The 72,089-nt window shown below is 35.1% G+C and overlaps 1 non-coding gene and 3 pseudogenes across 1 annotated transcript; all 4 read right to left on the bottom strand.

The window, feature by feature from the left end:
* The window catches only part of LOC114206854 (transportin-1 pseudogene), a 2,910-nt pseudogene extending 1,444 nt beyond the window's left edge, over positions 1 to 1,466 (bottom strand).
* A 17,833-nt stretch (positions 1,467 to 19,299) lies between these two features.
* Positions 19,300 to 20,681, bottom strand: LOC114206626 (serine/threonine-protein kinase Sgk1 pseudogene; annotated as a pseudogene).
* A 10,536-nt stretch (positions 20,682 to 31,217) lies between these two features.
* Positions 31,218 to 42,630, bottom strand: LOC114206677 (rho GDP-dissociation inhibitor 1 pseudogene; annotated as a pseudogene).
* A 737-nt stretch (positions 42,631 to 43,367) lies between these two features.
* LOC114206871 (U5 spliceosomal RNA) lies at positions 43,368 to 43,483 on the bottom strand. Its single transcript, XR_003608730.1, has one exon. It is a non-coding gene; the product is annotated as a U5 spliceosomal RNA (small nuclear RNA).
* Between the last annotated feature and the right edge of the window lie 28,606 nt (positions 43,484 to 72,089).

Here is a 72,089-nt window from a genome sequence, read left to right as displayed (position 1 = left end):
CCCAGTGTGCATAGCGGCTAAGAGTCCAGCACGTTATGGAACGCACAAGAGCCTTTTTATCAGAGAGGCACTGAATAAGGTGAGGAATGAGCTCAGGCAGGTATGGAATCATGCCTTGCATACAACCTTCAGCAATTGCTCCTAAAACCAAGATGCCGGATTCTTTAACAACCCATTCATGATGAAAAAGTAATTCTTTCAAAAGGGGCAAAATGTGTGGCAAAAGCTCATCACGATACACATTTGCAAGAACATCTAGGGCAGCAGAACATTTTCTTAGATTCCAGTCAGAAATTGTATCATCATCATCAATTTCATCATCGTCATCATCTTCCTCTTCAATTCCATCTTCATCATGCTGCTGAGCCACTGTCCTTGATCGATGAAAACGTGGCCTTAATCCTGTTCACTATCAGGAATTGTTTCATCTTCTTCAACATCACCCTTAAGTAGGATAATATCTATATCTGAGTACTTCATGCCATTCACTAATACAGGAATCAATTTAGGAAGATGCCTTACGAGTACATCTTTGCATATGGGTTGCTCAGCCAAAGTGAGCCAGAATTCACAGGCTTCTAAAGCCACATTTTTATCTTGATCTTGCGTCCTCTGTAGCATGTACTCAACTATGTTATGCATGTGAGGAAGCAGGCGATCCATTCGAACTTCAAGCAACATCACAAGTGCCCGGCACACATTTTTCCGTACCTCTGGTTCTTCATCACCAGCCAATGCAAAGAGGTTCTCAATAAAAGAATCAATGTGCAACATCAGAGCTTGAGTCCTACTGATGATAAACTGATTGACACATGCAACAGCATGAGACCTTATTTTTGGACTACTGTGCTTGAAGAACTGTAAAAATTTGGGGATCATGATGTTAAGAGGACGATCTAACACATCACTATCTAAAATCTCAGCAGAATCTTCACAGATCTGAAGGGCGCCAAATGCTCCTTCACAAGTGTTGTAATCTTCAGAATCCAATAGGCTACAGAGTTTCGGTAGGAGGTCAGGCCAATTCTGCAATTCTCCTTTGGAGGCTATGGTTGTAATCAAAATACCTACAGTGGCTCTAATCAAAGGAGAGGAGTCACCAATATTGTTTAAACATTCACTCTTAATAAAGTCTGTCACACCATTTGGGAAGTTCTGAAAATGTGCTTTCACGTTATTCTTCAAAATGAGACCACTCAATGATCTTGTGGGTTCATCTTCAGATTTTAATTTTGTAAGAACAAAAATCAGGTAGTTGTTAAAATCTGGATATTGATTGAGTTGTTCCAGTTTTTGTTGCACGGTTCTCTGGATGGTGGTGTCTGGGGACTGGGACTCCTTCAGCAGCTGCAGGATTTGCTGAAGCCCTTGCTCGTCAGGTTTCCACTCATACTCCATCTTGGTTTGCTGCTTGGGGTGCCCCGAAAGAAGTCTCGGACGGTGAAACCCGGGGGAACTGATCCTAGCAGCTCTGGTTTGTTCCTTTTTATTTGCTGAGTAATACTCCACAGTATGGTTGCTCTATGATTTGCTTAACCTTTTGAAAGACATCTGGGTTTATTCTAGTCTTATGATTATCAGGAGTAAGTCTGCTTTGAGTATTTGTGTACAACTTTTGTGAACATGTTTCCACTTACCTGGATAATGCCCCAAAATGCAAATACTGTGCCATATGGCAGTTTCAGGTTGTTTATAAAAAAACTTCCAAAATATTTTCCAGAGTTATTGTACAATTTTACATTCTCACCAGCAATGTGTAAGTGATCCAGTTTCTCTATGTTTTTACCAGTATTTGCAAATTGTTACTTTCCCCCATTTTAAAAAATAGCTATTTAGCTAGCTATAGAATGATATCTCACTGTGGCTTTATTTTTTTCATGTTTTTTAAAGCTTATTTATGTATAACCTCTACACCCAACATGGGGCTTGAACTCACCACCCTGAGATCAAGAATCACATGCTCTATGAGCTGGACCAGCCAGGCACCCTCACTGTAGTTTTATTTTGAATTTCCCTAGTGGCTAGTAATGTTGAACATCTTTTCAAGTGCTTATTTGCCATCTTCTTCAGTGAAAAGTCACTTCATGTATTCTTCCCTTTCCTAATTGGATAGGTTTTTTTTTTTTTTTTTAAAGATTTTATTTATTTATTTGACAGAGAGAGAGACAGTGAGAGCAGGAACACAAGCAGGGGGAGTGGGAGAGGGAGAAGCAGGCTTCCCGTGGAGCAGGGAGCCCGATGTGGGACTTGATCCCAGGACCCTGGGATCATGACCTGATCCGAAGGCAGACGCTTAACGACTGAGCCACCCAGGCGCCCTGGATAGTTTTTGTTTTTATGTTTACTGTTGATTTGGGGGAATTTTATATATATATCATGGATTCTACTCCTTTGTCAGTTATATGATTTGCAAGTAATTTTTTTTTCAAATTTAGATTTTTTTTTAACTCTCTTCATAGGGGCTTTCACAGAGCAAAAGTTTTTAGTTTTAATGAAATTCAAATTAACAATTTTTTTTTTCATTTTATGGATTGCTCTTTTGGTATCAAGACCAAGAACTCTGCAGAACTCTAGACTCTGATGATTTTCTCCCTTTTTTTCCTAAATGTTATATATATATATATATATATTTTTTTTTTTTTTTTACATTTTTTTCATTTAAGTCACCTATCCATTTTGAGTTACTATTTATATAATGTATAATTTTTAAGGTCAATATTTACTTTTTATCTTTATATGTCCCATTGCTTTAGCACCATTTATGGAGAAGGTCATCCTTTAACCATTTAATTGCATTTGCACCTTAGTCAAAAATCAGAGGGGCATATATACTTTATATTTCTACTATATTAGTATACAGTGTGTGTGTATAAATTATGAGATATATCTATCATATTGCCTTATGATAACACCACATTGTCCTCATTGTTGTAGCTTTATACTGAATCTAAATATCATTAGTGTGAACTCTCCAGCTTTATTCTTTCTCAAATATTTTTGGAGTATTATAGGCTCTTTGTCTACTGACATACATTTTATTTTATTTTATTTTACTTTATTTTTATTTTATTTTTTATTAATTTGTCTACACATGTTCTACATTTAGAAATAGTTCTCGGGGTGCCTGGGTGGCTCAGTCATTAAGCGTCTGCCTTCAGCTCACGTCATGATCCCAGGGTCTTGGGATCGAGCCCCACATTGGGCTCCCTGCTCCATGGGAAGCCTGCTTCTCCCTCTCCCACTCCCCCAGCTTGTGTTCCTTTTCTTGCTGTGTCTCTCTCTGTCAAATAAATAAATAAGATTAAAAAAAAAGAAATAGTTCTCAATTTAAATACCCTGCTAGACTTTGATAGAGACCATGTAGAATCTATGAACTACTAATCCCTTTGGGGAGATTGACATTTCAACAATACTGAGTATTAAATTTCTGTTTCCAGTTGTCCATTAGAAGTATATAGAAACACAACTGATTTTGCATATTGAACTTTTACTTTGTGACCTTGATTAATTTACTTGTTTGTGTTAGTATCATTTTTGTTGACTCTTTAGGATTTTCAATATTCATGATTTTGTCATATAAGAGTAACTACATTTTAACTTATAGTCTGGAGGTTTTTATATAATTTTATTTTGAAATTAGTTAAAACAGTATGCTTTGATAATTTATATTTCCATTTGTTTTAAAATTTTTACTTTCTGCTTATTCATTAATATGTGAAATATTTAGAAAATTTAAAAAATTGTTTCTATAGGTATTTTTAGTTTTAATTTATATTTACATATATGATTTTTACATAATATGTTCAGTGTTAGTAGATATGATTACATTTTTAAAACTTGCTTGAAGCTTACTTCATAGTTTAAGATTCATTTTTCAATACTCTCTACATTTGGAATGACATGTATTCTCCATTCATTTCATGCACTTTGTCCATTATATCAAGCATTCTAATTGTGCTATGTAAGTTTTGATCTTGTTACTGTTTTTTAATTGATTTGATCTATATATGTGTGGAAAAACTTAAGTCTCTTTTTGCTAAAGTACTGATAATTGATCTTTCCTTTGGAGAACTGACAATTTTTGCTTTATTGTATTGAAACTTTTGGTGAATAAAATGAGTTTTCACATTCTAGTTAGTCGATTACAGCTTTTATCAGTAAGTGGTGATACATATTGTTTCTAGCAATGCTGAAATTTTCTCTCATTTCTTCATGTCTAAAATGAGAATATCTAAATTTAAAGACAAGGCTGATGATGAGGGGCGCCCGGGTGGCTGAGTCGTTAAATGTCTGCCTTCAGCTCACGTCATGTACCCAGGGTCCTGGGATTGAGCATCAGGCTCCCTGCTCAGCAGGAAGCCTTCTTCTCCCTTTCCCATTTCCCCTGCTTGTGTTCCCTCTCTCACTCTCTCTCTGTCAAATAAATAAATAGACTCTTAAAAAAAAGATAAGGCTGATGTAAGGTTTAAAAGCTATATTTAAAGTTTATTTTATTCAATAAGGAGTACCTATTACCATACTAGCACAATTGTTACAAAAATATATTGTTTAACAATGCAATACCATTTACATTAGCACCTTCCCTGATGAAATACTTATATATAAATCCAACAAAATATGTGTAAGATCTATATGAGATAAAGTACAACACCTGGTGAATGAAATAAAAAAAAAAAACCCTATATAAATGGAGAAATACTCCATGTTCATGAGTAAGAAGGCACAATATTGTCAGGTTGTCAGTTCTTCCCAGATTCACTTAGACAGTCAGTGGAATCTCAATCAAAATCCCAGCAAGATATTTTGTGGCAATTGACAAACTGATTCCAAAGTTTATATGGAGAAACAAAACAGCCCGACTAACCAACACAATATTGAAGGAAAAGAACAATTAGAGGACTTGGACGCTACCTCACTTTATTTTATTTTTTTAAGATTTTACTTATTTATTTGAGAGAGAGAGAATGAGAGATAGAGAGCACAAGAGGGAAGAGGGTCAGAGGGAGAAGCAGACTCCCTGCCGAGCAGGGAGCCCGATGTGGGACTCGATCCCGGGACTCCAGGATCATGACCTGAGCCGAAGGCAGTCGCTTAACCAACTGAGCCACCCAGGCGCCTGAGGCTACCTCACTTTAAGACTTATTGAAAAGCTACAATAATCAGTAATCAGGACAGTGTGGTAGTAACAAAAGAATAGACAAATAGATCGATGGGACACGATAGAATGTCCAGAAATAGGCCTTCATAAATACAGTTAACTGATCTTTGATAAAGGAATAAAGATAATAAAATGGAACAAAATTAGTTTTCCAACAAATGTTGCTGGAACAACTGGACATCCACATACCAAAGGAAAAAAAAAAGGATCTAGACACAGACCATCATTAATATGAAGTAAAAATAGATCTCAGAACTAAATGTAAAGTGCAAAACTATAAAACTCCTAGAAGATAATAAAGGAGCAAATCTAGAACCTTTGACTTTGTAGGTAAAGACAATGACTTTTTAGGTAAAACACCAAAGGTACGATCCATGAAATAAATAGTTGATAAACTGGACATCATTCCAATTAAAAACTTCTGCTCTGCAAAAGACAATGTCAAGAGAATTAGAATACAAACCACAGACTAGAAGAAAATATTTGCTGAAGACACATCTGATAAAGAACTCATCCAAAATATACAAGATTCTTTAAAAAATTCAGTAATAAGAAAACAGCCAGAATTTTTTTAAAATGTGCCAAAAATCTTAACACATACCTCACTAAAAAGATATACAGATGGCAAATAAACATATGAAAAGATGCTCCACATCATCTGTCATCAGGGAAGTGTAAATTAAAACAATAATTAGATAGCATTACACACCTATTAGAATGGCTGAAATCCAGAACACTGACAACACCAAATGTTGGTCAGGATGTTGGCAGTACGAACACTCGTTCATTGTTGGTGGGAATGGAAAATTGTACAGTCACTTTGGAAGATGTTTGGTGGTTTCCTATAAAACTAAACATACTTTTTCCATATGTATGGTAATTACACTCCTTGGTATTTATCAAAAGGAGTTGAAAATGTATGTCCTCACAAAACACACATGGGTGTGTATAGCAGCTTTGTTCATAAATGCCCAGACTTGGAAGCAATCAAGATGTCCTTCAGTAGGTGACTGGATAAATATACTGTGGTCCATCCAGACAATGGACTATTATTCAGTAATAAAAAGAAAGCAGCTATCAAACCATGACAAAATATGGAGGACATTTTAAGTGCATTTTAAATAAGTAAAAGAATTCAATCTGAAAAGGCTACACACAATATAATTCCAAGTATATGACATTCTGGAAAAGACTAAACTATTAAGACACCTAAAAGATCAGTGGTTGCCAGGGTTTGGCGAGGTGGGAGATAGGGAGGGTGTAGTAGGGATGAATGGGCAGAGTACGGATTATTATCAGGGCTGTGAAAATACTCTGTATGATACCATAATGATGGATACACTTTTTTTTCCATTTGTACAAATCGATAAAATGTACAAACCTAAAGTAAACTGTGAATTTGGAAGATTATGATGTGTCATGCAAGTTCATCAGCTGTAACAAATATACCAATCTGGTGGGGATGTTAACAATGAGGGAGGCTATACATGTGTGGGGATAGGCAGTAAACAGGAAATCTCTGTACCTTCCCCTCAATTTTGCTGTAAACTTAAAACTGCTCTAGAACAATAAAGTCTTAATTTAAAAAATCTATTATTAGTATTATGGTGATAGAATATAAAACAAAAAACTGGGGTATGAAATTTGCCAGGGATAGTTAATTACAAACAAAATTTTTAGTTTACATTTATTTTTTTAATCAAACAGCTCCAATAATATTTTCTGTGGTATTTTAAACAACATATGCTTTAGAGCACAAAGTATATTGGTTTTAAGTAATTTGTGTTTCAGAAAAAATACTTTGTGTTAAGTGTGTTAATTTGTCATGTTTGATATGTTCTGATTATTTAAGGTGTTTTACAATTCTTTGATTATGATCAAACTAAAAATAATTTAGAAAGCTGAGGAACAATAATGTAAGTCATTTTTACAACTGATTTTACTCATTTGAGTAATAAAGCTAGAACTTTCACAACTATGTTGCCTCAGGGTATGAATGAAAAATTAGTCTTTCATTAAAATAAACATAAAACAAAATTACATTATGAAATTGTGTATATTAGAATACTAACTTGAAATTTAGTGCAAGTTTGCAGTGCTTTCTATTTTCTCTCATTCCTTCACTCCTCATGAGTTGTGGAAATAATGCCTATTTGATTAAAGAGCAGAAGTTACAGAAAACGTAGCTATTTTGATTCTAAAGGAACTGACAAACTTGATTAAAAAATAACAGCACTAAACCTATATTATGCAGTCGGCTTACTTTCTCATCAGCTAACAGGTTACAGAGGTAAATTTTAATTTGTAATACCTAAAGTGATAGAGCTATTCCCCTCAACTTGATACAATTTCCAAATTTCCACTTGTTATTTTGACTGAATATTTTCTTCACACAGAAATTGTTGTTCGGCAGAATAAAACCTTAGCTTCCATTTTTAAGAATAGCATGAAGAAAGAAAGAAATGTATAGAAAAAAGAAATTTATAGTACTTTTTAAAGGAAATTCATACTATTAATGGGTTAAATTTTGTCACCAGCTAAGTCACTAAATCTTTTGGGACCCAAACAAAAGCCAATTAAATTGTGAAATATATCAAAAAGGGTTTTTGAAGTAACAAATCAATTATATAAGTAAAAAAATGCTATGAGTGGCAAATATTTTTTTTCAAATACAGCTTATTACTATTATGAACTGTGGGAAAATATTTCACTTGATTTTAATTTTTCTATTATTTTTATATAAGAATTTTAATTTTATTTTTTTTAATTTTTTAAAGATTCTATTTATTTGAGAGAGAGAGAGCACAGCACGAGTGCATGAGCAGGAGGGAGGGGCAGAGGGAGAGGGAGAAGCAGACTCCCTGCTGAGCAAGGAGCCTGATGCAGGACTCAACCCAGGACCCTGGGATCATGACCTGAGCCCAAGGCAGATGCTTAACCAACTGAGCCACCCAAGTGCCCCAAGAATTTTAAGTTTTAAATAAAATCTAGCCAGATATTTTTCTTCTGCAGTTATAAGCACCTAGGCATCCAATTAATATTTTTACTTTTATAGTTGGAATTTTATAATCTGTCCAATAACTTTGATTAAAGTTATAAAACAGTAATATTCCTCATTTGAAATGTAGGTCTCTAAGAATCAAGTTTAGTCCTGAGGATTAGAGGTACACTTGAACCTTGTATACTCCAAAAAAATATCAAACCGCTGTGCTAGTGCCAGAATACATAGTTGAAATTGTTTTAATACTAGTGACAGATGAGTCTTAAAATGGTACTTTCATGCCATCCTGACCTTTTACAATTCATTTCTTTATGGCTGCCAAAAATAATATGATCTTGGATTAAGAGTGTATCCATTGTGACTAATAATTTTTCTTTTTTTCTATTTCAGTGTCATACATTCATAAAAATATTTTAACGTTTTAAATTTGATTTAAATGGTTATTAGGTAAATGGGGCTTCCCCTTCATACTTTTTTTTAAATTATGATTGTACTGTAAATTGTATTGCTTGTCTTTAAAATGTATTACTATTTTCCTTGAAAAGAAACATCCTGTCTATTGTACTAGCCCCTCTCAGAGTACTCTTGGGATGTACACCAGCTGTGAAACAGAAGAACAAATTAGAAATGATTGTAATTAGAACCTAAGCCTGCTTATAATTGCCCCCTCCACTTAAGACCAAAGCTGGCAATACCCTAAAGTGACACCAGGAGGCCCTATTACAGTCTGTATCAAGTAAACAGATTCACAAAATCTTCAAATGATCTTCCAAAAATCATACTGAATTAGACTTGTTTGGGTTTTTGGAAATCACTTGAATGAAGATGAGGAAGTGACTTCCCTTAAGCAATTTCTTGAGCACCTGTATGTCAGTTTCCTTTTGGGAATATCATGTCTAAGACTTAGAATACATCCAAATAATCAAGCACAGATGTTATAAAACACACAGATAAAAGCTAGCTCACTTGTTTCCTTTAGGAAGTCACGGAGTTCATGAAGGCATGTTGGTAATGCAGTCAGGCAAACCTAAGCAGACTAGGAAATAAAATCATCACTCTTATTCCAGAAGCATCATTGTTCTGACACATATACACTTTTTAAAAAAATTTTTATACACAGAGATGTTTAAAATAATTCAACTAATCTAGCAGTCCTAAAAACAAAACCAGAAAAATTCTTGGTGCTTTAACTTGAATGAAAAACTTAATAGAAGAGAATTTGCCAATCCTAAATCAGGCTGACTGGCTATATTCATCAAGATTCTCTGGAGAAATTAAACCAATAGGATGGATAGATAGATGATTGACAGGTAGGTAGGTAGGTAGATAGATAGATGATAGAGATATGAGATATGATATGATATGATATGATATGATATAGGTATAAACACAGAGACAGAGAGGGAGGGAGAGGGAGAGGAGAGGGGGACACCGAAAAAATATCTTCATAGCAACATCCTGATTGGTGTTTGAACAAACAAATGTACACCATAGTTTAGACAAGTTTAAACATAAAACTAACCATGACAGTGGTGTATCAAACTGCAGAAAATATAAAGCCCAAGTGTCTGTCAATGGATGAAGGGATAAAGATGCACAAACACACTGAGATATTATTAAGCCACGAAGAAAGAAGGAAACCTACCATTTGCATCTTGGATGGAACTTGAGGGCATTATGCTAAGCGAAATAAGTCTGACAGAGAAAGACAAATACTAAATAATAGCACTTATATGTGGAATCTTTTTTTTTTTTTTTTAATACAGGGCTTGAACTCACCACCCTGAGATCAAGAGTCAGATGCTTAACCAACTGAGCCACCCAGGCACCGCCATGGGAAATCTTAAAAAGCCAAATTCAGAGAAAGCAAGAGTAGAGTGGTGGTTACCAGGGATTGGAGGAGGTGGGAAAATGGAGAGAGATTGATGAAAGATGTAAATATACATGATAATAATCGACAGGAAGAAGGTATTACCTAATACTATGGTGGTAAACATTTTGTAATACATAAATTATCAAATCAACATGATGTATGCCATAATTTACACAGTATTACATGTAAATTATATCTCAACAAAGCTGGGGGGGAAACTTTGCATATTCTCTCTTCCATGTTTCTGGATTATACTTTTAAAGGAGTTTATCTCTGTTACTTTGGCTGAATCACAAATTACCCCAAAACGAAGGCATGTAAAATGAATTTATTATGCTTAAAAATTCTGTGGGTCATGAATCTGTAGAAGGCATAACAGCGATAGCTTGTCTCTCATCGTAATATCTGGAGCTTCAGGTAGATCATGTGAAAATTTGGGACTGGAATCATATAATGTCTTGTTTCCACACCAGTATAATGGTTTATAATGGCTATGAGCTGAGAGTCTTAGTCACTCTGCACAGGGATTTTGCCATGTGGTATTTTCACATTGGCTAATTTGAGCTTCTTCATAGCATGGTAACTGGGTTTCAAAAGTAAATGTCCCAAAGAGAGAAATGGGTAGCCAAGTGGAAATTGTACTGCCTTTGTTAGACTAGCCTGAAGTAACAGTTTCACCATAATATCTTCGTTGAACAGTTACAAAGTCCTTCCTAGGTTCAAGGAGAGGAGGAACAGATCCTATTTTTTAATGGGGAATATCAATTTTCTGCAAGAGGAGCCAGACATATTGCTGTGACCCTTTTTTGAAAATACAATCTTCCACATTCCACCCTCTGGCAACAACAATGAACTCTCCTCCATATGCACGGTACACTCAGATGGACATATGTTGGCAGTTTCTTGACTAATGATCAGATCTCTTGCCTGCAAATGATTCACTGTAGCTCTTGGCTCCATCCTCTGGGCCTATTATCTATCATCTGAGTCATACTTCTTTTTCCATAAAAAGAGTAGGTCATTTTGCAACTAATCTATTTTCCCAACATGTTTCTTCCTCTGAAATTTGGGGGCTCAAATACCTATTCCTATTACAGTCTCTCCAATACAGTTATTTTTTTAAAAATATTTGGTATGTCTTATTAATTGATTTATAACCATTAGACACAATCCCTACACCTATAAATCTCACCAAGAGAAGCTCTTCTTTATTTTGGCCTCCTTTACAGATGCTCTAGGATTTCAAACTTAAACTCTGAGAGTCATGACTATAAGATTTTTAGAGGGCCTTTGCTTCACTGAATGATACTCTGAAGCACAACCATACCATTTCTTTCTGGGATCCTAACAAAGAATCTAATTGTCCTATCTTGGATTTGATGCTTGCCCTTAAGTCTTTTAATTTGGAAATACTGAAGAGACTGGAAAGGAGACAGTTTTGTTTTCAAACCTATCATTTCTTGGCTCCTTTGTATAACAGATCATTCTTTAACTTATCTGATCCCTCTCATATTATTCAATATGTAGCAAGAAAATGCCAAAGAGCACTTTCCACCCACTGTCTATTCCTATTGGTTAGATCATTAGGTTTATTTAATTCATTTTTTTTTTTTTTTATTTTCCAGGCTACCACAGTCAACAGTGTTGTTAAACTTTTAGCCATCACATACAAGGAACACTTTTTCTTAGTTTCCAATAATATTTTTTTTCACTTTCATTTAAGTACTCACTGACAATCTCCTCAAGGGTTATCATGCTTCACTTAATAATTTTTTCAGAACCATAGCTTAAAAACCCCTGACATGTTTTTTGTTTTTTGTTATGGTACTGTCTACTCTGGGAACCCAAATCTGTTTAAGTTTTTCTGACTGCATAACACATTACCACATCATCCCAGACTTAGTAGTGTTAGGCAACTTTTTGTTGTTTCGATAACTCTGTGATATAGGAATTAAGACAAGAAACAGCAGGAATGGCTTTTTGATTCATAATAGATGGGCCTCAAAAAGAAGAACTGAAACATGGGTGCTAAATTCAACTGCAGTTTTGTTCACTCATAATGGTAGTAGATCCTTGTTGTAAGCTGCCATCTCACTTTCAAACTATGGGACTGTGTATAGACCAAGAGGGACTTCCTTACAGCATGGTGCCTGGGTTTCAAGAGCAATATTCCAGAAATACAGTGAATAACACCTGGAAGCCACCCCACTTTTTCTGACCTAGCTTCAGTTCTACAGTGTCATTTCCACTACATTGTATTCATCAAGGCAGCCATAAAATTTTGTTCTTCATTTTCAAGGGAAAGGGAAATAAGTTCTAGTACTTTTGGGGTAGTGGGGTTGTTTGGGACTAGAACTATTTCTGTGCCTGCTTTTTGAAAATGACAATGGCCACAGAATGAGATGTTAAAGATGTTAAACTACAACATTTAAAAACACTCTTTATTTACACATAGTTTGTGGATGTAACATTTTATTGATACATTGCAATAAATTAGACAAAAAGAATTTTTATATAAAACCATGATATTGGTTTTACATATACCAAAACAGTTTTATTATTCTCAATGATGTTAAATAATCATTGTATTATGTTTTAAATCAAAATAGTATAGAATACAATAGTGCCTTATATATATATGTAGTTAATAAAATGTTATTTCAAATAAAAATCATTTTGCTAAAATATTTGACAACCACTGTTACATCAGAGAAAAATGACTTCAAATAATTGTATGTAAAAAAAATGAAACTTTCAATTTGAGTCTTAATAAACTTTGTGTTAATCACTATCAAGAAAATGTCTTAGCAGTAATGTTAAAAGGCTAGGAAATTTAACATTCTAAGCATATGTCAAAATAGACAAGGGAATATTTTGTGATGCTTGGAAGGTATATTTTGAATCAATGCTTTGTCACAAAGATTTAAAATTCATAAATTATTATGGTTTTAGGTATAACCAGTAGGGACCAATATACTAAGAGAGGTCTCAGAACATTATCTTATGAATCTGATGGCTCATTCTGAAGACAAATGGATTGGATGATAAGGAGTCATATGCATTAATGACAGGAAACTCTACAATCATAATGTCAGGAGTGCCCAATATTATATTATCACATAAGACAATAGAAAGATGATGCCACCAGTGTGGGAATATTGTTTTCAAGGAGTATAATAGCTTATAATCTCTATTCTTTGCCTCCCAACAAGCAGGGGAACACTAAAAAGTTCTTTGGTCATAGGACTAAAAGTAATTTTCCTTGATAGCTGATAATTATACAAAGATCTATGCATAAGGGAAACATCTTAATAAATCAACCTTAAAATTTCAGAGTTTGTAACTCAGTCATGTTAACTTGGCCTTTGTGTTTAATCATTTGTAAAAATATTTTGTTCAACTAAGAAACATAAATATGATTGTTAAAATTATGCTTATCTACGAACTAATTCATACTTACATGAATCAATTTTTTTTTTGTTGTTGTTCTCTCTTCTAGGCACTTAACTGGTAATTGGGACATAAGTATGAATGAGACAGCAATGGGGCAGCTGGGTGGCACAATCGGTTATGTGTCTGACTCTTGGTTTTAGCTCAGGTTGTGATCTCAGGGTCTTGAGATTGAACCCTGCAATGGGACTCATGCTCAGCATGGAGTCTGCTTGAGATGTCCTCTCCCTCTGCCTCTGCCCCTCCCTACCATGTGCTCTCTCAAATAAATAAAATAAAATCTTAAAAAAAATAAGAAAGCGATGATTTCTGCCTTGGAATGAATGAAATGGAATGAATGCTTAGTAAAATGTGGACTTTCGAAGTATTTTAGGAGCCATTATTTGCACATAAGTAACTGCTATATCAATTGCAACAAACACTACCCATGCTTACTACTGTGTAACTCAAAACATTTGACAAACTTTCTCTTTAATACATTTATTTTAATACATGTTAAGCTCCCACAAAGCATATATAATAGCCTTTCCATTTTTATGTCACCTAAACTTGTTTCCCTACATTTTCTCAGGAAGCTGCTTTCATATCCTATAGAATAAGAAAAGACATTTTTCTATAGTAGGGTTGATCAACCTTGGCTTTATTGACATTTTGGACTGAATAATTTTGGTTGTGGATAGTTGTCCTGTGTATTGTGGGATGTTTAACAGTATTTGTACCCTCTACCCGCCAATAACATCACCTTTAATTTTTGACAACTAAAAATGTTTCCAGACATTACCAAATTTCCCTGGGGGTAAAATAATCCCAGTTGAGAACTACTGTCTACAGTAAACACAGGTTCTTTAAAGAGGAAACATGTGTTCCCGTCTGTGTTTACTAACGTCAGACTTAGAAATACAAGGAGAGATATAGTCTTCATTAAATTCCACATTTATTAAAGCTGAAAAAGGGTGGTTATGTGTAATATGAATATATAATTAACAGAGTTCATATGCATTGAAAAGTATGAGACCGTGAGTATAATATAAATAATATTTATTAAATCTAGCTCAGTTGGGATAATTACCTACATTTATAAAACCAAGAGAATACAGAAATATTTTATAATTAATTAATATCATCAAAACCCAATAGATAACAGGAAAACAGATAATAAAATTAGCTAATTCAAACTTTGCCTCTCTGATTGAAAATTTCATAATGCTTATTAGGTAAGAGGTGGTCAGGATGAGAAAGAGGGAATGACAGAGGAAGATCTTGAGAACCTACTGTAATTTAAGTCCTATATTATAATTCAGGTACGTTTGGGGGTATAGCTCAGTGGTAGAGCTTTTGACTATAATTCAGGTACGTTTTATACTCAAAACAAATCTTTGAGTTAGATTGTCATATATGCATTATAAAAATAAGGAAAATAAGGGTTGTAGATTTTCAGTAACTTTTTCATGAGCACATACATATACAGAACCAGTAATTTAAACCCAAATCCCTCTTACCCTTCCATGGTACTACAGTGCTTCCTTTCTTTCTACATAAAGAAAATGGAAAAAATAACCAAATACAATCAATCTAGGACACTGGAAGGTCAGATGCATGAATGTGCAAATATAGAGATAGGATATAGTCTTCTATTTGTCCCCATAATTCAATTTTCCCTTCTTTATTACCAGGATAGTTTGACTTTTAACCAGACACACTACTTCCTTACAAAGGCTATACTTCTCATCCTGTACTACAGCTAAATGTTATCATGTAACATAACTAAGTTCAGAGCCAAAGGTGTTTTTGAAAGGGATATGGGCAAATTTAAAGTATACTTCTGAATGACAAAGTTGTTTATTTTCTTATTCTTTTTATTTTTGACTTACAATGACAGAAAATCTTGGAAGCCATGGCTTAAGGACAGTAATATTTCCTATTAGCCATGAGTTGCTTATGTTTAGGCTGTTACTGGGGGCATGAAATATTTAATTTACTGTACATTGAGTTTCTTTGCTACAACAACTTAGCCAGTACTCGAATGAATGGAGGGGGCATTTATAAAGCAGAAGTGCCATACTGAGGTTTTGGGTTTTTTTTAATTTTTAATTTTTATTTTTTGCAATACAAGGTTTTATACACAAATGTTAAATAAAAAAATTTATCCTAATATCAAATGATCTGCACATCATATCTATTTTTTCTGATGGCATACCTTTTATCATTATGAATTTAGTTCCTATTTCAAAAATAAATGGCAATAACCCACTTTTTATAATTCAAAAACAGTATAAAAGACTTCTACCACTATCCATGATGGAGTACTTGATATTAGATTTATCTTCTTTTAACTGCTTGAGAAAATTATTTAAGCTGGAGGATAATGATGCCAGATGGATATTAGATCCACAGGCTTAAAAGGAAAACACTAGATATGGTTAATATATGGGTAAATATAAAATCCACCATACTTTTTATTTCTTAATATCTTAAAAAATATAATGATAGGTAAAGAAAAAAATTAACTATATAGTATGGGTCTTTAACATAGGAGGATCCAATATGTACATTACAACATTAGTACAAAAATCAAGGGGGGACGACCATATTGTTACAAGGTTCTTAGATTCTAAGTGAGGTGATAAAACACTAACTGGAAATAGAATATGATAGTTAAGGATGTGTGGTATAATTCCTAAAGCAACTAGAAAAAGTAATGCAAATAGATATCTCTATAAAAAAAAGTGAATAAAAGAATTAAAATGGGAGTAGGAAAAAAAAAGCCCCCAAAGTGCTAGAGACAAGTAAAAGGCAATAAAAGCCAACAAAACAAAGAGAAAACATCTAGAAAAATGATCAACATACCCAAACATAATTATATTTAATATAAATGGAATAATTAAAATGCAGCAATTTTCTGACAGGATAAAATTAAAAACCAAACCTTATTAATTTTCTCCTAGTAGCATTCTTTAAATATGAAAACACAGACAGGTATAAAGTAAAGAGTAGAGAAATAGAAATACTATGCAAACATTATGAATAAGAATGCAATGGCTATAATAAGAGCAGAGAAAATATCTTTGAAGACAAGGAGTATATCCCAGCTAAAGACTAGTATTTATAATGACAGAAGGCTAATTCATCAGAGACCTATCAATCATAAATGTGTTAGCTATAGTTCACTTAAGAAATAACCATTAAAAAAGTAAATATATAGGGGTGCCTGGGTGGCTCAGTCATTAAGCGTCTGCCTTTGGCTCAGGTCATGATCCCAGGGTCCTGGGATCGAGCCCCGCATCGGGCTCCCTGCTCAGCGGGAAGCCTGCTTCTCCCTCTCCCGCTCCCTCTGCTTGTGTTCCTGCTCTTGCTGTGTCTCTCTCTGTCAAATAAATAAATATTAAAAAAAAAAATAAAATAAAATAAAAAGTAAATATATAGATGATATAGATATAATCTAGCAATAACTGACAAAAAGGTGAAGTAGGCAAATTCAGTAATATTATTTTGAAACTTTAAACACTATTCTCTCATCAAATGATAGATGAGCCAGAAAACAATTTGTAAGGATGAGAAAAATAATTAATTATGAGGAGAAAAATAAGTTTAGAGTGGAAAGTCCTAGCATTTACTACTTTATGCAAATGATCATTTAATACCACCCATGTTGGGATAATAACACCAACATGTACATACTGATATCATGCACTGAGAGATATGTAGCAATTTTGTAGTATTCCTGCCTAAAATGCAAAGCTCAAATCTAACCATGAAGAAACATCACACAAACCCACACTGAGGGACATTTCACAAAATAACTTTGTAAGACTACTAGAACATAGCCTTTAAAGTCCATGAAACAAAAACGTTTCAGACTAAAGGAGAATAAAGAAAATAATCACTAAGTGCAATATGTCATCCTAGAGTGGATTTGGGACAAAGATAAAACAAAATGTAAATTATATAATTGGCACAATTGATAATTGATAGCTCATTTGAATAAGTATTATTGATTAGATAATAGAATTCTGTAAATATTAAATCTTTAAATTTCAGTTATGGTTATATAAGAAAACATACTTATTCTTAGAAAATGTGCTCTGGGACTTTTAGGGGTAAAGGAAAATAATATCTCCAACTAAATCTCAAGTAGTGTATAATTGATTTCTGCATGTTTAAATTATAATAAAATAAAAGGTTGCAAAATAGTATGAGAATCATGAAATTACTTTCAGTTAACTTAAATATTTTACTTATATATCCAAAATATACTTTATCTTAGCAAATTCTATAGACACAATAAAAATAGATCAACAGTGGCTTCTACTGACTTAAAGTGTTATTTATTCATAAGCAATTTTGGTATTATTGAATCAGGTCAAGTTATATGTGTCAATATTTCTCTTATTTGAATCTTTATGTTAACAATCCAGCAACAGTTATGTTTATAAAGCCAGAATAATCTAATCTATCACATCTATTGTTTTTATTTACCTGCTTAGTTAGAACAATTACAATTAATTTTATTTTCAATTCAGTGGTATAGGTCCTCTATTTTTAGACTTTTTTCTATGTTCCCCTACTACATTTTACTGACTGTCTAACTTTGGAATGCTCCTTGTCTTCTCCCTGTCTCAGTTTTATCAATACAGTAATAGTTCCTATATCATATGGATATTGGGATTAACCAGAAATACAACTGAGCACATAATAAGTTATTGCTAATTGCTATTAAGTGGAGGCAGTATCTGTGGTTTTCCAGAGACTAGAGCCATATTGCTTGAGTTCAAGTCCAGCTTTGTCACTTTTTTTTTTTCATGTAAATATTTTTCGAGGTTTTATTGCAAACCAAAGTTGGTTTATCACACACAAAAAAAGTTGTGTGGTGGGGAGGGGGGAAAGAATTGTCCATATTATAACCATGTTAATTACAGTACATTAAAATGGTGGTTTACATTACAAATAAGCCTGTAAGTTTAAATATACTAGTGCTATAACCCAATGTACAGACTTTCTTTATACAATACATACAATTATCAGGAATGCAAAAAAAAAAAAAAAGAAAAACATAAATAATGCCCATTTTACAGGTGACATTTTAAACAATGAAAATACCAGGCTTTGAATGACAACTGGGGCATTGGTCCATAAAAACCCTTTCTAAAAATAGAAATATTTGTAGCAGCAATGCTTTCTTTAAGCATCTGGATACAAGTCATTGCAAGACCATTTTCAATAAATTTTAGTTATTAACTGTATCTTACAAAAAAAAACCAAAACGGTCTACACATAAATTTATCTTCCAAATATGGAAGAAACAAACAATGTCTCACATTGTGGTGTCCTGCAAGTGTCACATTGATGCTTAGAACTAAACCCATCTGTGATCAAGCATACCACACTCATACCACTGTTCACACAGTAAATCCACAAGGAAAAATAAAGAACCGAAACACTCTGCAATAGGAAAAGCTTTGGAGCTAACACGATCTCATCAGAAAAGGCATATTTCATAAGATCCGTTATCACGGCCCAGACAGACCTTCCGAAAACCATTCTTAGAACTAACTGCATCATCCTAATAAAAGACTACTGCATCTGTCTATGGCGGCACGTAAATGCTCATTGCAGAGATAGCACCATGTTGGAAGGAAGAATAAAAATGAAAACCTCATGAGCTCACTGAAGAGGATGTGCTCTTCAAAAAGCTTCCAGCAAACAGTGTGCAATAAGACTGCCAAGATGTGCAAGCTTCCAGAGATGTGCAAATTCTCTTTTAAGATGTCCTGTCAGCGGGCAGCTCTGCCACGAGGCTAACTAAAACGCTTACACACACACACACACACAAAATCCTTCAAGACCACCCTGAGGACTGTTCAGAGGAAATAGTCCATAGGAGGAGCATAGGAAAAGCCTAGGAAGGCCTCGGCCGCTTCCTTGATGCTGGCTGTGAGGAGGATGCTGTCGGGGGACCTGCTGATGGAGTTGGGGACCGGCTCTTCGGTGAACTCAGGATCGAAGTGCCGCAGGTCGCTAGGTCCACTCACATTTGGGTTAAAAGGGGGAGTAATCTTCTTATTAATGAGATCATTCCAGTTAATCAGGGAGAAGAAGACATGATTCTTAATCTCCATGAAGTCGTCCTTGGCGCCCAGCCTCTTCGTCCTCTCCTTCTGCAGGAGGCCCTCCAGGAGGTGTCTGGCAGAATTGGTAATATTTGGCTTCAGCTGGAGGGGCTTGTTCAGAATGTTGTCATACATCTCAGCTGTGTTTCGGCTGTAAAAAGGAGGCAGGCCATACAGCATCTCATATAAGACGGCCCCCAGGCACCACCAGTCCACGGTCCTGTCATAAGGCTGCTTATGGAGCACCTCGGGGGCAAGATACTCAGGCGTGCCACAGAAGATGGATGTCGTGCCATTGTGTTCGATGTTCTCCTTGCAGAGCCCAAAGTCAGTAAGGACAATGTGTCCCTGTGAATCCAGCAGAATATTCTCTGGTTTTAAGTCTCTATAAACGATGTTCAGGGAGTGCAGGTAACCCAAGGCACTGGCTATTTCAGCAGCATAGAAGCGAGCCCGTGGTTCCAGGAAGCAACGCTCCCTCTGGAGATGGTAGAACAGCTCTCCACCATTGATGTAGTCAAGGACAAAGTACAATTTGTCAGCAGTCTGGAAAGAGAAGTGAAGCCCCACCAGGAAAGGGTGTCTCACATTCTTTAGTAGAACATTCCGTTCTGACATAATATGCTTTTCCTCCTTCTTTTTCAGGATGGCTTTCTTCTGTAAAACTTTGACTGCATAGAATGCTTCTTCTGCTTTGTGTCTTGCTAGAAGAACCTTCCCAAAACTGCCTTTCCCAATCACTTTCAAGAAGTGAAAGTCAGATGGTTTAGCATGAGGATGGGATGATGGGCCAAGGTTGATTTGCTGAGAAGGACTTGGTAGAGGAGAAGGGTTGGCATTCATAAGCTCAGGCTCCTGAGGTTGGGAGATTTTCAAAATGGACTGAACTTCAGGGTGTTTGCATGCATAGGAGTTATTGGCAATCTTCTGAATAAAGTCGTTCAGGCCCATCCTCCTCTGTTTCATGAAAGCGATGAGAATTGCTACCATTCCCCTCATTCTGGAGTAAGTGAGGGTGCCCCTAGCAGCCTCGGTTTTCACCGTCATCTCCGCAGACAGAGCGCGCAGGGAGACGTTACTGACGGGAGACTTGCTCAGCCAACACTCAGCTTTGTCACTTCTTAGTGAATGAATTAACCTCCCTTTGCAACAGTTTCCTCTTCTGTAAAATGCAAAAAATAATACTATCTACCTCGTGGGGTTATTGTTTGAATAAAAATCAATTGTTTATAAAATACTTAGAGCAACACGTGGAAAATAGTATGTGGTTCTTACATTAAATAGTAGTAATAATAATAAATTCATTAATCACAGGCCAATATATGTTGCTTTTGTTATTTCTTTCCTCACCTTTGGCCAGCTCCGCTAAATATATTAACAGTACCTCAGCAGAATCCATGTTACTTTAGGGTAATCTATCTGAGTATAGTTCTTCTAAATTCACATAAAGCACAAGTTTAGTCCCTCAAGGCTTTTAGACATCTATATTGCCATAGTTTTCACAATCTGAAAGAAAAAGAACTATTTCATTTAGTTCCCTTTGCTAGAGACAATTTCTTAGTTCAAATAGCTCTCTGTACAACTGTTAATACATTATTTCACTGAAAAAATCCTATACAAAATTTTTATTGAGTATAAATTCCACCCAATATATTTACTTTAATTTCAGAAACTCCTTCAATATCAGTTATATAGTATTATTTTAATGTCTATAAATGCATGAAAGTGATCAACATGTGAAAGAAAATTGATAAATTTAATAGGTATTGTGGTACGTAGATTTGAGAAATGGTCTTCAATGATGCCCACCTTTTGATATTCACCCACTTGTGTACTTCCCTCTCCTTAAGTGTAGGCCAGACATAGTTACTTCTAAACAGACTACCACTGTGATTATAAGCCAAAACTTCTCTGATTAGATTAGGAATGATTGTGGCTTTTATCTCTTGCTAGCAGTCTTACTCTATTGCTTCCTTGGTTTAGATGCTTTAATGAATAAGCTGCCATATTGGAGAGGCCCACTTGGCAAGGAGCTAAGGGCAGCATCAGTCCAACAAATTACTAGGAACTGATTTCTGCTAACATCCTGTTCAGTTAAGCATTGAGATGACTTTGGCCTAGCCAACATTTTTATTGCAGTCCATGAGAAGCCCTGAAGTAGAGAACTCAGTTAATATGAATCCAGAAATTTGACCCCCAAAACTGTGAAATAATACATATGTGTTTTTTTAAGCTATTAAATTTGGGGGCAAGTTGTTATGCAGAAATAAAAAAGTGCATATAGTGGTTCACCCATAAAACAACTAAAGAGCCATGTTAGAATGCACTTGATTATTTTAGGATAAAATATCTTCAACAGAGTAATAAATATGTATATTGTTTGGTTTTGCTGGGAGAAATAATTTCTCAAAAAGAGATCTTCCTACTAGAGCACAGCAACTCTAAAGTAATTTCAAGTCAGTCTGAATCCTATTTCATTAGATAATTCCCACTCACATAATCCAAAGAAAAAAAATTTAGCTTTAAACCACAATTTTTATGCTATATATTTGCAGAACATTAGCTGAAGAACTCAATTAGCTGTAAACTGGAATCTCCATTTCTCAAGAGAATAAATAAAATTCTCTAAATATATAAGGTAACATAGAATAAGTAACTTGGTATTTCTAATAATTAAGAGTTCTGTGGGGCTGGATCAGTCCTGAACCTGAAGCTGCCTTTGCTGGGCCACTGAGTACTACTGGATTTGTACCTTTTAGGCAATCCATAATTACAGTATATCATTATATGGATCCTAGTTACATAAAGGGCCACTTTGTAACTTTCACATTGATCAGGTTTATATTGAATGTTATCAAAATTATTCCAAAGAGCAAAGTTTGAATATGTGGAGTCCACAATGGCTATATCTAATTTCTAATTTCCTAAATTGTTCGTACACTTTTTTCCCCCACTCTTCTTTCCCTTACATGGCTGCCATTGAGAAGGGCAACTCATCTGGTAAAGTTTTTATTTTATTTTATTTTTTTTAAAGATTTTTGTTTATTTATTTGAGAGAGAGAGACACAGCAAGAGAGGGAACACAAGCAGGGGGAGCGGGAGAGGGAGAAGCAGGCTTCCTGCAGAGCATCGGGAGCCCGATGCGGGGCTCGATCCCAGGACCCTGGGATCACGACCTGAGCCAAAGGCAGATGCTTAATGACTGAGCCATCCAGGGGTAAAGTTTTTAAATTTATGTCTTAATCATAAATTGATTTCATGCCTACTGTTCCTGCAAGATATCGCATATAAGCCAATCACACAACAAAACATGCTTAATTCATGCATTATTTTGGGAAAAAAAAAATTCCTCCATGATGTTGAAATTATTATTTTTGTATAAAAATAAATTTCCCCTAAAAATAAATATTCCCTAATTATTTCTAAATAGGAATTTAAGCTATATTTATAGGTTCAATTAAATTGATGCCTTATTTCTCTTCTTTTAAAATTTTATTTATTTATTTGAGAGAGAGAGCATGAGGGGAGAGGGGCACAGGGAGAAGCCGGCTCCCCACTGAGCAAGAAGCCTGATGTGGGGCTCGATCCCAGGACCCTGAGATCATGACCTGAGCTGAAGGCAGATGCTTAACCAACTGAGCCACTCAGGCGCCCTAAATTGATGCTCTATTTCAATGTGAGTTTCAAAAAGATTCTATATTTTGAATTTCTTCTTTAATGATATTAATACAAAGAATTATAAGTTCATATAAACTCAAAAAAGAAATTGAGAACACTGTATTTTAATACACATTCTGACATTTTACTCTGAACCTTATTTTTGCTATGCTGTAATATAAACCTATTGTGTACAGGAGTGTGTGGGAGGGGAGAGAAAGTGGAGTACACAGAAGAACACACAAGGAGAACACTTCCCCAAAGCCACTGGCTGGGAAAACAAGGGACTAATTTTCATAAGTTTTTGCAAGCAGTGGGGTTCAAAGAGTGGAATTTTAGAGGTCACCATGCATGGCTGGGGCAGAGCCCTGTGGGCACAGCCCTATTCCTGGAGAGAAGGCAGACAATACAATCTGAGGATCACATAAGGCACACAGGGAGGGACTATACCCTCTTCCTAGAGCGCATTTGTGAGAGGTGGCCTTCACACAGATAATTCTCCAGGGACAAAAGAGCCAGTGGATGCCATTTCCCTCCTCTGCCCTTTACCATAGGCACAAAGACACCTGCTGAGGATGCAAACCCAGACACTGGCTGTTTAGCCTGCTTTGCTCCAAGTCCCATGACCCTGTGCACTGGCACAACTGCCATTATTAGTGAAACGTGCATCAGTCCCAGCCCAACAAAACCCTCCCCCAGAAGACCAGCACAAGTCCTGCCACACCAGTTTCTTAAAATATCGAGTTTTAAAAGTCAGCAGGCTTGGCTGAGATAGAGCCCAAAGTACATTGCCCTGCTCCAGGTAGCCGAGAAACCCAGAGACAGATAGCATGAAAACAGTGATCTGAAAAATGCTTGGGACACATAAGTGGAAATTACTCACCCTTCTGTGAGTGATTTTCTGAGAGCAGCAAGCACAGAGACCCCTCTCCAGGGACAAAGGAGCTGGTTGACACATTTCCCTCTCCTGCCCTTCAGCATAAACCAACTTCAGTAAACAGCAAAGTGCCTACACTGGCTTCCTAACCTGCTTCCACCAAGTCCTGCCCACCTATACTCTGCTGGTACTGCTTTTCCTGGGCAAGTGTGCCTAAGGACCAGCACAGCAGGCTCCTTCCCCAGAAGACCAGCAGAACACCCCCCACACACACCACATCTATAGATCAGAGAGTTCTACAAGGCTTTAGTTCTTTTTTTTTTTTTTTTTTTTTAAGATTTATTTATTTATTTGACACAGAGAGAGAGAGCACAAGCAGGGGGAGTGGCAAGAAGAGGGAGAGGGAGAAGTAGGCTCCCCACAGAGCAGGGAGAGCCCGATGTGGGACTCCATCCCAGGACCCCGGGATCATGACAGGCAGTCACTTAATCAACTGAGCCACCCAGACGTCCAACAAGGCTTTAGTTCTAATGGAAGTAGCATCAGGTCTCATTTAGCAAGCAGACCAGAACACACCTAGTTAAAACTTGCATACTCTGGCCAAGGTCCAAACACTCCCCATTGTAGGCAAGGAGAGCCTGTGCAGACAACTGGCCTTAGGGATAGAGCAGTCAAAACATAGCAGCAGAGTACATACGGCACACATCAGAGAAACACCCTGAAGCGTCAGGCCCTGGAAAGTATATGATCTCTTCTTCATAAAGCCATTACTTGGGGTGCCTGGGTGGCTCAGTTGTTAAGAGTCTGCCTTCAGCTCAGGTCATGATCCCGGAGTCCTGGGATTGAGCCCTGCATCAGGCTCTCTGCTCAGTGGGGAGCCTGCTTTTCCTTCTCCCTCTGCCCCTCACTCCCTGCCCCACTCATTCTCTTTCTCTTCCACTCAAATAAATAAATAAAATCTTAAAATAAAGCCATCACTCTTAGGAGCAGGAAACATAACAGGCTTTTCTAACACAGAGAAGAAGACAGAGACTTAGACAACATGCCAAGATGGATGAATTCATCCCAAAAGAAAGAACAAGAAAAGGTGATGGCCAGAGATCCAATCAAAACAGATATAAGTAATATGACTGATACAGAATTTAAAGCAACAACATAAGGCTACTCACTGGGCTTGAGAAAAGCATGGAAAACATTAGGGAGACCATTACTGCAGAGATAAAAGAGATAAAAACAATCAGTCAGAATGAAAAATGTAATAACTGAGATTCAAAACTAACTGGATGTAATGACCACAAGGATGGAAGAACCAGAAGAATGAATAAATGACATAGAAGACAGAATTATGGAAAATAATAAAGCTGAACAAAATAGAGAAGGAAGAATTATGCATCATGAGAGTAGATTCAAGGAAATCAGTGACTCCATGAAACATAATAACATTCATATCATAGGAGTCTCAGAAGAAGAAGAGAGAGAAAGGGGACAGAAGGTTTAGTTGAGGAAATTATAGCTGAAAACTTCCCTAATCTGGGGAAGGAAACAGACTTCCAAATTCAGGAGGCACAGAGAACTCCCATAAAAATCAACAAATTAGGCCAACACCAAGACATAGCGTAGTCAAATTTGCGAAATATAGAGATAAAGAAAAAAATCTTAAAAGCAGCAAGACAAAAGAAGCCCCTAACTTACAGGGGAAGACAGATAAGGTTAGAAGCAGATCTCTCCACAGAAACTTAGGAGGCCAGAAGAAAGTGGCATGATATATTCCACATGCTGAATGGGGAACATCTGTAGCCAAGAATACTCTATCCAGCATGACTATTATTCAGAATAGAAGGAGAAAGAGTTTCCCAGACAAACAAAAACTAACGGAGTTCCTGACCATTAAATCAGCTCTACAAGAAACTCACTGAGTGGGAAAGAAAAACCAAAACTGACCAAGACTAGAAAGGAACATTGAAAATCTCTAGGAAACAACAAAACAAGTAATAAAATGACATCAAATACTTATCTATCAATAATTACCTTGAATGAAAATGCACTAAGTGCTTCAATCAAAAGACACAGGATGTCAGAATGGATTAAAAACAAAAAACAAAACAAACAAACAAAAAAACAAGACATATCTATATGCTGCCTACAAGAAACTCATTTTAGACCTAAAGACACCCACATATTGAAATTGAGGGGATGGAGAAACATTTATCATGCAAATGGAAGTCAAAAGAATACTGGAGTAGCCATACTTATGTTATACAAACTAGATTTTAAGCCAAAGACTATAAGAGATGAAGAAGGGCATTATATCATAATAAAGAGGACTATGTAACAAGAAGAACTAACAACTGTAAACATTTAAGCCCTCAACAATGGGGGCACACAAATATATAAAATAATCAATAACATAAAGGAACTACTTGATGATAATATAACAATAATAGGGGACTTTAATACCCCTCTTACATCAATGGACAGATCATCTAAGCAGAAAATCAACAAGGAAACAATGGCTTTGAATGACACACTGAACCAGATGGACTTAACATATATTCAGAACATTTCATCCTGAAGCAGCAGAATGCTCTTTTCAAGTGCATAGGAGACATTCTCCAGAATAGATCACATACTAGGTCACAAATCAGGTCTCAACAAGTACAAAAAGATTGAGATCATACCATACATATTTTCTGACCACAACACTATGAAACTTGAAGTCAACCATAAGGAAAAACTTGGAAAGACCACAAAAGCATGTAGGTTAAACAACATGTTATTAAATTATGAATGGGTCAACCAGGAAATCAAAGAAGAAATGAATAAAAAAAAAAACACATGGAAACATGACAGTCTAAAACCTTTGGGATGCAACAAAAGTGATTACACAAGGGAAGTATGCAGCAATACAGGCCTACCTCAAGAAGCAAGAAAAATCTCAAATAAAGAACCTATCCTTACACCTAAAAGAGCTAGAAAAAGAGCAACAAAGCCTAAAGCCAGCAGAAGAAGGAAAATAATGAAAATTAAAAGCAAAATAAATAAATAAAAAATAAACAAATAAGTATATAAATAAAATAGAAACAAAACAAAACAAAACACAGACCAGATCAATGAAACCAGGAGCTGGTTCTTTAAAAAAAAAATTAGAAATTTGATAAATGCCTGGGCACCTGGGTGATTCAATCACTTAGGTGTCTGCCTTCAGCTCAGGTCATGATCTCAGGGTCCTGGGATGGAGGCTCCACACTGGGTTCTCTGCTTAGCAGGTAGTCTGCTTCTCCCTCACACTCTCCCTCTGTACTCTTCTTCTCATAAATGAATGAATGAATGAATGAATGAATGAATGAATGAATGAATGAATTCTTTAAAAAAATTGATATACCCCTAGCCAGACTTACCAAAAGAAAAGAGCTGGGAAGCAAATAAATAAAATCACAAAAGAGAGTGGAGAAATCACAATCAACACCACATAAATATCAACAATTATAAGAGAATATTATGAAAAATTATATGCCAACAAATTGGACAATCTGAAAGAAATCTATAAATTACCTAGAAACATATAAACTACCAAAATTGAGGGTGTATGGGTGGCTCAGTCAGTTAAGAATCTGCCTTTGGCTCAGGTCATGATCCCAGAGGCCCTGGATGGAGTCCCGTGTTGGGCTCTCTGCTCAGCCAGGAGCCTGCTTCTCTCTCTGCCTGCCGCTCCCCCTGCTTGTGCTTGCTTTCTCTCTCTCTGTCAAATAAACAAACAAAATCTTAAAAAAAAAAAAAAAAAAAAAAACCTTACCAAAACTGAAACAGGAAGAATTAGAAAACTTGAACAGACCCACAACCAGCAAAAAAATTGAATCAGTAATCAAAAATCTCCCAAAAACAAAAGTCTAGGACCAGATAGCTTCCCAGGGCAATTCTACCAAACATTTAAAAAGAGTTAATACCTATCCTTCTCAAACTACTCCAAAAAACAAAAATGGAAGGAAAACTTCCAAATTTATTCTATGAGGCTAACATTACCTGGATTCCAAAACCAAAGACTCCACTAAAAAAGAGAACTACAGACCAATATCCCTGATGAACTTGGATGCAAAAATTCTCAACAAAATACTAGAAAATCAAATCCAACAGTACATTAAAAGAGCCATTCATCATGATCAAGTGGTATTTATTCCTGGGTTGCAAGTGTGGTTCAATATTCACAAATCAATCAACATGATACACCCACATCAATAAAAGAAAGGATAAGAACCATATGATCCTCTCAACAGATACAGAAAAAGCATGACAAAGCACATCTATTCATGATAAAAATCCTCAACAAAGTAGGGACAGAGGGAACACACTTCAACATAAAAAGGCCATATATGAAAAATCCACAGCAAAATCATCCTCAATGTGGAAAACCTGAGAGCTTTTCCCTCTATGGTCAGGAATAGGACAGGGATGTCCATTCTCACCACTGTTATTTAACATAGTACTGGAAGCCTAGCATCAGTAATCAGACAACAAAAAGAATTAAAGGCATCCAAATCATCAAGAAAAAAGTCAAACTTTCACTATTTGCAGAAGACATGATATTCTACATAGAAAACCCAAAAGATTCCACCAAAAATTTGCCAGGACTTATACACAAATTTAGTAAAGTTATAGGATACAAAATCAATGTACAGAAATCTGTTACATTTCTATACACCATTAATGAAACAGCAGAAAGAGAAATCAAGGAATCAATCCTATTTACAAGTGCACCAAAAACTGTAAGATATCTGGGAATAAACCTAACGAAAGAGGAGAAAGATCTATACTCTGAAAACTATAAAATGGTGATGAAAGAAATTGAAGATGACAGAAAGAAATGGAAAAACATCCCATGCTCATGGATTAGATGAACAAATATCATTAAAATATCCATATTACCAAAAGCAATCTATATTTTAATGTAATCCCTATCAAAATACCACCAGCATTTTTCACAGATCTAGAATAAACAATCCTAAAATTTGTGTGGAACCACAAAAGATCCTGAATAACCAAAGCAATCTTGAAAAAGAAAAGCAAAACTGGAAGCATCATAATTCCAAACTTCAAGCTATATTAAAAAGCTTTAGTGATCAACACAGTATGGTACTGGCACAAAACAGACACATAGATCAAGAGAACAGAAAAGAAAACCCAGAAATCATCCCACAACTATATGGTCATCTAATCTTCAACAAACAAGGAAAGACTAATGGAAAAAAAGACAGTCTCCAACAAATGGTGTTCAGAAAACTGGACAGCAACATGTAAAAGAATGAAACTGGACCACTTTCTTACACCATACACAAAAATAAATTCAAAATGGTTGAAAGACCTACATGTAAGACAGAAAACCTTCAAAATCCTAGAGAACACAGGCGGTAACCTCTTTGACATAGTCCATAGCAACTTCTTACTAGATGTGTCTCCTGAGTCAAGGAAAACAAAAGCAAAAATGATCTATTGGAACTTCGTCAAAATAAAAACCTTCTGCATAGTGAAAGAAACGATCAACAAAACTAAAAGGTAACCTACAGAATGGGAGACGATATTTGGAAATGACTTATCTGATAAAGGGTTAGTATCCAGGATCTATAAAGAACTTATCAAACTCAACCCCCCAAAAACAAATAATCCAGTTAAAAATGGGCAGAAGACATGAATAGACAATTTTTTCCAAACAAGACTTACAGATGGCTAACAGACACATGAAAAGATGCTTAACATTACTCATTATCAGGGAAATACAAATCAACACTCCAATGAGATATCTCCTCACACTCATCAGAAATGATTAAAATTAAAACACAGGAAATGATAGATGTTGGCAAGGATGCGGGGAAAGGAGAACCCTCCTACCCTGTTGGTGGGAATGCAAACTGATGCAGCCACTCTGGAAAACAGTATGGAGGTTCTTCTAAAAGTTAAAAATAGAACTACCCTACCATCCTGCAATTGCACTACTACATATTTACCTAAAGGATACAAAAATACTGATTCAAAGGGATGGGTATATATCTCACCACGTTTATAACATTATCAACAACAGCCATTATGGAGAGAGCCCAAAATGCCCAAGAGCTAAAGACATTATGTTATATGCATACAATGGGATATTAGCCAAAAAAAGAATGAAGTCTTGCCATTTGCAATGACATGGGTGGAGCTAGAGAGTATTACGCTAAGTGAAATAAGTCAGTCAGAGTAAGACAAATACCATACGATTTCACTCATATGTGGAATTTAAGAAACAAAACAAATGAAGGTAGAGGGGGAGAAGAGGCAAAGAAACAGACTCTTAACTATGGAGAAAAAACTGAGGGTTACTGGAGGGGAGGTGGACAGGGGTTGGCTAAAATGGGTGATGGGGATTAAGGAGGACACTTGTGATGATGAACACAGAGTATTGTATGTTTTTGTTTTTTTTTAAGTAGGCTCTATGCCCAGGGTGGAACTCAATGCAGCTCCCCCTGCTTGTGCTCGCTCTCTCTGTCAAATAAACAAATAAAATCTTAAAACAACAACAACAACAAAAAACTAAGTTCAAGTTAGGTTGAACTTAGGACCCTAATATCCAGACCTGAGATGAGATCCAGAGACAGACTCTTAACCAACTGGACACTGGGTGTTTTATGTAATTGATGAATCTTTGAATTCTACACCTTGAAACTAATATTACACTGTATGTTCACTGGAATTTAAATAAGATTTTGGAAAAAGAAAAAAAAAGAGTATGTTTATCCATGAGTGTGTTTAGTTTGATCTAAATTAGTTCTTTTATAAGTTCTCCGGTATAAATAAATACTTAATAAACACTTGGACCACCCATTATTCTCATGTGAGATAGCAAGGTTATTTATTTATTTTTTTTTTTTTTCCCTTCATGGGAGTTTATTTCTTGGCAGAAAAGGGGAAGAAAAGTCAGGCTCCTGAGCATTCTAGGCAAGGTGGGACAAGGGGAGGGGAGGCACAGGGGAGGGCTCCAACTGTGACACTTAGTCCCACAGTTGTCCTGGCTGGATCCGGGGAGGGCCTGCCAAGGAATGGTGCCACCGAGCCTGGGGACAGAGGTGTCAGGCCAGGCGGCCAGGAGGACAGCCCATATGGAGGCAATAAATACTGACAGGCCATGCACATGACTCCAGGCCGGCAGGCCCAGGTAGACGAGTAAGGCTCAGGTGTTGGCTTTGACTGGTGAGGGCTGTCTGCTGGGGTTGTGGGCTCTGGTACTGCCCACTGGAACAAAGAAGGCAGAGGCATGAGGACACCTGGACTCCCAGAAGGGAATGGGAGGTACTTCAGTTTTGACAGTTTGGCTTTCCCCAAGCCCCTGGAGCCATCCCCACAGCCTTGGCCTGGGGAGGGGGCTGGTTAGTCCCTGGTGGGCAGGGGAGCCAGAGCAGCGCATCCCACACGCCTCCCCAGGCCATAGGGATTGCAAATGGGGCAGGGACCAGAGGAGACCACATGCTCATGCAGACAAAGGGGATTAGAGGTGCTTGTCGGCCCCCACAGCACACGTTCCACATGTTAAGGCATCATGGTTGGATGGTGACCCACAGCGATGGATGAACCGACCGAGGACAGGTGAAAGCAGGAGGGTGGCTGGCCCTCAAGAGGCCTCACCCTAGAAGAAGAGAAAGAAGAGGATTCAAGGCAATTAAAAGACCCACAGGGACCTAAGAATCCCATGATTCCCTTGGAAAAGCTAGGGCCTTAGGTCAGGTTAGGACAGGTGGAGGAAACTGAAGGGTACAGAAGGGGCGGTGGAGGCCTGTGCTGGAAGTTTCCTCTTCCTACTCCTTCCCCCTGTACAGGCAGAAGCAGGAAGACCAGACCCTACAGGCAGGGCCAGAAGGGATGGGTGGGGCTCGCCAGGGAGCCGACTTGTGAGCACTTTGATAAGCTATTGGGATGGGTGTGGTGGTGGTAGGGGTGGGGCATATCAGACGGGTCCGTTCATCGGTCCAAAGACGACTGCTCACCTCCCAGGCCAGGACTCAGTCCCTCCATTCCCTTTTTTATTTTTTCTTTTCTTCCATTCCTTTTTGATGGTAAGATTCCACTCCCAGGACAGGTGGTCAGTCTTGTCATCTGTGAAGCAGGACTTGTTGTAGCTGCCACGAGCCAGCATATGCTTGGGCACCTCTTCCGTGAGGGTCAGAAACTTGTACTCCTCTGCCTGGGTCCCATAGCTCCCCACCAGGTTGTTGGTCTTGTCAATCTTGAGGCCTTCCCTGTACATGTGCTGGATGTACTTCACACCAGACACAGTTTCCCGGTTCACTGGAAAGAGATTTTTCTCCGGTATTCCACACCCTACTTCCGTACAAGGACTGCTTCTTGAAGCTCTTTCAGGTTACCTGTCAGGTCCAGCTCCAGAGGACCCAGGGCCAGGCTACACACCAGGGGCAGGCAAGTCACAACAACACAGGGGGCGTTGGAGTCAGCAGACAGTGCCACACGGCCCAACAGGGTGTCTTTGTTCTTGCGCAGACTCTCATCATCCTTGCCCAGCTCCTGGATCTCCTGGATGCGCTTCTGGGCAGGGGGCTTATAGTTGAGCCAGTGTTCATCCTTCTCATTCTCCGCTGCCACCTGTACTAGCTGCTCTGCTGTGGGCTCCTGCTTCGCCCTGCTCACCTCTAGCTGAGTCTGGGATGCCAGAGGCTCCACTGGCCGCTCATGTGCTCCCTGTACAGCAGTACATTCTTAACTGAGTAAATAATTGTCTTCATTATTAGTCTGATTTTTGTCTACATGTGCTATACAACCTTTTGTCTTCGTCTGCTCAGGCTCCCATAACAAAATGCCATAGACTGGGTGGCTTTAGCAACAGAAGTTTATTTTCTCAGGTGCCTGGGTGGCTCAGTCGTTAAGCGTCTGCCTTCAGCTCAGGTCATGGTCCCAGGGTCCTGGGATCGAGCCCCGCATCGGGCTCCCTGCTCAGCAGGAAGCCTGCTTCTCCCTCTCCCACTCCCCCTGCTTGTATTCCTGCTCTCGCTCTGTCTCTGTCAAATAAATAAAATCTTAAAAAAAAAAAAAATACTTTAAATTAAAAAAAAAAGTTTATTTTCTCGCAGTTCTGAAGGCTGGAAGTCTACTATCGTGTATATTTGGTGAATTTTTAATCCCTAAATCTCATGTACCAATAGATGTTACTTGGAAAACACATAAAGTAATTATTCTTGTTCAGGATTTAGTTAGGCAGCATACAACCCTTGATGTTTCTCTGACCTCTCCAGTATAATTCAGCATAATTCATTTTAATGACCCCTTCACATATACTGTAAGAATAGAAAGTTGCTACTGACACTTTTTTAGATAAATGAAGTAAATGAGGTATAACAAAGACTGTTCTGCCCTAACTCAAGTCAGCTTCTCCACAAGAACGTGGTTGCTTCGGAGAGGAATTGCTTACAGCATGTAGGGATAATAATACATTTCTCAACAGCAGAAAAAAGCTGCCTTGCTCTTCAATCCAGGAAAATAGTATTTGAAGACATTATGTTTAAGTAACAATATTTAGAATCTATTAATGTTGCTTTTTTAATGTTGATCTTTTAAATAGCACAGCATTTTACCAAAAATGAAAGAATTGTCATTTTAGTGTCTAAAAAATTCTCATCTAATTTTAGAGTAATGTATTCAGCAATAAATAATTATTATTTAGATTTAAATTCTTTAAGAGAGTCCAAATAGTAAGCAAAGTAAATAAAAAACCTCTGGGAATATAGAACCACATTTTCATATTAAACCATTCATATTTAAGCTTAATGGTTAGAAAGACAAAGAAGGGAGAAGAACTCTTCTATGTCTAACATGCGAGAATACACATTGCTAATGTATACCAGATATAAAGAGAAGAAAGCAACTTTATCACATCCTATTATTTGGGAAATCTCTAAATATTTCCTCATATATTTTAGCTTTTATAATATTCTATTTTAAGGCCTCTTTTCTAATCCCAAACAATCCCTATATTTAGAAACTCTGAAATCCATTTTAAAAAATGCTTGTTGAATATGCATGTGTATGCATAGTTGTTCTTTCTAAATTGTTAATGCCTTTCTCTTGTGTCTCTGCCTTATTTATGTATATGTAAATATGCATGTAAATACTTAAATTATTGATTTTAATAGTAGTAAATTTAACAGTAGTAAATGTAAAGATGTTACTTTTATTTCACATAATTTTTATAAATAAGTTTTCACTAATAATATAATACAGAAACATATTACTAACTCTGTTACCCACAGCCTCCTATCATCATATATCCGAGAATTTCTAAGATTAAGAAAAAAAAATTATTTCTTTCACTATATAGTATGTGCATGCACATGTTACTTATTTACTTTTACTAATAAAAAAGTGAAAGGAAGAACTATCATATAATTCAGCAATCCCACTTCTGGGTATATATATGAAGGAAATGAAATCACTATCTGAAAGAGACATCTTCACTCCCATGTTTATTGCAGCATTTTTCACAATAGCCAAGAAATGGAAACAAGATAAGTGTTTATCAAAGTATGAATGGATAAAGAAAATGTGTATGTATAATATTTTTAAAAGTTATATTTATTTATTTATTATTTATTTAAGAGAGAGGAGAGAAAGAGTGCGTGCACGCAGGGGAGAGAATCTCAAGCAGACTCCCCGCTGAGCACAGAGCCAGCCAAGGTGCTTGATCTCAAGACCCTGAAACCATGATCTGAGCCTAAACCAAGAACCTGATGCTTAACTGATTGAGCCAAGCAGGGGCCCCGTGTGTGTGTGTATGATATTATTCAGCCGTGAGAAAGAAGGAAAATTCTGCCATTTATGACAACATGGAATGACCCTGGAGACATCATGCTAAGTGAGATAAATCAGACAAAGACAAATACTGTATGATATCCTTAAATGTGAAACCTAAAATATGCAAACTTGTAAAAACAGAGTAAAACCGTGGTTAGCAGGGGGTGGGAGGGGTGGAAGAATAGGAGAGATGTTTCACGGTACAAATTACAACTAGTAGATGAATAAGTTCTGGAGATCTAATGCACAGTACAGTAAAAATAGACAATAATATTGTATTATAATCATCAAACTTGCTAAGAGATGAGATCTGAATTTTTTCCACTAAGATAAGAAATGATAATTATGTGCCATGAGAAAGTGCTAATGCTACAATCACAATTGTATTACAATATATAAAGAAATCAAAACAATTGTTACATAATGTTTTATGCCATATATTTGAATAAAAGGAAAAAATTGCTTTTATTCTAAACAGAAAGGTGATAGGAAATCAGTTAATTTTGCAATTAAAATATCTCCAGATGGTGTATCTAGTTTTGAATTATTTTACATTTATTTATATATGTTCCTATGTGTGTATGTATACCAGATATTTTGATATAGATCAAACATTACTTTAAAAAAATCAATGCTTTACATTTGATTTTCATAAAACATTCTGAATCATATGCATTATACAAATTTAAAAAATTTTCACTATTGGGCGCCTGCGTGGCTCAGATGGTTAAGTGTCTGCCTTCGGCTCGGGTCATGATCCCAGGGTCCTGGGATCGAGTCCCGCATTGGGTTCCCTGCTCCTTGGGAGCCTGCTTCTCCCTCTGCCTCTCTCTCTCTCTCTCTTTCATGAATAAATAAATAAAATCTTTAAAAAAAATTTTTCATTATTCTGGCTATTGCTAATCTAGTTTCTAACAGTTTCTTTTATGTTATTTTTGTGCTTAGTGTTAACAAAGAGCTGTTTAGAAACACATTCTTTTACACATGAAAGGTAGATATTGAATAATGTTAGTAAACACCTATGTGATAAGTTACAAAATGATATTCTGTTAGTAATCACAAATTGCAGACAAAACGAAAATAAGCAATTGTGTGTAGTGTAGCATGGCATATACCAATACAAAATAAAAATCCATAAAAAATGTTTCTACTAGAGTTTAATGTGTATTGGTTATTGTTTTACAAATAAATCTCACCACTAAAATAAAGCAGTATTTTTTTAAAGTATACTGGATATTGAGTAACTGTAGCTAATACTTTAGAGAGAATATCACTGTCTATTCAGTGTAAAATGGTTATTGCCTTCAAAGTTTCAAAGAATTAATACCATCCTTAAATTCAAAAGCAGAGAGTTTCAGTACTATCAACTTTATCAAAGTATAGCCCAACAATGAATGATTTGTCTTGTGCTTTTGTTATGTATTTTGTTTTTGAGCTGCGGGGTCAACATATTTTCTTCTGAACTGTCAAAATAGAGTATAGCTAATTTATAGTGAATGAACAATCCATAATAACTCTTAACTGGTACAATATTTGAAAACATTTTCACATCTTATCTTTTTCTGAATGCTTACAGTAACTGAATCTTTATTGAAATTAGAAACAGATGAAATCATCATTAAAAAAATATTAGAACCATTCTCACTTTGTTTCCAAATTCAAATAGAGAGTTCTACATTTACAGGACAGCATGCAGTCTCATACTCTACTCACCTATACTCTGTGGAAGTAGTTTGCAAACTGTGCCCTGGCTGTTCCAAAGAGCCAGCTCCCCTAGGTCCCTCCTGCGAGAAAGGTTGTAAGGGAGGAACCAATGAGATGACATTGGATCATGCCATCTCCTTTTTGTGAGCAGCTCTGCTTTCAACTGTGTTAAATATTAGATTTCCGAAGATTTTCTTTAAATTAAATATTCTTTGATTAAAACATCTGAGTTGGAAAAATAATGCCACTATAGTATGCTTCTAATTTTAACTTTAAATGAAAGATGACTTTTCCCCTTATAATACAGTTACTTTATAGTTTTGAGAATTCTCTTAAGATTATGGGAAATACAATGCCTTAGGTGTTGGGAAATAACATTTAGGCATACAGATGTATGCTCTCTCTCTCTCTCTCTCTCTCTCTCTCTCTCTCTCATGCACACACACACACACACACACACACACCAGCTGAGAAAAGAAGTTAAGTCCATTTATGGTGGCACAGTATGAATCTTCCCTGAGAAGGTCAAGGAGTCTTTAATGTTAACATGTTACCATTTCTGTTACATCCCTCAAAGAGGTAATATTTGTTACTATCTCCTTTATATAAATAATGACATAATACAAACTGACTTTTGGTCTCCATAATTAAAATCCAAACATCTCTTCTGCACAGCTTAATTTTTCTAAAATTTTATTCTTAGTATTAAATATCTGGGTAATTCTCCTGATTGTTCATTTACTTTATTTGCACAGGCTCTTAGACATGTTCTTATATGACCAAATAATTTGCGACATAGAGGAACCAGAAAAAAAGAAAAGGAAAATAAAACCTATGTCATCCTTAAGTACTAGGATGAACTGCATATTTTCTACTTGGCCAAATCCATCAATTGTAAGACACATCATTAATTCATGCACCCGTAAGAAAGAACAATATACATTACCAATTAAACTATGGCATGCCACCTATGGTAGAACAGATTCTAATTTTAGAGATATCATAATGTTAAATATACGTACTTAGAACAAATGTAGAAATCATTCATTTGATTTTTACAAAAACACCACATGGAATGAATTTTTAATTCTCTTCCTAAACTGGGGAAGATTAGGGGTGTCTGGCTGGCTCAGTCAGCTAAGCACACAATTCTTGGTTTCAGCTCAGGTCATGGTCTCATGGTTTGTGACACTGGGCTCCAAATACAACTCTGCGCTCAGTGGGAATCTGCTTGGATATTCTCTCCCTCTGCCCCCTTCCCTGCTTGTATGCACTCTCTCTTCCTCTCTCTCTCTCTCAAATAAAATAAAATAAAATAATGGAGGAAATTAGTACAGAACTCTAAATAACAACCCTAAGAGCACAAAACTAACATATAGCACAGTCAGAATTCAGAATCAAATTTGTCTGGCTATCTATGAATCATCTTCTTCCTACAGATTTCCACTTCTTATGAGTTCACTGCAACTTGTAATGTAATGTAATGATGATGTCCCACTGCTGTTTCACTTCTAGAATTGCCTCTCATGACTCTTATTTAATAACCTGTATGCCACAATCTATAAAGAGACCCTGGTGTAACCAAACAATGGATTTTTAACATATTCTTAAGTCAGGATTACTAAGAAAAAGATACTGCTTTTCTACTCCTAAATCTCAATAAATGTTTTTTAAATGTTCCATGTCATGATATTTATGGCAAATATAGTACCTTCTACTTAATAGCTTTAAAATGTTTTGATCATTTGGACAAACTGTCAAAGCAACCATGGGACTAAACAACCAAAGCTGTTTTAACCAATAAACCACACAATCCAATGTAATATGACTGGCTTCAGCTTTCCATGTAATGAGTTTTAATGAACTAATGAATCAGTGAATTAGTCTTTAAATCATTGAGGCCTTATAGTCAATATCTTATACACTTAAGCAGGTAGTAATATTAATGTATGCAAATGTTTATTGAATGATTATTGCAAACCAAGAACTAATCTAACTTACATAGTTCCAGTTTTAACTATGTAAATGAGTTGTTGAGCTTATATATATTATATACATATAATATACATATATATTATGCTCATTTTTTAGATGAGAAAAATAAAAGCTCAACAAATAACTCATTTACACAGTTAAAACTGGAACACAGAATTTATACCAGTTTCACAGCCAAGGCTTTTAACCTACCTACAATATATCTTTCCAAGAAGAAGGAGAAATGGGCTGGAACTCTAGAGACTACCACCGAATTCCAGGTTACAAACTGAATCCTGGAGCTTAATCAAATCACTTCATCTGATTCAGAGTAACCTTTGTGAAAGATGTGCCTTTCTCTGATTATTCCAGTTTCACTTATAACTTAAAATGGGATTTGCTTTACCTGTATTTCCTCCTCCCTTGCCCAATCCAAATCTGTTGGTCTGAGTTTTCCTACGGACTCTGTATGAACTTGCTTCTTTTAGTTCCAAGGTCTCGAATCCTAATCTTCATGTAGAGTGTGGTGCTCTTTCTTTTATGCTCCCACAGCACCCAGCACATACACTTTTTAGTGCATTATTAGTGATATTCTCCAAAGTCTCTGAACTTCTTTAAAGCAGAAATGGTATCTCATTCCCAATACATAAACAGAGAGCCTAGCCTGACATACACAAAGCATTTAGTAAATGAATGCTAAGTGGAAGAAAGAAGAAATGAATGAATGGACATCCATTTACTCATTTATATAAGGAATTTGGTTTAGTTGAATATACGATTCTTCTTAGCCCTAAACTCAGTCATTCCTGCCTCTATTGATATATTAAAGCACTTTGTACATACTTACTGTTGATCTTTTTTGACCTCAATCTCCATTACACGTTTGTTGCTTTCTTACTTCCCCAAACTGGCAGAGATTATGACTGTACCAAAGTATGTGCTTCTTTTCACTTATCAGACTCTCTTGCAAATAATTAGGCCCTGTGACTGACATCTTCCCAAGAAAATTTTGGGGAAAGGATTATATTACTTTCAGGCCTGAAACTTAAAACATCCTGAAGAGCCTAATGGATCTTTTTGGCTCCCCAGTCACCCTGAAGTAGGGAATCAGTGAGTCCTAGGACAATGGAGCAATAAAATGAAAGACTTCTAGCATCTGAAGTCATTGCTACATAAAAGTGACCCAGAAAGGCCACATGACTTGTGTCAGGCTGTGTAAGCAATAACTAAGTCTTTCTTATATAAGCCAAGAGAATTTTTTTTCTATCTTTTATGGAAGCTAGGATTAATTACTCTAATTCTGAAACAAACCAATTATCTTCAATTGCTAGACTAATTTGTTTCTTTCTTTTTTCTTTCCATTTTGTTTGTTTTAGGCTAAAAAGAAGGAAGTATGTAGGACTGATTCATGGTATCTTCATCCAAATTTTTCCTCTCAGACTTTCTGGGTCTGAGTTATAAATCTGTACAGTCTTGGACACAGTAGAGCCATCATTAAAGAAAGAATAGAAACAGGAAAGTTTCAAACTGACAACAGGTCCTTTAATAATCAATTAAGGCCCAGCATATATACTAGTTATTTGTAGACATATCAAACAAGCAAAAAATTTAGCATTTAGGATATTTATGTCTCGATGAGTGGTATACAAATGTATACCTAAATACATTTCTTTCCTCTACCTGCAGTTTTGGTTTTGCTTTATTTTGAATAGATGATATTTGAATAGATGATATAACACTGAGACGAGAATATGAAACACATGGGAAGGAGGCCACACTATAAGGAAGGCACCTCTAATTTATTATCTCAAGATCAAATGTTTGACAAAGCTGGACTTATTTTATCTTCTTATAGTTTAAGATTTAACTTTCTAAACTCTAATAAGAAATCCCTGAAAGAGAAAGAGAAAAAATAAATATGGTTCATTATTATAATTCCCCAAAAAAGTCTTTAAACCAGGGTTACTTTAGGTGAATTATATTTTAAATCATTTGCTAAAATATTTAATGTTGACTCCCAAGTATCTAAAATATTACACTGAATTGGCTTTCCAGGATGTTTCTTTCAGCTATTCCTTTCAGATAGGATTATGACAAAAGAAGAAAGTTATGCCATGTTTAATTCTTTAGCAAATAAGCTCAGTAAGCAGTAATATTAATGTCTAATTTCTGATCTCAAATTTCTTTATTCCTTTATCTGCCTCCCAACATTTCACAGGCCTCTTATCTGTTAAAATGTATAGAGACCGAAAAGAATGAAGAAAGAAACAAAAAAACAAAGTGAGAGAAAGGGAGAAAGAGAAAGGAAGGAAGAAAAGGAAGGATGGACATATGGAGAAAACACCTACCATTTTTGTGACTTGTGTACAGAAGAGGTTTGGGAACCAATTTCCTACTCAGAAAAAGCAAATGAGAGAGGAAACCTACAGCTTTAATACAGCGGTTAAATTTGAAAATATGCAAAATCTTGGAAGAAATTCAAAACGACAGAGAGCTAGACATACATTGCATGGTGGACATTTTACCTTGACCCTAGAGATCACTGCATGAACATGAACTGATTCGGTTACACACTTAAAACATTAAATTCAGAAAAGGGATAATAAGTGAAACACAGCTCAAAAAGAAAAAAATATATATATTACCCTAAATAATGAAAAAAACCGAAAGCAATACTATTTTACTTCGTGTTTATTCCTTTTGTTTAAAAATTTGCAAACACTGATCATATTGCTCAGAGATCCTTGGAAACTAGGAAAAACTAGATTAATAAACCTTGAAAAGAATTATTGGTTGTGAAATAGCCTGTCTCAAAGAAGACATTTAAGTAACTTCCCTAATTATTAAGACCTTCTTCTAACGGATAGCAGACACAAATGTCTGTGCTTAAATACCCCATTTTTTTTCCAGGTCACTTTTACTGGCATTTATACTTTTAAAAAATCTGATTATCGTTACTTGAGCCCACACAAATCTGCTAATTAGTGATAGAATTTGGACGGATGCACGGTTCTGAATCCCAATCTCAGCACCATCATTGCTCTTCTCACTCTACTGCTCTGACCCTTGGGATATGTACCTTTCCTTTATTTCTCATTTTAACATTAAACAGAAATGATCAATCTTTTGAGTTTCCTAACATCTTAAAGATATTTTTTAAAAATCCTTTTGTGGATTGCCTGGGTGGCTCAGTTAAGCATCTGCCTTCAGCTCAGGTCATGATCCCAGGGTCCTGGGAATCAGCCCCATGTCAAGCTCCTGCCTCTTCCCCTGCTTGTGCTCTCTCTCTCTCTCTTTCTCAAATAAATAAATGTAACTGTATTTGGAAATACGTTCTTTACAGACATGATTAAGTTAAAATTAAGTTGTGTTTTGCTTTGTTTTTACAGTGGGCCCTAATCCAATATGACTGGTATCTGCATAAGAAGAAGCAATTCAAGTACACACAGAGACACACTAGACACACATGCACACAGGGATGACCATGTGAAGACACAGCAAGAAGGTGGCCATCTGTAAACCAAGAAGGGAAGCCCTAGAAGAAACCAACTCTGCCAATCCCCTGATCTTGGACCTCCAGCCTCCAGAACTGTGAAAAAATAAATCTTTGTTTTTTAAGCACCCCAGGCTGTGGTGTTTTGTTATGGGAGCCCAAGCAGGCTAATATAGATCCAAAGATTTATGTCTGAATTTTACCAAATATTGTGGAGAACATGTGCACAATCTTACATCACTTGCCTGGAAGGACTGTTGTGAACATTTATGAGATAATGATTATTAAAAAATTAGGGAACATTTATGAGATAATGATTATTTAAAAATTAGGGGTTAATATTAAAATCATACTAATAGCTATCAACATATTTTTAAATGTTCAAAATTTAATTGATCTATTACATAGTTTTCAAAGTCACATAGTAGATTAGAATGCTGTTTAAAGATATTCACTGCTGTCCTCACCTTCATAGAAGCATACTTCCCTGCTCTGTTATGTTGGGTTGGCAACATGGCTTGCTTTACCAGTGGGATACTAACAAACGTGATGTGAATTAAGGTGTGAATTATGCTTGTGCAGTAGGACACTTGTGAGTCTGTCTTGGCCCTAGGAAAAGTTTTCCCTTCAACTTGGGTCTCAGAATGTCCTCACATAGAGCAGATGTGAGGCCAATGCATATGGAGGAGCCAAGGCCAATTGCCCCCCAGCATAAAGCAGGGCTCCCAAGTAAGTCTAGCCAAGATGACCTGATGCCACAGGTGAACTGCAGATGTGTGAGACAGAACAATGACAGCTGTTTTAAGTCAGTCAGTTTTGAGGAGTTCTGCCATGTAGCATTATTGAGCCATAATCGACTGATGTGGAAAGCACAATTGCATTAAAAATAAATAAACAAATAAAGCAAATTGATTACAATGTAGGTATAACTTTTCAATAATTTTCAATAAAGTATTTAGGAAATCAGTATTCTTGTTGAAAATGTAAAATATTATGTATTTTCAATGCCAGAAATAGAAGCTAATGCAAAAAATATAACATCTCTTGGGCATTTATTATGTTCTAGGCACAGTGATAACCTCTGATTATTTTATTTCATCTCAATAATGACACTAAGGTTAAGTGTAATGATTACTATATGTTACAGATATTCAGTGATTTTTCACAGGATCATACTGCTAGTATGTTGTAGAATTGGAATTTAAACCCGGGCAATCAGTTTCTAATGCCTGGGCTCTTAACATTTTTTTTCAGCCCTGGTAAAACAAGCCCTCAAAAAATTGACTTAAGACTCAGAGTTGTTCCTCTCCATGGAAACCTCTAGTGAAAGGTAAAAGACTTATATGATTTGAAGAGGCAACAGAACATATTGGGCTCTTAATTTTTATAGCATATCCAGATATCACAGATTCTCTATTATTTGAAGGTGATTTTATCAATTTAATTGCCACTCTAATATATAATACTTTGTATACAAGATGTCTTCTGCACACTATACATCCTAAAAATCATGCTTTCATTATGTACCCTACCATATGTGAAGAATCTTACCTATTTAAAAAAACTCTCTCATTTTATGTTTAAGTATAATATATATATAAATATGTATATTAATTTATGCCTAAATAAATGTGTGTGTATATATGTGTGTGTGTGTGTGTGTGTGTGTGCATGGGTAGATGACAGGTAGATGATAGATAGATATAGATTCTTAGATTCTTTAAAAATATCACTTCTCTGTAGCCTTCTACATATCTCACAGGTGACCTATTCAAGAGTTATTACTAGACAAAGAAAATGTGAGGCATGCATGTTAATGGAAATTATCAGAGAACTTAAGTTCCTTTCAGAAAAAAATGGGTGATTAAAGAACTTTCATAACATTTGAGAATGTTTTTGTGACTAGGTCTAAGGGAATCCAGAATCCTCTCAGGTCATTAGAAAGCATTCTGGGAAGCTCTAAAATATAATGGTCCTTTTGGACTAGTCCTCTATAAATTCTCCACAATGCTTATCCCTACTCCTTACCACCTCCAAATGCCCAGATTCAGGTAAACAAAATACAGTTTCTAGGAAATAGGCATGATACATAGAGATCTTAAAATATGAACATGAGGAAGAAGTTCCTATACAGAATGCTAACCAAACATCAGCCAATTACAAGGCACGCCTGAAATTAAAGTCGATGCTAAAAGCAGCCAAATCAAATTAGTTTATCCTAACAGACCAGACTTGGACATTCAAAGTGAAAGAACTTCGTTTATTTTTATTGATCAGTAGTGTTCACCAGAATCTGAAATCAAATATTGGTTTGGCCTGAATATAAATGCACTATCTAGTTGAATGATTTGAATGTTTCTCATTTCCCTCTATCATTTAACTTGCATTATACAAATTCATGTTATTCTCTATGATATTGCTCAAAAGGATATAATTTTTTTACAGTTTTACTTTCCCAGCTATGCAACATTATGGCCTCTCGGCAGCTATTGATTTGCAGAAATATTTGGGTAGACTAGATGGTTTTAGGCTGTTTCCATACCTCCTTACGAAATGTGGTCTAGCATCTCTTTGAATTAAATGATTTTAGCCACGGTTACTTGACTTCTAGTTAAAGATATTCCATACAAATACCAGGCCTAGTCATTTACTTTAATATTGGTTAGCTGGCTATTTTCCCAGATCATTTAGAATTCTTAATACTATTAAATTTAAAAGACTATTGATTTTAAACTTCTATAGATCAGGTGACTTTTCAACTCTGTGATTCTAAAACAGTGTCAATACAAATAGTGAGTATATTACTAAGGAACTGCTAAGCCTAAAAATAATATACAACATTAAATAGGATTAATTGATATGAAAATTGGTAAGGTTTTCTATTTGATTTTAATGGAGTAAATACCAAATGCTTTATATGGTATTTTAATTGTGCAGTTATTAAAACATTGCTGAACAATCTACCCTTGTAGTTTCTCATTTGACTCTCTTGAAACAATTACATATTAAACCACTCAACACTATACATTGAGGATTATGTAAAAGAAAAAAGAAGCAACATTTATACTTATTCCATATATAAAAGAAATAAGGTACTACTCAGGTACTTGGAATTTCTCCAAAACATACAGCTCATCATTAGAGTCAGAAATAGTTAAAATATATCTAAAAGGTGCATTTTCTGCTGATCACTGAACACTCTCTCAAGCTGGCAGAAACTGCCTCTGTGGATCTTGAGTCACCAGCTCTAGCTGTCTGTCACAGAGTTCCAAAGGCCATTCTTCCCTTCTTTTCAGGTGAACTCTAGCACATCCGTGCATATTCATAGGCTGTAATGCACTTCTCATTCACTTTACCATTTTTGGTCTCTGGGATTTTTTTTAATATATAAAAGGAACAGCATGATCCCATTTTAAAAATTGAAATATTCACTGATCTATGGTTATTCCTGTAATGTCACAAGTGTTGGTGAATAATTCAAATTAAATAGTTTCCTATATATTCCATTTTAAAGGGACTTCATTTACTTTCTTTCAATGGTTTCCTCCTGTGCTGTTCTCACTCTGCATTATTCATATGCAACCTCACAAATTGCTTTGAGTTTGAGCAGTGCTGATATAAATCATAAGGCTATTTTCTCTGGAGGACTTCAGCCTTAAGCTCTACAACTTGTTTTAAAATGAAAACTGTGTTCAATTAAGGTGATTTGTTTGCTTCAAAAAATTAACTATCTTATATGGCCATTTGCAAGGAGAGAAGACTGAAGTTACATTCCTGGGTGCTGAATAATTTTAGAAGTAATTTACTTCCTCCCTCTGGCTGTATCCCTGCATCTAGTCTATCCTGTCCATTTATTTGTGGCTAGGTCATATTCTTCAGGATATATAGCTATCAAAAATTCCTTTCCCAACTGTTTTGCATTTTGACTTCTGACTAGTTCCTTTGTAATAAACAAAGTAAAATAATGTGTTCTTCTCTGCTTTCAGGTCCTTCACTGAAGGAGAGAAACAGAGAGAGAGAAAATGAATGGAAATGCAAGCAAACTGAGAAATTAGATTCTTTGTGGAGTACTGCTATAAAAGTAGTATTTTAAGAGTGACATTACTGAAAATGGTGGAATATGGAATCCCATCCATCTCTCCCCAGAAATAACTAATAAGATGAAAGGCAGCTTATGGAGTGGGAGAAAATATTTCAAATCATGTATTTGGTAAGGTGTTAAATCCAAAGCATATAGGAAACTCATACACCTTTATAGCCAAAAAAAAAAAAAAAGTCTGACTAAAAAATGAGCAGAGCACCTGAATACACATTTTTCCAAAAAAAGACATACAAATGGCCAACATGATGGATGAAAAGTATTCAATATTACTAATCATCAGGGAAATGGAAGTCAAAATCACAATGAGATATCATTTAACACCTGTTAGAATGGTTATCATCCAAAAGACAAAAGATAGCAAGTATTGGCAAGGATGTGGAGAAAAGGGAACCCTTGAGCACCCTTGGTGAGGATGTAAATTGGTTCAGCCCCCATGGGAAACAGAACAAAGATTCCTCAAAAAATTAAAAATCAGCAGCTGCTCTTCTAGTGCAAACTGTTAGAACTAGACACAGCAACAAGGACCTTATTCTCAAAGAACTGTGTTTATGGGTCTCCATACATCTGGTACCTTTCTCAATGACCAGTACAAAACATTTATTTCACCCAACTTGAAGCATTCCCAGGGCTGGGATGACTTCCCCAGTGGCTTTTGCCAGAAGCATTTAAACTTACAGATATTAGTTACAGCAATCTGGGGCAAGGAATAACATTTGGAACAAGCTTGGGTTATACTTGAGATTCAATCTTAACTAACGGGCCAAAGAAGAAATCACAGGGGATATTAGAAAATGCATTAAGACAAATAAAAACAAAAACAGAACACAGCACAACTTTTGGGAGGCAGTGAAGGCAGTGCTCATTTGGAAATGTAGAGCTATAAACATTTATACTGGGGAAAAGAAAAGAAAAAGAAAAGGAAAAAGTTTTCAAATCAATAGCCTAACTGTATACTTTAAGGAACTAGAAAAAGAAAAGCAAGGTAAATTCAAAGCTAGCAAAAAAATGAAGTCTAACCCCTACTTCATACCACATACAAAAATTATTAAAAAGAGATCCAAGACCATTTAGATGTCTTCTTTGCAGAAATGTCCGTTCATGTCTTCTACCCATTTCTTGATTGGATTAGTTATGCAGCCATCAAAAAAAAAATGAAATCTTGCCATTTGCAACGACGTGGATGGAACCAGAGAGTATTATGCTAAGCGAAATAAGTCAATCAGAGAAAGACAAGTATCATATGATCTCACTGATTTGAGGAATTTGAGAAACAAGACAGAGGATCATAGGGGAAGGGAGGGAAAAATGAAACAAGACGAAACTAGAGAGGAAAACAAACCATAAGAGATTCTTAATCTCAGGAAACAAACTGAGGGTTGCTGGAGGGGAGGGGGGTAGGAGGGAGGGGTGGCTGGGTGATGGACACTGGGGAGAGTATGTGCTATGGTGAGTGCTGTGAATTGTGTAAGACTCAAGAATCACAGACCTGTACCCCTGAAACAAATAATACATTATATGTTAATAAAAAAATTAAAAAAAGGATCCAAGACATAAATGTGAGAACTAAAACTATAAAACCTTCAGAAGAAAATACAGAAGTTTATCTTCATGATCTAGGATTTAGTATTCTTATATGAGACCAAAAGCACAAGCAGAAAAAGAAAAAAAAAATTAGACTTCATAAAAATTGAAAACAAAATTGCTCTTCAAATGACACTATTAAGAAAGTGAAAAGACAACCCAAAGAATGGGAGAAAATGTTAGTGAATCATAAAGTTAATAAAGGTCTAATGTCCAAAATATATAGAGAACTCTTACGACTCAATAACAAAAACAAATGTCCGATATAGTAAATGACATGAATAGACAGTACCCCAAAGAAGATACACACATTGCCAATAAGCATATTAAAGATATTCAATATCCTTAATCATTAGGAAAAGCAAATCAAAACCTCAATGAGATACCATATCATAGTGGCTGGAATGGCTCTATATATATTTTTAAAAACGTAAGTATTGGTCATGATGTGGAGAAATTGGAACTCTTGTACATTGCTGTTGGGGAGGTAAAATGGTATAGCCACTCTAGACAACAGTTCAGCAGTTTTTTAAAAAAGGTTAAGTATAGAATTACCATATGACCCAATAATACCACTCCTAAGTTTACATTGAAGGAATTGAAAAAAAGTATTCAAATACATATACACCATTGTTTCTAGCAGCACTATTTACAATAGTCAAGAAGTGGAAACAACCCAAATGCCATCAACAGATGAATGGATAGATAAAATGTTGTAGATTCATACAATGGAATATTATTCAGCCATAAAATGGAATGAAGTACAGATACATGCTACAGTGTCAATGAACCAAAAACATTAAAGTTGGTGAAAGAAATCAGACATAAAAGTTCACATTTTATGCAGTTTCATTTATATTAAATATCCAGAATAGGTAAATTGATAGAGATAGAAAGCTGACTAGTAGTTGCCAGTGGCTGGGAGGTGGGATGGGAGGAAGGAGGAATGGCAAGTGACTGTTTAATGGGTACAGGGTTTCTTTGTGGGGTGATAAAAATATCCTGGAACTGTGAAGGTGGTAGTTGTAAACATCATGAAAGTATCAAACAACTCTGAAATATGCACTTTAACGTGCTTAATGGTTAACTTTATGTTGTATTAATTTTACTCAATGAAAAGTAAATAAATAAAAGTAACATTTTATCAATACAAAGATAAACATTGGTCCAGGAAGGTCCAGGACTAGTTCATCTTTGGACTGGTTTCTGTGGGGAGTTAAGAGCTTCCCTCAGTGTTCCCTGGAGGTGTTCTCTGTTAAGTCAGAGACTAAAACTTTCCTTATGTGGAAGTCCTTAGGAACCTTCTCACCTGAGTTTGCTTCTGTACCTAACACCTTACCCAATTCTCTTTCCAAGGAACTGCACCTCATAGAGAACTCATGCTTTCTAATTTAAGAGCAAAATAGCTACAGGGAATTCTTTTGCACATGAGATTTATTTATTTCCCCACTTAGTTACCCAAGCATTTATATCAGTATGGACTCATGGATATTTATTTTAAACTTTAGGTTATAATCTAATACTACTTTATTCATTTTTTTGCTCAAATTGTCCCAGTTTTGGCATTGGAGGCTCTTTCAGTTGACTTTTGTTTCCCTTTGATGTACCCACATCCACATAGAGTTGTTTTATGAGTATCACCTTGCTTTCTGATAGTCTAAGATACTCTAGGCTCATCTTGTGTATTTTCTGCTTTAGTTTGAAAATCAACATTTTTCCAAAGAGTTCTGCTCCCTTTCATTGGAGAATGTTATTAGAAATCAAGTTCTGGGCTCTAGGTGTGTTTGTTGCTACTACAGTGTTGTTGCTTCCAGGCCCTTTCAGGTGACAGAACAAGGAAATGTATGTGCATATACTACCCTGGGTACATGCACACATATATAAATATTTCCATATATAACCATCTGTATCTATATTAAATTAAACATGGTTTCCTTCTGATATCTCCAACTCTATTTCATTACCCCATGGGCCATTCTAGCCTCCTCTCATTTCTTATCTGTAAACTCCCACTCCAACAGTGAGAAACCTGACTTTCGCCATCTGCCATTCCTTTATTAATTGCTCAATTTCAGTACACATATACCCAGTACATGTGAATAGCAGCATCGGAACCAATACATCATGAGAAATAGCTTAATCAACTAGAGACTTAAAAACTTCAGTCATTTCTGAAGTTATCTAGTTTAGCACTTCTTTCCCCAACCTCTTCAGGGTGGCTCAATATTTAAAACAGATTGTTGCCGGGCGCCTGGGTGGCTCAGTTGGTTGGGCGGCTGCCTTCGGCTCGGGTCATGATCCTGGGGTCCCGGGATCGAGTCCCATGTCGGGCTCCCTGCTCAGCAGGGAGTCTGCTTCTCCCTCTGACCCTCTTCCCTCTCGTGCTCTCTCTCATTCTGTCTCTCAAATAAATAAAATCTTTAAAAAAAATAAATAAATAAAAAATAAAACAGATTGTTGCCTCTTTCTTTATTCCAAACAAGGTTACCCCCAAATCCTAATTTATTTTTTAAATTAACATAAAGATTCACTCTTCATGCTCTAAAATTCTATAGGTTTTGACTAATAGAATGTCACTTATTGACTATTGCAGTATCACTCAGAATAATTTTATTTCCCTAAAAGATCTCCTGTGCTTCAAGTATTTAACCCTTACTTACCTATTATTTCCACTTGCAACCACTAATCTGTTTACCATCTCTGTAGTTTTACCATTATTAGAATGTCATATAAATAGGATCAAACAATATATAGTCTTTTCAGACTGGTTTATTTAGTTATTAATATACATTTAATATGCATCTATATCTTCTGTAGCTTAATAGCTCATTTATATTTATTAAAGAATAATATTCCATTCTACAGATATACCAAGGATGTTTTTATCCATTCACTTTTTGAAGGGCTTATATGTTGCTTTCAATTTATGGGTAACAATGAATAAAGTTGATAATGACATTCATGTGAAGATTTTTAAGTATGCTTACATTTCCAAATGGTTTAAATATACAGGAGAATAATTACTTATGTGGTAAGACTGTGCTCAGCATTGTAATAAACTGTTAATATCTTTCAAAATGGTTTTACCATTTAGAATTACCACCATCAGTGAATAAAAGTTTCTGTTACTCTGCATTCTCACCAGCAATTGATATTAACAGTTTGTTCAGTATTAGCCATTTTATTAGTATGTCACATTGTTTTAATTTGTGACTCTCTAACTATAAATAATATTGGTTATCTTTTCATATGCTTATTTTCTATCTGTATATCTTCTTTAGTGATATGTCTGTTCAGATTTTTTACCGATTTTTTAATTGTGCTGTTTGTTTTGTATTGTTGAGTAATAAGAGTTCTTTGTATATTGTGAATGTAAGTATTAACTGTGTGCTTTGCAAGTATTTCCTCCCATTCTATGGCTTATCTTTTGCTTCTCTAAACCATGTATTTCACACAGAAATTTTAAACCTTAGTAAGTACTTTTTGATAGTGCTTTTGTGTTGTATCTAAAAGTACATTGCAAAACACTAAGATACTCATAGATGAACAAAGAAAAAATTATAGTATATTTCTCATCAGAAATTGTGCAAGAGGAAAGTGGAGGGAAATATTAAAAGTGTTGAAAAGAACTATTGACCTAGAATCCTATCTACAATGGGATTTTTCTTAAACACCGAAGAAATACTTTTCTTGGAGAAATACTTTCTCAGAAAAATAAAAGCTGAGGTATGCTCACTAGCAGATCTTCCCTGCAATGAATGATAAAAGATGTTTCAAAGAGAAAGTTATATAAATCAGAAACTTTATTTATATTAAAAAAGGAATAATATCAGAGAAGAAACAATTGAAAGTAAAATACAGTCTATTTTGTCTATTGTTAATTGACCTAAAATGTAACGGTTTGGGACACCTGGGTGGCTCAGTTGGTTAAGCATCTGACTTCGGCTCAGGTCATGATCCCAGCCAGGGTCCTGGGATTGTGTCCTGCATCAGGCTCTTTGCTCAGTGGGGAGCTGTTTGTGTCGCTCCCACTGTTTGTGCTCTCTCTCTGACAAATAAATAAAATCTTTAAAAAAATAATAAAATATAATGGTTTAAAGTAATAACAACAATGCACTAGGTTATTATAGCATATAGATAAGTGAAATAAATGATAGGACTGTCATAATGGATGGGAGGAAGGAACTGGTAACGCTTAGTTACCTGCACTCAAGTGAAGCAGTATAGTGTTATTTGAAGGTAAATTTAGATTACTTAAAAAATATATATTTTAAATTCCTGAGCAACTAATAACATGTTTTAAGAGAACAAGTTAGGGTGCTGGGTGGCTCAGTCGTTAAGCGTCTGCCTTCGGCTCAGGTCATGATCCCAGGGTCCTGGGATCGAGCCCCGCATCGGGCCCCCAGCTCTGCTGGAAGCCTGCTTCTCCTTCTTCCACTCCCCTTGCTTGTGTTCCTACTCTTGCTGTCTCTCTCTCTGTCAAATAAATAAAATCTTTTTCAAAAAAAAAAAAAAGAACAAGTTATATCTAGGGGAGAAAATGGAAACATATCATATGCTCTCAATGGGCTGAAATATGCACCACCTCACAAATCTATATGTTGAAGTCTAAACCCCAGTAACTCAAAATGTGACTGCATTTGGAGATAGAGCCTTTAAAGAGATGACTAAGTTAAAATGACACTGTTAGGATGGGCTGTCTTCCAATCTGACTGGTGTCCTTATAAGAAGAAAGAATTTGGACTCAGAAAGAGACACCAGGGATGCATGTGCACAGAAGAAAAAACATGAGAACAGGCAAAAAGGTAGTTCTGAAAACCAAGCAAAGAGGCCTCAGAATAAACCAACCCTGCCCATATCTTGATCTTGAAACTTCTACCCTACAGAACTGTGAGAAGACAAACCCATTGTTTAAGCCACCCAGTCTGTGATATTTTATTATGGTAGCCCAAGCAAACTAGTACAATACTCACTTAAAACTAGAGAAGAGAGAGAAACAAGAAAAAAATGGTCTGTATATACGAAATAAAGCCAGACTGTCACAGTCGGTAACATATATATATAAAATATATATTATAATATATATATATAATATTTAACTATATGTTGTCTAAAAGAAATCCACTTTAATTATCAAGACTCAGAATACAAGGAAAGAGATAATAGAAGATATATCATGCTAACATTAAGCAAAAATAAGCTAGAGTAAGTTATTAGTTTCAAACAAAGCAGACCTCAGAAAAAGGAAAATTTTCAGGGATAAAGAGGGACTTTAAAAAATGATACAGACACCAATTCTCCAACAAGCATAACAATCTTAAATGTGTATGCACCTAACAACAGTGTCAAAATCTATGACATGAAACTGACAGAACTTCAAGGAGAAATATATGAATCCATTATTATAAATGAGATTTCAACACCCTTCTTTCAGTAACTGATAGATCAAGTAGGAAGAATATCAGTAAGGATAAAGTTGACCTGAACATCACTATCAATCACCATGACCTATTTATTCCACATTTCTTCCCAAAGTTTTGACTTCCTTTTTAAAATACACATTTTAATGTATCAGAAGACTTATGTACCCTCATTTCATTAATATATTACTTATTTGTACTTCCAGATCGTTTATTAAGCTTACAAGATGATTTATAATTTCTTATGAAATCATTCACAGAGCTTCTTGTATCTTCTTCTAATTTCATTTTTTTTTTTAAGATTTTATTTATTTGACAGAGAGAGACACAGCGAGAGAGGGAACACAAGCAGGGGGAATGAGAGAGGGAGAAGCAGACTTCCCACAGAGCAGGGAGCCCGATGTGGGGCTCGATCCCAGGACCCTGGGATCATGACCTGAGCTGAAGGCAGATGCTTAACAACTGAGCCACCCAGACGCCCCTTCTAATTTCATTTTATTGCTAAGTCTGGTATTTCTAATTTTACTATCTTTTTTACATCTTACAAGAAGATATATCTGATTAATTTAGTTTTGAAAGAATACATGGAAAATGCATTGTAGTAAAACTTGCAAGTTAGAAATTTTATAATTCTGTCTTCATTCTTAAAGTTTGGTTAGCTCTACATTCTATGTTCAAAATCACTCAGCAGAAGTTGATAAACATTGTTTTATGGTCTTCTAGCATCTAGTGTTGATAGTAGTGGAGTCATATTAGCTTCCCTTTTATCTCTATTTTTAAGATTTTCTTTTGATTTTTATAACATTAGGGTTTAGTTGAATATATGAGTTTTTAGAAGATTCATTGCTTAGTATTTCACAGAGCTTTTTGAAGCAAAAAGCAAAGACTTTATTCAAACCATGGAATTTTTTAATTATTATTTTTTTAAATGTTCTTGTTTTATTTTTTAAAGATTTATTTATTTATTTGACAGAAAGAGAGAGAGAGAGAGAGAGAGCACAATCTGGGGGAGGGGCAGAGGGAGAGGGAGAAGAAGGCTCCCCGCTGAGCAGGAAGCCCGGTGTGGGACTCGATCCCAGGACCCTGGGATCACGACCCAAGCCGAAGGCAGACACTTAACCAACTGAGCCACTCAGGCGCCCCATAATTATTTTTTATTATAAAATAAATATTTTATCCTACTTACCACGATCTTGATTCGGTCCTCTTTGAACTCCTATTACATGTATATTAAACCCTGCTCATCTTATCTGTACGTGCATTAAAGGATGAGAGTTTGGAACGTTTGTTTTCCTCTACAGTTGTGAAGATTTGTTTCCCTGCTAGATATCTTTTCTGCATTTGGCTACTCTAAGAAAATAGCAGAACATGTCAGCCTTGCAGTCTTCTCTCTAAAGAAGCTGGAAGGCAGTGAGGTGGGATAGGTTGGCATAGCTGTGGACATAGTTATTCCAGGGTAAAGCCGAGTATCCAGTTTTCTCTCCTCTTCCTTAACCTCCCCTTTCTCTTCTTCCATTTCCTTCTTCGTTCCATCTTTTTCTTAATATTTTCCTTGCTTTCACCATTATTTTTAGAGAGAACTATTAAACATGTGCTCCAGTGCCCACCTCGAATCAGAGGTCCTTTAAGCAGTGCATTCTAGGCCCTTATGAAAGAATTTAAGGTACTTTACATATCTACTTCACATTTTTGTTGAAGTTCTCTTAGGCCAATCCCTAGGAATGAACTAATGTGTTCCACTATAGTATCTATGAACAGGACTGATTATGAAAATATAAAACCAGCAACTGTGCTGTACACACTACAGAAGGTCTCATAATTTTAGTACCATGATGTGTCAACCCTATCTTTTAGGGTATTGGTTGTTTTTGCCAATTATGGTTATATGTCTTGCTTTTGAGGATACTCACTAGGATTAGCCTATACGGTGTCTATATCATACCATAAAAATCAAGGTATATTTTATCTGATGCAATTCATGAAAAAAAAAATCACACGCAATAGTATTTTTATTTTGCAGAAGTCAAGAATGAAGACTGGTCTACCAAACATCAATCCAAAATTCACGTCCTGCCAACAGAGCTCTCTATTGTCCCTTTATATTTGAGTCATTACAGTGAAGCCAAAATACCTTCAAGACCACTGATGAGAAGGGTTAGTTGGTCAATCTAAATAAAATATTACAGGTTTTTTTAGCTTTTTTTTAAGCAACTAAATGAAGAAATCTTATGCCATTTTCCCCCCCGGGTCCTAATACCCGTCTTTCTTTTTTATTTTTTTAATTTTTTATTGTTATGTTAATCACCATACATTACATCATTAGTTTTTGATGAATACCCGTCTTTCTAAATGGTAGAAGTGGGATTGAATAAAATAACTAGAAGGCAAAAACAAGATCATGCAATGTGAGTCTCACCAGTTTTTAACACCATGTTTTCAAGTGTTGAAAGAATGGTTGAATGAAAAATGAATTAATAAAATCAGGACTAAATACACAATTATATAATCTGAGCACATGCCGGCAGTCCCTGTCTTCAGGAAGACATAGAAGTGAAAACCATTTGCTTGTATAAACGAACAACTGTCATTAAAACATTCCAACAATAAAAGACAATTACCTCAAATTAAGGTTATGCAAGGTTATGTCTGTAACCCTGTGAGAGTATAAAAGGAAATTTTATGATTATAACAGCACTTGCCTAAATGATATAAAAATAATTAATGTTCTATTTCATCACACCTGGGTCTGAGCAGTTGAATCTGATAATGAGACTAAACTCTGAGTTAACTCAGTATATCATACTATTACTGGACATGTCTGGAAACATTTTCCTGATCAATAAATAGTGGAATTTGTTTTAATCAAATGAACACAGACCTGTGCACCCATTTTATCCTATCTGAATAGAGTTTTCAATCCTTAGTTAGCATTACAACCTTGATTATCATATTCCTTTCTAGCACTAAAAAAAAAAAAAAAAAAACCTGCTGTTTTCTATCAATAAACTCTCAGTGAATTGCTTCACTAGAGCTGAGTTATTAAACTTTGTACTTGTGCTTTCTATTCTTTGACATCAGAAGTGATATAAATAATTGAGTGCCTCTAACTTACCTGATATACGCCACGTTTTTAACTCCACTGTTTCATTTGTTTTTTAAGACTTTATATAGTAAGTCAGGTATTTGAATATTTTTAGCATTGAAATAAATATATTTTCAAGGTTGTGACTTATGCTTGCATCAGTTTTTACTCTATTTTTGTGTGTGTACAATGATAGCTCATCACAGTGGATTGGTGTTAAATTTGAAATAGGAGACCAAGGTTTTGACTGATTACTGAGGAATGAGTAGAATATAACATAGTTTATGATCAGTTGAAGCTAAACTAGCACCTTCTGAATCTTAGTTCTGTCACTTTTTACATAAGTAGGCAAGTTATTTAAATTCTGTTTCAGTCAACAGATATAGCTATTATAAGAATTAAATAGGTTAATAGATGTTAAGCACTAATAATCATGCTGGGCACATGGTAAGCACTTACCAAAAGAGCTAGCTGTTGTTATTATCCTCTTGTATTAATGTAGCTTAATATAGTCCCCAGTGCTTATCACATTGCCTATTGGATAAGATCAGCCTCTTTTCATGAACTGTTCAAGTTCAAGAGTAATGAGAAATGTAGATATGGCATAGTACTTGGCATATCCTTAAGCATGCAGTAAATATGTGAGGAAGAAAATAATGTAAAATTAACCTGAAGAAGTGTGCAATTGTTCAGAATTAGAATAATCTCAAAGAGATGATGGAAATGTGATGTTACTTTCTAAGACTGAGCTCCTAAAGTACATGTCAAAGAATACTGTGTTCACAAATCCATGGCCAGCTAGTTTCTGTTACAAGGTGACTGATGGTAGTATTAGGTTGTGATATCATGGATGATATAATTTACTTAAAGCAATAACTACATGGAAAAATGAACACCCAAAGATATACCATATTACGCTTACTAGCATTATATAAGGAAATATAACTTTAGTATAACTAAAATAGAAAATAACAAATTCACTTTCAAATTTTATAAACTCCCTAATATAAAGCAGGGCAAAGAACCAAATCAAAATAAATATAAATAATGTACTAAATATACATTACTTTGTAGTTATTTTTCATAGATTTTGGTAAGGTTAGAATCTCTATTTTAACTTCTATCTTAGAACAAGAGTAATAAAAATTCCATTGCTGAAATGTTGAAACAACTCTACTACTGCCTGGGAAAGCTCTGTACTAAGCAAGGCACTTGAAATGCACATGGTCCCATGCTTTCTTGTTTCATAACAACTGGCCCTTCTCTATTTAAAAGTAAGCTATCCTTTCGGAATTCCCTTTCTGTTCTGGATCAACCACTTTTCTGAACTAATCTCATTTGTCTCCTTTTCTAGGGGTGGTATATGATGATTATATGTCTGCCCCAGCTGTTTCTAATTTAATGATTCTGGTTGTCTTTGGGAAATGACGTGGCAACTTTACTCTTTTGTTTAAATGGAGGCAGAATGTTTCACTGTGTAATCACTCTATGTTAAACAAGTTTCCTCATCCTACATTATGTGGATAAGACAAACACATGTTTTCACAGTTGGCTAATAAGATGGAAGAAAGTATTACAATTTAAAACTCTATGCGCTGTGAATTGTGTAAGACTGTTGAATCACAAACCTGTACCTCTGAAACAAATAATACATTTTATGTTTAAAAAAAAAGATGAAGAAGATAACAGGAAGGGAAAAATGAAGGAGGGGAAATCGGAGGGGGAGAGGAACCATGAGAGACTATGGACTCTGAGAAACAAACTGAGGGCTCTAGAGGGGAGGGGGTGGGGGATGGGTTAGCCTGGTGATGGGTATTAAAGAGGGCATGTACTGAATGGAGCACTGGGTGTTATATGCAAACAGTGAATCATGGAACACTACATCAAAAACTAATGATGTAATGTATGGTGATTAACATAAGATGATTAAAAAAACTATTTGGTGAAAGAGAATAGGTTTTACAATTCATCAAAAAAAAAACCACATCTAGTGCAAACAGAAGATTTTTCTTTCTATAAATATTTTTGAGTAGTTTTTCCTACATTGACTCTAATAATACCAAATATCAAAATTTTTAAAAAGTGCTCTAATGATACATGATATTTTATCCTTTTTTTTTTTTTTTTTTTTAGGTTTTAAAACTTAAGCGTCTGCCTTCGGCTCAGGTCATGATCCCAGAGTCCTGGGATCGAGCCCCGCATCAGGCTCCCTGCTCCGCGGGAAGCCTGCTTCTCCCTCTCCCACTCCCCCTGCTTGTGTTCCTTCTCTCGCTGTGTGTCTCTCTCTGTCAAATAAATAAATAAAGTCTTTAAAAAAAAATCAATCTATTCTAGTGCCAAAAAATAAAATGGAGTTAGGTTTTATTTAATGAAGGAGTTGAGGCATTCTCAATATTTAATCCCTAAAATTACTGTTAAACTGTAGAACTAGCATACGTTTTGTAAGAAGATTTAAGCTCTTGATCCACTTAAATATAACATATTAATTTCAGGGTTTTGATTTTCAATCCTAAATTGAAATGCTACCTTTTTATCTTCTACCTAATTTTCTGTGCTTCCTAATTTTGGCTTCCTAATTTTGCACTGCTTCTTTCCTTTTGGGCACATTACTGGTAACCATATACAAACTGTATGGATGATTCTCTTTATCCTACACAGCTCTAGGGAATATTTAACCTGTAACTGTTCTACTAAAGGCACTGTAGGGAAAGGATTAGGTGGAATTGTGTCTAGTAAGTAGGACTCACCTGAGAAATAATACCTTTCTTTTCTGTTTTTATTCCTGTCTTCAGGGAGTATATCTTTTAAGAAGATAGATATATATAGATATACATAGATATAGATTTATTTTTTTCCTTTATTTATTTATAGTCCGCTTCTCTCTGCCCTTCCTTGTGGGTACTCTCTCTCTCTCAAATAAATAAATAAATTTATATAAAAAAAATGAATACATATATACATACATACCAAGACTCTGATGTCCAGCTTGTATTTGAATCCCCATTTCACCATTTTATGTATGTACTTGAAAAAATAACTTTTCTTTTTGTACTTTTGTGCTTACCTTTTGTACTTTAGTTTTCTGATACATAAAATTGTATAATAATAGACACTCAAATGTACAGTGTCTTCTAGGGTTGTCATGAAGTCAGTGACATAATTTACGTAAATGTCTTACCAAAACTATTGTCCAAAAGTAAATCTCATGATCAATAATTATTATTGCTAATGCTTTGTCGTTATTAAAAGTTAGCTAACCTAGAGAATTTAGAGTCCAATTGGGGAAAGAGGAGTTCAATGGCAATTTTAATAGAATAGGAAGGCTCCTCTGAGAACAATAAAAGAACAAAAGGTAAATGTACAGTGTATTCTCATTATCCTTCTCTGAATCCTCATGTTAAGGATAAACAAAATTTGCTATAGCATGAAAATAATCACTAAGGAACTGACAGTTTATGAGATTATTCTCTAGAAAATACCTCCCTCTTTCCCTTGCCAGCCACTTAACAATACTGAGTATCCCTGCTCCTCTTCTCAAATTCTTTATCAATAACTCTGTTCACTTATTATAGTGTTCTGTAAACATTAGTCAAAGCAATGCAAATGCAATGCAAATGAATTAGAAAGTGAATGTGCATATCCTGCAAGAATTACATTTTCATTATGTCAATAAAATCATGTTTGTGGACTATTTCAACCACATACAAAGCCACCGCCAAATGAAGATCTTAAAAGGTTGAGCAGTTTAACAAAAAAAAGGAAATATTGATAAAAGTTTTATGTTGGTTATTTTTTTTTAAAGAATGTTTTAGAAATCTAGATTTAATGTAGCTCTTTGGGGAAACTGATGAAAACTTCCTATATTTTAGTAAAAAATACATTATTATCCTTTTGTAAAACTGAAATTGTGACAAAGGATATAATTTCACACTATTAGATATGTTAGAAAAAATATGCAAAGAAGTAGCACTTTTAAAATGTATTTAAGAATCAGAATACAGTTGCCCTATGTGCTTTTGCTAAAATAAACATGTAGTGAGCTGAGTTTTTAGTTCTTAGTTTCATTGTCACCATCCCACTCCACTACTGCCATTGACACTGTCCCTTATGAAAATTTGATTCCAGTTTTAAATAGAATTACTTCAAGTGTCTTTTTCCTATACCAAACATCCTTTGATAATGAGAAGCTCCTGCACATACCTGTTTCAGGTACTCTGGTAGGCACAGGATCACTTAAGAAGAAAGTTAACTCAGATTTGGAAGGACATTTACAGCTTCCCAGAGAATATTTGTGTGCTATGCTAAGGAGCTTAATATTTAGGAGGCCATGAAGATGAATAAGCATGGGCACTGCATAATCAGATTTAGGTCATAGAAAGAGCATTTACACAAGACCCTGTCTGTGGATGCTTCTCAGCTCATCTCTAGTCATTGTTTCAGTAAACAGATTTGATCGTGTGTAATGGACAATACCTTGCCTCAGTATCACTATATCACTTGCTTTCTATCTTAGAGTCTTTCTGAAGCCTTTGGATACCTGACAAACCACTCAGCACTTATGCATGCATACACCTGGAAATTCTAGAGACTAAATACTCCTTGGAGTAACACTTGGTCAGAGGGTGAAAACCAGTGGATACATACTCCTCTTTCTATCTTCCCAGCAGATAATTCTGAGGCCCTCAGGACCAGCTAGATAACTCACCTGTGCCTTTGTTTCTCCCTTTCCCTTTCCATTCTTTTCACTTCAGATCATGTTACCAAATCAGTTCCCTATATCTGAGATCCTATACCTGAAGGGGGCACATGGAGAGGGATAGGTCTTAAAGAATTCTAATAGAAGAGAGAAGAAAAGGTATACGGTGATTTTCATAATCCAAGAAAATATGATAAAAGCCTAAACAAAGGCTATAGAGCAGTTATGGAGAGATAGAGTGAATTTTAGAGATATTAAGGAGATAGAGTCTGTTCAACTTTTAACTTACTAGATCTAAGGAGCAAGGAGAAGTATGGAGTCTAAGTGGTCTTGAAGAACATGGAGATGTTGGGGTACAATATGAAAAATAGGGAAGGGTACTCTGAAGAAAAGATGACGAATTAAATCTGAACACATTAATTTTGTGGTCACTGTGTGTTATCTAGGTAAAAACATCTAGACAGCAGTTGGATATGAAGGTTTGGAACTCAACTAATTTCTGGAGTAGAAATTTATTTAGGACACCAACATACATAGTAGTTGGACCCACTCATGCAGATAGGTCATCCACAAAATATACAGACTAAGGTGAGCACAGAGTTGAGGATTGAAATCTGGGGGATAAAATCAGGGAGAGAAAAAGAGGAGCTGAGCAAGAGCATGGAATGATATTACAAGGAGTAAGATTCTTCATCAATCCAATTAAACCAAGTATCATTTTTTAAAAGTACAGAAAAATAAAAGTTTATAAATCTAAAGCAAAATTATTTAGCATATGAGTCAAGAAAACTAAGAAATCTGGATTCAAATCATAGATGATTTGAATAAATCCAACTGCCAAAATATATTTTTGTTTTTGTGAGCAAATCATATTTGAGCAGATAAAATATACTGCTACAATAAAGTTTTTCAGGAACAGTGGTGGTGAAATACTTTATTTGATGATACAGTCATTGATATGGGCTTATTATATAGTTGTGGAATTTTTTTGGAAGGGCTTGATGAGAATAAAGGTTAATTATGTAGTTATGACCATGAGAAAGCCAGATAAGAAGGATTATAATTATAATCACCAGTTCAACCAACCTTCATCAGTGACATGTTTGATTCCCATTTGTGGGGTACAAGAACAAGTATTTTAATTAATCTTGACGCATACAACGGAAAAACCAATCCTTGCTATTATACAACAGTTGTTCTGCAAGAAAATTATCATTACAAAAGGAGTTTTTATAATCGGACTATATAATTTCATTTTAATCTTTATAACTGCTTAGACATAATTTTTAAAGTATAAATACTTCATTGTTTTATAATTCCAAACTTATCATGCATACTTATTGAATGTTCTGATTGCACCAATTTCGGAAAATATTACTGAGGTACAGAGAGAAGAGCAAAATAAGTAAAGGTTTTGATCATGATATATTGCTTTTTTTGAATAATTTGTTTTTGTCCAATATCAAAAATGTGTCAAAGCTTTTATGGTAATGCTGTTTCTTTTTAATGTGGTATTTGATATTAGTGCTAACAGACTAATTGCTAAAATCCATTTTGTTGCTTTATATCTTTAAGTTTCATAGTTTGGGTTATAGCCAGGAACATATTTATCATCTGCAAAAATAAATCTTTTTCTTTTTTTTTAATTCAGAGTTTCCAATATTTAAATGACCACCAGGTCATGTCTCTACTTTGGAAAAATGTGGAAGTAAACACTAAAATTTGTGTCATTTCTATATTTTATTAAGAGATGCTAATTATTTAAAATACAGTGTGGGCCCCCCAGGTGGCTCAGTCAGTTAAGTGGTGGGCTCTTGATTTCAACTCAGGTCATGATCTAGGGTCCGGGGATTGAGCCCCATGTTAGGCTCCACTCTCAGTGGGGAGGCAGCTTCAGGATTCTCTCTCTCCCTCTGCTCACACACTCTCTCTCTAAAATAAATAAATAAGTCTTTAAAAAATACAGCTCAACTCTTAACTGTAGTATGTTGTAACAAGTTCCAAATTTATTCTATATACTCAATACTCAAATTCATCAATAATATCTAAAATAGTACCATTTAGCATTTTATGTTTTATGAGTTAAAATCATTGATTTATATTTAATATGAACTGTCAATAATCTCATATAATAAAATGTGAATCAGTTTTGTAAATTAGATAGGAAATGAATCTCACCCATCTCTATGTCTCTGGTAATCAGCACAGTGCTAATGAATATACGAAGAAAACTGAATTAAGAGAAATCAGACTATGTAATAGTACTAAGCATCAACACTAAATATTCAAACCATGCCATAGAACCTGATATGAACATATTTTACAAACATAGTTGACACCAACTTTAACTTTACCCTTTACCGTACGAGGTCAACAGTGGAAAATTTAATAAAGCACTACAATAGGCCTTTAGTTCCTTTTTGTGTTCTGATTTTCATCGAAGTGATTTGCTCTAGGATGTTCATGATGACTGTGCCTTTCTTTCAGTGTCTCACTAAGGATACTCTTCATGGAGAGTACCCCATTCTCTGGGTTGTCCTCTGACTCTATATTAAAAACTGCCTTCAAGTTTATGTTGATTTTACTTAGGGATTTGAATTTTTTCAATCAAGTTAATCTAATAAACTAATCCATGCTAAAGGTAAATGTAATTTTCTCTAGCCAGGAACAGATGTTTTAACAGGTGCCTTCTAGAGTCAATAACTTAATGCAAAAAGTGTTTTTGATGGTGCTAATTTTCAGGATTCATATTATAATAATGGGGGAATGCCCTGAAAATGAAAAACCTAAGTAATATATGATGGCTATTTTTAAATATTTAAAAGAATCTTTGATAGTAGAAAACATATTTGTTTTGAATTGCTATAAAGATGTAATTATTGGGTATATTTGCATGGAAAAAAGTATCTTGAAGAGACTGTTTTCCATTAGAGCTTTGCATAAATGGTGTTGTTACCTTATATGAAGTCTATTTCTTTAATGTTACTTTGTTTCTCTAGATCTCATTCAGGGTCTTCTCTTACACTATAAATTCTCTAAGGTAGATGACTTGTATTCTAAATTATTAAACTATATTTTAGTGCAGGATTCCTTGTTTTGTTTTTCAGGTGTATACAGTGAATTTTCTATCATTTATAAATCTTATTGAATGTTCTGAAGAATTCTCCAACTCAACATATCTTAAATTGAATTACCTTTCTTTTCACTTCCATTTCTTAAAAAAAAAAAAAAAATCTTTACTCTAATGAATGACACTTGTCTACATTATTGACCAAACCAACATTCTAGAATAGGTTTTCAGTATAATAGAGATTTAAAGAGGCTGGTGTTTGAAGTCAGATTATCCAAATTTGAAAATTTACTATTTGGGGATTGGACAAGTTAGTTCAGCACTCTGAGTATTTCTCCCCATATACAAATTTAACATATAATTATAGTGCTCTTACAGCTATTTTAAGGATTAGAGGAGAAAATCCATATAAAGCACTTAACTTATCCTTTCTTATAAAGCACTTAACATATCATTTACATCATTTCTTATATGTATTCTTTTAGTCATCTCATCTAATCAGTTATAATTTATAGACTTGCTTTTTAAATGATGATTCTTTCACTGTACTTTCCTCTGCCTTAGGTTTTCCAACACTCACAAATTTTAATACAGAAGATTCCTTTCTCCACAGAGTTTTCCTCTTCCATATACTTCAAAAACTATGACCAGGGGCGCCTGGGTGGCTCAGTTGGTTAAGGGTCTGCCTTGGGCTCAGGTCATGATCCCAGGGTCCTGGGATGGAGCCATGCGTCATGCTCCCGGTCAGGGGGGAGCCTGCTTAACCCTCTCCCTTTGCCTGCCACTCTGCCTGCTTGTGCTCTATCTCTCTGTCAAAAACTATGACCAGATTATCTTTCCAGAATATACATCTATTATCATCCCCTTATTAGAACTGCATCAGTGATGACCTTCCATCTTGAGATTTAATTCTAAACCCCTTAGGAAGGCATCAAATTTTAATTCTACTCCTCTTCTGTTGGTCCTCCCACATATATTTTGTAACTCATTATACCAAACCACTCATACTCATTTGAATGCACCAGATTTTTTCACATCTCTGTAGTTTGCACAAACTGTTCCCTTTTTTATATTTTCTTTGCCTTATTTCTTCTAAAAACAACAACAGTAACAAGTCTATAACCTTCGAAAAATTGTTCTCTTGTCTCCAAGCTGGATGAGGTTCCTTTTTTCTATGTCCCTATAGCTTTGTGTGAAAATATCTTATGTTGTTTTGAATGTCCTGGTGTTGTCATGTATAACGTGTTATTATGTGTTATTATAATGTGTTGTTATTTGGCAGTTCAGATTGATAAGTATGTAAGGGCAGAGATTGGACATTCTGAGTGTCCATCATAGTGCCTAGCACTTACTAAGGGTGCAATAAATGTTTGCATTTATTCTCTACAATTATTCAGCCCAGCATTACTGAGCTTTAAAGAAAAACACTGCTGGATGTTAGATCCAGATCCACAAAACTGTTATTGTTTTAATCTCTTGTGCCCCTTAAAGTTAAAATTTTAATACACTGGTGATACTATGAAAAAACTTAAAAAAAAACTAACTATGACAATGACACAAGAGATCGATCGTCTTCTCACCACATGTGAATATCACAGACTTTCTGCTGACCCCCCAAAATGTGCTAGATAGATTGATCCTGTTATCAACATCTCCATCACCACTTCCTTTAACAGTACATTTCAGAAGCTACAGATATTTTCAGAGTTTTACACCTACTTTCAGATTTTCACAGTTGAGACTGCTACGTGTCTGTAATATTCTTCAGCTTTATATTTTTTGCCCAAAGTGTGATAAAATGTCTATATAGTGACCCATAATTTATTGAATTGTTCTTGTGAATAGGTACAGAAAATCATAGGCAGAAAAAGCCATGTATTTATTCTCTCATTTCCAAATCAAGAAATTTGAAACATAGCTCTGTAAATCTATTTTACTGGTATATATATCCAACAGAGAAATTTAAACTGTAAATCTGATTGTGAAGCTGAGGAACACAAAGTTGCTAACTCAAAGAACACATTTATTCCTCAGGATTTTCTTGGAAAAAAATTAAGATTATAATCTTATGAATGAAAAAAATAATAACTAGTGTAGTCTCTGCATTTATTTAAAAGATAAAATTTAAGTAACTCATCTGACTAAATTAAATTTTTAAAAATTTATTTAAAAATATTTTTAACTATATAACATTTCTTTATACAGTTGAATCAGTAAGACTTTGGTTACTTTCAAAATTATAATTCTGGGACTTTATTTTCATTCTATCAGAAAAAAAAATGACTATTCCCACTTCTTTTTCATTAATTTCTACTCCTTGGGTTACAAAACTAAGAGCCAAGAGAAGGCAATTCAGTACTTAGTGTCGAATTTTTGAACATTTTTTTTAAATTTCTGGCAATGTCTGAATATTTTTTAAACCCTGAAAATATTTTCAATGTGAATATAATAATAAAAAGAACAGAAATGTTCTACAATAGTAAATAGACAAGATTTTTAACAATAAATGTCTTTCTATGTTAGTAAAGAATAAAATCTAGGCCAAAAACAAAATGAAGTGAAAATAATATAAGGAAAAAAATCTGTGTGTTCAGATGTAGTCTTATCTGCTTACATATTTGTAAATTAATTTTAATCTTATAATCCCCTATGTTTAGACAATAGAATATATTAGTAATGAGCTATTTATATAATCACAACAATTGATTCTAGCCATACTTTTCCTGATGAAAACACATTGCATGAAAATATGGACCTTGGAAAACCTAAAGTATAATCCCCTTTATGTATCTTATGATTTATTTTATAATTCAAATGAACCATTTCTGCCTTCAAAATAAAATGGTAGCTCAGCCCAGTTTATTCAGCCATTCAACAAATATGGGCTGTTGTACGTATCATGTGTTCAGTATATTAGAAAAGTCCTAAGAATAAAAAATTAGGCATGGGTTCTGCTCTCACAGACCTTAGAGTTTAGTGAAATAAACAGAGTAATATTTTAAAAATTACTAGTGTAAACAGCATTCATGTAAAATTGCAACTTTTATAAAAATTCTAAAGAGCAGGTTTGAAATAGTACTGTGAGATCCAGGGCATTGGACTTACTTGGAGAAATTAGTGTCTTCCTTCAGGAAGGTTAGAAGCTTAATTGATATTTGAAGAATGATTAGGAAGAGCAACAAGTCATAGCGACAACTTCTACAAAGGCACCATGAAAGAAAAGGAAACCAGTATGGAGAAAAATATCCATAGTGTGAATTATTTAGCAAATATTTTTTTTTTATTAAATACAAATTAGAAAATGTAATTAGAAGGGTAAAAAAAATCTACAAAATGTAGAAATCAAAATCAACTATATAACATACAGAGATTTTAATTTTAATTAGAATATTTTTAAAAGTATGAACCCCAAGTAGCCAAAGCAATCTTGAGAATTAAGAGCAAAGCTGGAGGCATCACACTCCGATTTCAAACTATATTAAAAGCTAAAGCTATTGAAACAGTATGGTATTGACATAAAAACAGACACATAGATTAATGGAATAGAAGAGATAGCCCAGAAATAAGCCACAAAAAAATGTGGTCAATTAATTTATGCAAAGGAGTCAAGAATACACAGTGGGGGATAGAACAGTCATTTCAATAAATGGTATTGGGAAAACTGGACAACTACAAGCAAAAGAATAAAGTGTGACCACTACCTTATACCATCCATAAAAATTAGCTCAAAAGGGACAAAGGAGTTGAACCTAAGATTTAAAGCAAAACCTGTGGAAGAAAACGTATGTAGTAAGCTACTTGACACAGGTCTTAGCAATGATTTTTTTAATCTAACACCAAAAGCAAAAACAACATAAGCAAAGATAAACAGGTGGGAATACATTTTGTCTACAAAATTCTGCACAGCAAATGAAACCATCAACAAAATGAAAAGACATCCTACTGAATGGGAGAAAATATTTGCAAATTATATATCTAATAAGGGGCAAATATCCCATATGTATAAAGTTCATACATCTTAATAGTGAAAAACAATTGGATTAAAAAATGGGCATATGATCTGAATAAACCTTTATCCAAAGAAGACATACAGATAGCCAACTGACACGTGCAAAGATGAATCATTAATCATCAGGGACATGCAAATCAAAACCACAATGAAGTATTACCTCACATCTATCAAAATGGCTAGATCAAAAAGACAAGAAATAACAAGTTTAAGTGAGAATGAGGAGAAAAAGGAACTTTCATGCATACATGGTGGGAAGGTAAATTGGTACAACCACTGTGGAAAACAGTATGGCATTTCCTCAAAAAATTAAAAATAGAAATACCATATAATTCAGTAATTCCAAACTGGTATTTGTCCATTATTTACAAATAACCAACATATGGAAGCACCCATAATATCCATGGATACATGAATGAATAAAGAAGATGTGCTATATATTACAATGGGATATTACTCAGCCATAAAAATGAATGAGATTTTGCCATTTGCAACAACATGGATGGAGCTAGAGGGTATTATATTAAATGAGGTAAGTCAGACAGAGAAAAACAAACACCATATGATTTCATTTATAAATAGAATCTAAAAATCAACCAAACAAACAAATCAAACAGACTCTTAAGTACAGAAAACAAACTGGTAGTTATCAGAGGGTTATCAGGGGGATGAGCAAAATAGATAAAGGGGACTGAGAGGTACAAAATTCCAGTTATAAAATACATAAGTCACAGAGATGAAAAGTTTAGTGTAGGTGATACAGTCAGTAATATCGTAATGGCATTGTATGGTGACTGATGGTGACTACACTTATCATGGTAAGCATTGAGTAATGTATACAATTATTGAATCAATAACCTGAAACTCATATACCATTGTATGTCAATTTTACTTCAACAACAAAAAATATTGACTAGATTTTGATAGCATTTTGACAGAGGCCCTGGGAATGCTCATGTTCTCCTTGCTAATGGTGCCTCTTCTGTGTGTGTGTGTGTGTGTGTGTGTGTGTGTGTGTGTGTGAGAGAGAGAGAGAGAGAGACTGAGACAGAGAGACAGAGGGAGAGAGAAACAGGGAGTTGGAATGAGGAGAATAATAGAAAATGTGAACGAAAGTACAAAAAAAATTAAAAGGTGTGAGTGTTATATATTTCTCATAGAGGGGAATTTTTTATTTTTAGTTTTAAATTAATTTAATGAGTACATTGTTCTTTTCCCACTTTTCAATATATTTTCCTTGAACAGTAGTTGCATGTTTTCCTTTTGGTGAAAGTATAGACGTGACATATTGTATCAGGTGACCGTATTAAATATTTAATTTTCTTCCCAATGATTCCTTTTTCTAAGATCTTATACTACAAAGAAGCATTAATAATTGTCCTCTTAAAACTAAAGTTAAAATCTTTCTCCACATCTATCTTCCATTCTTCAAAATAGTATTTGATTCTTTTATTATCTGCTAATGTTCTTCATAAATAAGAGACATTTGTCTAGAAGGGAATTCATAGAGATTGTGGTTTCCTGCCAAGGTTCAGGGTTCTAGAGGGGAGGGGGTGGGGGGATGGGTCAGCCTAGTGATGGGTATTAAAGAGGGCACGTATTGAATGGACAACTGGATGTTACATGCATACAATGAATCATGGAACACTACATCAAAAACTAATGATGTAGTGTATGGTGATTAACATAATAAAATAAAATTTAAAAAAATAAAAAATAAAGAACATAGGGATTGTGAGACAACTAGGATTTCTGAAAAAAAAAAGTAAAACAATGGATGTTTTTAGTTAATCTAATCAATCAGGCTATATAGCTGAGTTAAGAGATTATATTTCTCTTATTTCAGAAAGCAATTATTACTATGTGAAAAAGAAAGATTTTAATTAATTACAGAAAATATTCATTCTATTATTTTTTCCTCTTTTTAAAAATTTAAATTCAATTAGCCAACATATTAGTTTTTGGTGTAGTGTTCAATGATTCATTAGCTGCGTATAGGCTCAGGCTACCACAACAGAATACTATAGACTGGGTGGCTTAAGCAACAGAAATTTATTTTCTCACAGTTCTGGATGAAAGAAGTCTGAGACATCGGGGTGCCATCATGATTGGGTTTTGGTGAGCACCCTCTTCCTGCGTTGTTCTCACATGGCAAAGAGAAAGAAAGTAAGCTCTCTGGTGTCTCTTTTTAAAAGGGCACTATTCTCATCATGAGGTTGGACCCTCATGATGTCATCTAAATCCCAAAGGCCACCTCTCCATCACATTGGGATAGGGCTTCAACACATAAATTTTAAAGGGACACAATTCAGTCCTTAGCACCTGTATTTTTTTAATTTATTCAACAAGTGTTTACCTAGTACCTATGCACTGGGTGCTCTTTTATGCCTAAACTCATTCTTTTCTCAGCAATCCTCTTTTTCTAAGCACACAGGCTCTTGTTATACCTGACTAAATTTCAGCAAAGCACAGATTGAGTAAAAAGAAACTTCATACTCTTCACATTAATAAAACAAAACAAAAACTCATGGTATGTATGGTTGTATACTATAAGCATTGCATTATATTAGAAACTAAAATCTGGACATATTTGTATTAATATAAATATGACTAAAAACCAGCAACTTGAATATATTCAACTCTGAAGTTACTGAACCCGTATATGAATATAATAGCATGTGAACTATGTCAGGAATTAAAATGTAAATATTCTTTTTTTTTTTTTAAAGATTTTATTTATTTATTTGAGAGAGAGAGAATGAGAGATAGAGAGCACGAGAGGGGGGAGGGTCAGAGGGAGAAGCAGACTCCCTGCTGAGCAGGGAGCCCGATGTGGGACTCGATCCCAGGACTCCAGGATCATGACCTGAGCCGAAGGCAGTCGCTTAACCAACTGAGCCACCCAGGCGTCCCTAAAATGTAAATATTCTTGTTTGTACTGAAGAATGATAAGTATATCTAATAGAATAAAAAGTTATTCTTTGAGTACAACAAAATATCTGTAAACATGCTATGGTCTATAATTTATTTTATCATAACTTTTACTTGCCAGAAATGGACCTACAAGTTGGAGTTCAGAATTTAATTAGATATTCTTTTTGATTTCTTGGAATTAAAAATGTTTATTTGATACATGAATGGATTATTTCACTATAATTAATGATAATTATAAAGACTACAGGAAAAGCTGAACTGTATTTTTCTCTTGATTTTTCTTATAGTGTAATAAGCATTAAAATTTTAGCGTAGTAGTTACAAGAACAGAATTGAGACAATTTGGGTTTATATTCTCTCTAAACTCTGTAAGATGACTGTTGGAATATTACATGTCTCTTTGTTCATTTTCTTCGTCTTTAAAATTAAAATTATAAAATGTAATACTTATACTCTGTATTTGTTCCTATTGCTGCTCAAGAAATTGCCACTAATTTGATGGCTTGAATACGAATTTATCTTAAGATTCCAAAGATCAGAAACCTGAAATGAACCTCACTCAACAGAATCAAGCTGTCAGCAGGGCTGTTTCTTTCTGGAAGCTCTAGGAAGTAATCCCTTTCCATAACCATTCCTAGTTTCTAGGGGCTCCTGGCCTGTGGTTTCATTCTATCTTTTCAGCCAGAAATGCCAGGTTGAGTCCTGGCAAATTTGCTTCCCATCACATTGTTCCCATTTCCTCCATTTTACATGTTTAAAGAACACTTGTGGGTTACATTGGCTTCACCTGGGTAATCTAGTGTAATCTACTTACCCTCTGATTAACATCCTTCATTTTATCTGCAACCTTAATTGCCCCTGTCATTTGACATAAAATATTTACAATTTTCAGGAGGATTAGGATGTGCACAACTTGAGTGGGGAGGGCATGTTATTCTGCCAACCACATATACATTCTACATGCCAGGAGCTACTCTACATCCTTCTATGAATTAAAACTCATAAATTAAAGCTGTGAATTATGTACTTCATCTTCACAGGAACCTATATGTATGGTATTATTATCTCCACTTTACAGAT

Source organism: Eumetopias jubatus, unplaced genomic scaffold, assembly GCF_037043125.1.
Source record: "Eumetopias jubatus isolate StellerSeaLion01/CBP00866 unplaced genomic scaffold, mEumJub1_p1.0 scaffold_2, whole genome shotgun sequence".
Lineage (NCBI taxonomy): Eukaryota > Metazoa > Chordata > Mammalia > Carnivora > Otariidae > Eumetopias > Eumetopias jubatus.
This window is presented reverse-complemented; position numbering and strand designations above follow the sequence as displayed.